Source organism: Sciurus carolinensis, chromosome X (genome assembly GCF_902686445.1).
Source record: "Sciurus carolinensis chromosome X, mSciCar1.2, whole genome shotgun sequence".
Taxonomy (NCBI): domain Eukaryota; kingdom Metazoa; phylum Chordata; class Mammalia; order Rodentia; family Sciuridae; genus Sciurus; species Sciurus carolinensis.
The window spans coordinates 106279201-106349466 of NC_062232.1; the positions used below are offsets into that span (position 1 = coordinate 106279201).

The 70266-nt window shown below is 34.1% G+C and overlaps 1 pseudogene; it reads left to right on the plus strand.

Moving 5' to 3' along the window:
• Nucleotides 1-34902: 34902 nt before the first annotated feature.
• On the plus strand, nucleotides 34903-36617 carry LOC124972563 (phosphatidylinositol 5-phosphate 4-kinase type-2 beta-like; annotated as a pseudogene).
• Nucleotides 36618-70266: the final 33649 nt, after the last annotated feature.

Genomic DNA, 70266 nt, shown 5'->3' on the forward strand with positions numbered 1-70266 from the left:
TTTAATTTTTTGGTATTATGTAAATTTTAATTTAAGTGACTATTTCCATTTTCAACACTTTTTAATGCCATATAATTTATTTTTGACATATATAAAACTTATATGAACTACATAAAATTACAGGTCCCTGAGGACTTGTCAAAAGATGATCATTGGTAATTGACACACTTTTTTTTTTTTGCATTAAGGCAAATAGGAGCAAAATACTGAAGTCACTTTGTTCTCCCAGGTAATTAAAGTTTGCATAATAAAGCACAGATTTAAAATTAAGTGCTTAAAGGGGAAATGAACATTGGTACATAATTCTGACACTGGGTGCTTTCTCCCGTATCTAACACTAAAAATATATAGGCACTATAATTATTAGCGGTTCAGTGTGGCTTGGAAAGACTAAGGTACACACTAAATGCCACAAAACTAATAAGTGGAGGAATCTAGTTTTAGATGCGATTTCATCTATTTGATGCTAGAGTATGTTCATAGAGTATGTTCATAGATTCTTGGAGCATTATTTTTTGATCTCTTTATAGAGGTGTGACTTTTTAACAAGAGAATTCAAAACTTCAAATTTTGCAGGGCATGGGTACCCATACCTATAATCCCAACAACTTGGGAGGATGGGGAAGGAGAAAGAAAAATTACAAGTTCAAGCCTTGCTATTTAATGAGACATTATTGCAAAATTAAAACAGAAAAAATATGAAAATATAGCTCACTGTTAAGGATACCTCTGGGTTCAAACCTCAGAAACCATGAAAAAAAGAAAACACTTAACAATTTTTTAGTTCAAAACAGCATTCACCTGGCATAGTAGTTGTGAACAAAATAACACCTGTCAGGTACGGTGAAACATACAAGTAATCCCAGGGATTCCAAGACTGATGCAGGATGATCTCAAGTTTAAGGACAGTCTTAGCAATTTATTAAGATCCTCAGCAATCTAATGAAACCCTGTCTCAAACTGAAAAATAAATACTGGGAAGTTTCTTCTTGGCAACACATGGAATATATTCTAAAATATATCGTATTTTAGAACAAAAAGCAATCTTAGAAAGTATAAAATATAGAGATAATTCTTGGCATCCTCTCAGATCATAATGGAGTGAAATCAGAAACCAACTACAGGATAAAAAACAGAAACCACATTTACACATTGAGATTCAATAATACTCTTGAATTATGAATGGGCAGCAGAAGAAATGTGAATAGTGATATAATTCAAAATCTCTGGATAGTATGAAGGCAGTTCTAAGAGGAAAGTTTATAGCACTGAATTCCTATAATAAAAAAATAGAAAGATACCAATTACACAATCTAGTATTGCACCTCAAGGTCCTAGAAAAAGAATAATCCAATCTATAGAAGACAGAAATTAATAAAATAAGAGCCAAATCAATGAAATTGAGAATTTTTAAAAATACAAAGGATCAATGAAAAAAAGAGTTGATTCTTAGAAAGGATAAACATTATTGATAAATCCTCAGAAATACTAACAAAAGAATAAAGACCCAAATTAACAAAATTAGAGATTATAAATAAATATCACCACAGACACACAAACTAACTGAAATTTAGAGTACTATTACAAAGTATTGTTAAAATCATAGTCCAATAAGTTAAAAAATCTTGAAGATATTGAAAAATTCTTAGAAATATCTGTCTAACCAAGTTGAACAATGAGAATATAGAAACTTAAACAGATCAATATCAAATAATGAAATGGAAAGCTGCTATTATAACTTTCCAACCAAGAAAAGCCCAGGGCTGGGCAGATTGTCAGTAGAGTTCTGTCAGATCTTTAAAGAGGAGTTAATACCAATATTCAATTATTCTATGAAAATGAAAGGGGAGGAAATGTTGCCAAATTCATTCTCTGAAGTCAATATCACCCTGATAACAAAACTAGACAAAGGCTTATTCAGAAAAGGAAACTAGAGACCAATATCCATGAGAAAATAAATGCAAAAATTATTAATAAAATAGTGTCTAATCACATTCAAAAACACATAAAAAAGGTAATGCACCATGATCAAGTGGGTTTCATCCCAGGTAGCAAGATTGTTTCAACATATGGAAATATAAATTTAATTCACACCCATAAATAGAATTAAGAACAATAAACACATTATTATCTCAATAGATGCAGAAAAAGTATTGGACACAATACAGCACTCATTAAAAATACTAGAGAAGGGATCAAAGGAACTTCCCTCAATATTATAAAGACCATTATGACAAACCCAAAGCCAACATCATATTCATTGTAGAAAATCTAAATAATTTTCTTTAAAATCAGGAACAAGACAAGACTGTCCATTCTCATCATTCCAATTCAATATAGTCCTCAAAACATTAGCCAGAGTGATCGGCAAGAAAAGAAATCAAAGGGACACAATAAGAAAAGAAGAAGTCAGGTATCTATTGCCAATGATATGATCTTATATCTAGAAGACACAAAAACTCCACCAGATTTTTGGAGCTTATAAATGAGTTTGGCAAAGTAGCAGAATACAAGATCAATACCCATACACTCTGACAGTAATTCAACTAAGGAATAAATCAATAAGATCATTCCATTCACAATAACCTAAAAACATATAAAATTCTCAGTAATTAATCCAAAGAATGAAGTTAAAGAGTCCTACAATGAAAAATATAGAGCACTGAAGAAAGAAATTGGAGAAGACTTTGGAAGATGGAAAGGTCTCCCATGTTCTCAGACAGGCAGAATTATATTGCCAAAAGGGCCATACTCTCAAAAGCACTATACAGACTCAATACAATCCCCTCAAAATACCAATGATATTCTTCACAGGGTTAGAAAAAAAAATTCTTAGAATTCAGTTAGAAAAATAATAGAACTGTAGTTGCCAAAACAACACTAAAGAAGAAAAGCAAAGCAGGAAGCATTATAATACCTGATCTGAAATTTTTCTACTGAGGCTGTAGTAACAAAAACAGCATGGTATTGACATCAAAATAGACATAGAAGACCATGGAAGAGAATGGAAGATACGAGAGAAATCCCAAAAGCCTAAAGCCATGTGAAATTGGACAAAGATGCCAAAATATAATCTAGGAGAAAAGACTGCCTGATAAAAAATGGTGCTGGGAATACTGGATAGCTATATGTAGAAAACAAAATTAGACTCCTATCTCTCACCCTGCACAAAATGCAAATTGAAATGAATCAAAGACTTGGGAATTAGAGCAGAAAGTTTACAACTACTAGAAGAAAACATAGGGTCAAAACTCCATCATATAGGAGCTGGCACCTATTTCCTTAGCAAGACCCTCATAGAACAAGAAATAAAACCAAGAATCAATAGTATATATATAATATATATATATATATATATATATATATATATATATAATATATATATATAGTATACCATAGATACTCTCAGTCATAAAAAGAATGAAATTATGGCATTTTGTGGTAAATGGATAGAAAAGGAGAATATCATGCTAAGTGAAATAAGCCAAATGCAGAAATTCAAAGGTAGAATGTTTTTCTGCCATATATGAAAACTAGAGTGAAATAAAGGAAAGGGACAGGGAAAAAATGAGATAGCATAAAGAACCAAACAAATATAAATTCATAAGGAGCAAATGAGCAGGATGGAAGATGGTAGGGAAAAGAAGAGGAAAAAAAGGTGGATCATGAACTGAAAATTATTTCAATACATGGTATGCATTTGTGGGATGAACCCAACGACTATGCTTAACTATAAAGTTCTAATTTTAAAAAGGGAATAAAAAAAGAGCAATACTGGACTTAAAATTATACTACAGAGCTATAGTAATAAAAACAGCATGGTACTAGCACCAAGACAGACATGAGTAATGGTGGAATGGAATAGAAGACACAGAGACAACCCCACATAGATACAGTAATCTGATACTCACAAGATGCCAAAAAACATATATTGGAGAAAAGATTCTTTTTAACAAATGATGCTGGGAAAACTGCATATCATATGTAGAAGAATGAAATTTGACCTCCATCTCTCATCCCGCAGAAAAGTCAAACCAATGTGTATCAAGGATGTAGGAATTAGACGAAACTTTGCAACTGCTAGAAGATTAAATGTAGGTTTAACATTCTAACATATTGGTGCAAGCATTGACTTGCTTAATAAGACACCTAAAGGTCAAGAAATAAAACCAATAATCAATAAATGGGATGCCATCAAATTAAAGACCTTCTAGACAGGAAAGAAAATAAGAATATGCAGAGAAAGCCTACAGAATTGGAGATCTTTACTAGCTGCTCCTTAGATAGGGCATTAGTATTCAGAATATATAAAGAACTAGAAAAATTAAACAGCAAAAAAAACCCCAATTAATAAATGGAAAAAAGGGCTAAACATATACTTCTCAAAAGAAGAAGCAGAAATGAATACAAATGTATGAAAAATGTTTAACATCCCTATCAGTTATGGAAATGCAAAGTAAAACTACATTGAGATTTAATCTCACTCCAGTCAGAATGACAATTATCTAGAATACAAGTAACAATAATGTTGTCGAGGGATTGGGGAAAATGGTACACTCCTACATTGTTGGTGGACTGAAAATTAGTGCAACCACTCTGGAAAGCAGTATGGAGATTCTCAAAAGACTAGAAATGGTACCACCACATAACCCAGGTATCCCACTGATGGGTATGTATCTAAAAGATCTAAAATCAGCATACTATAGGGATACAGCCACATCAACATTTATAGCAGTGCAATTTACTACAGTCAAGTTATGGAATCAACCTAGGTGTCCATCAGCAGATGAATGAATTAAGAAAATGTATATATATACACATGGAATAGTACTTGCCATAAAGAAAAATTAATTATGACATTTGTAGGTAAACGAATGGAACTGGAGACCATCATGCTAAGTGAATAAACCAGTCAAATGTTGAAAGTTTTCTCTGCTGTGCAGAGCTAGTAAGGGAAACAAAGGAAAGAAGAGAAAAAGTGGGAAGAATTCCATCAAAATAGAAGAGAGATAAATGAAGTAGAAGAAGGTGACTTATGAGGAGAGAGGAGGGACAGAAAAAGGGAAAAACAATGGAAAGATTTCCCTAACTTTCTATGTACATATATGAACATACTGTAATTAATGTAACCTTTATGTACATCTAAAAGGCACTAATTTTAAAAAAAACCTCTTGGTACTGCTTTCATAGTGTCCCAGAAATTTTGATATGTTGTATCTTTGTTCTCGTTTTGTTAGGGTCCGATATCGACTGGTCCCCAATATCAACTGGACACACGGTAATGCAAGTCAAACAACGAGGTTTTATTTAAAGCAAGCTCGAGCCTGGACCGCAACCAGCCTCTCAGACCACTACAATGGCTGAGTGGGGAGCGGCCCGGAGGGGTGAGAAAGCACTCTATTTAAGGGATTTTCAAGCATTCACACACAAAGACCTGTATATTATTGGTTACATTCGAACAGCTAAACATTTGTCTTCTTTTGGTTGGGTCCCGACAATCTATTTGATTCTCATTGAGTTCCGCCAGAACTGAACGGTCCTGGAGGAAGAAGGGGTGAACTATGCAGGAGATGAGTCAGGGCTAGGTCCCCCTGTCCTTGATAGATAAGGTTTTCAGGCAGCTGCACATTCCTCGGACAGATATCTCTTAACAGCCTTGATAAGCCTGGAGGTCCAGCAGTCCTATTTGTCCTGTATTGGCTCTCGAGGGCACAGTTGCAACTACCTGCATCCTGGTGATTAAGATAGTTCCTCATCCCTTAGTGTTTGTGCGCACCTTCCTGGGGGGGTTTCACAGGCCGGTTTGTGGAATGGCTTGTTTATACAAGATAGCTGCACAGATATCACCCTGTTCTCAACAGTTTACCTCTAAGAATTTTTTTTATTTCTCCCCTGATGTCTTCTGTTATCCATGCATCATTCAATAGCATATTATTTAATCTCCAGGTGTTGGAGTAGTTTCTGTTTTTATTTTATCATTGATTTTAATTTCATTCCATTATGATCTGATAGGTAGAATTAATATTGTCAAAATGGCCATACTATCAAAAGTGGTATTCAAATTCAATGCAATTCCAATTAAAATCCCAATGACGTACCTCATAGAACTAATAATTTTTGTGTAACATAAAGAAGACTGGGAATGTAGTTCAACAGTAAATTGGCCCTTGATTCAACCTCCAATACAACAAAAATAAAAATAAAACTACCTTTTTATATTAAAACATAAAACTAGTTACATTCAGGCATGCAAGTAGTAGTCATGCCTAGTTTAGCAACTCTAGCATTCACTGAGTAATTCCTGGTTAAAGTTTGTACATGATCCATTTTTTCCATAAATTTTTATCTTATAATGATTAAAAGCATGGATTCTGGAATCGACATTCCAGTGGTAAGATTTTGATTCAGCTGCTTATTAACTGTATAACTTGGACAAGGTATTTGCTATTTTGTGTTCAATTTCATCAACTTTGAAATCTTAGCTATAATAGGTCTTACAGCTGATTTTTCTCTTCTCCCATTTAGGTTTGTCAAATCATCTGGAATGATAAAAAGAGTAGCAAACTCATCGAAGCAATGAGAAATCTAAACTAGGATTTAACATGGCAACAGGAGAGCGAACATTTCCTTTTTCTCAGTGCTGTGTTTCCTTTCTGGAGCTATGTCAACTAAGTGGTAGAGCACTGAGGCAATGTTACTATAAAATCCTTAGTTTTATAACTACACTGCTTTGCGTGACATTTGTAACTGGAGGGAACAGTAAGTCTGCAGTTACCTAGATGTTTTCCAGAGTGCGGTATAGCGGAAATGAACAGGGGGTCAGGAAAGAATCAATGGATGATGAGATAAGCTTTGAACTAAAGGTAGCTTTGAACAAAACAAAGGAGAATAACATATACCAGGTAAGAGGGACCTCATGTGTAAAATTATGTAGATATAAACTAGCATAATAACATATTTGAAAATGTACAAGTAAGTATGGGTGGAAAGGGCCAAAATTATACTTTTCGAGAGCTGAGGGTTGAGCACTAGGTAGGGGTCAGACCATTAAGGGTTTTGGTATCAGACTTATGAGTTTATTTTTTCTCTACTGCAACAGAGCCAGTAGAGGCAGGTAGACATTTAAAAACAATTATGGAACTAGGGTGAAAAAGGATGAGCACATTGAAAATTCCCTTTACTTATGTTAATGCATTGAAATTCATCTTTTAAAAACAGAGGGAAAAGGAATGGAAGAAAACCCATACTGTCAGTGTTAGGTCCTACAAGGGAGTAGGATTTGTTAAGAGAGGAATGTGAATTACTACGTTAGTCATACATTGCTTAATGAAAGAGATACATTCTGAGAAATGCAATGTAATCAGTTCATTGTTTTGTGAACATTGTAAACTGTACTTATGTAAACTATGACAGCAACTTCACTAGGTGATAAAATCTTTTGTGATTACCATCATACATGCAGTCTAATGGTGACCAAAGCATCGTTCATTATGTAGTGCACGATTGTATCATTTGTTTCAGTAAGCATGTTTCTTTCTTTCTTGTACCAGAGATTGAACCCAGGGGTGCTTAACCACTGAACCACATCCCAACCTTTTTGATTTTCTTTTTGAGACAGGATCTTGCTAAGTTCCTCAGGGCCTTGATAAGTTGCTGAGGCTGGCACTGAACTTAAAATCCTCCTGTCTCAGTCTCCCAAGCTGCTGGGATTATAGGCATGTGCCATTGTGCTCAGTAAGCATGTTTTACCTTCCAAAAGAAGTATATTTTTTAAAGTGATTGAATTTAAAAGTCCATTTATTACTTTTCTGCTTAAAAATGAGGTATATTATGTCACATTGAAGTTGGAGCTACTTCTTTTGTTCACACATGCTAAATGAAGAATAGCATTGCGTACTTCAATATTTCCAGAAACAAAAATTAGCTTGCATGAAATGCAAATAAAAAGTTATCATCTTACCTCAGTTAGAGCAGCTATCATAAAAAAAAATGCTGGCAAGGTTATAAACTCTACTCTGCTGGTGAGGATTTAAATTACTACATTCACTGTGAAGAATACTACGTAAGGACTTCCCAAAAAAATTCTATATTATATAGATATCTACTTCTTGGGTAAATATCCAAGGGAACAACTATCAGCATATCAAAAAGATTCCTGCACACCCACATTTATTGAAACACTTCACAATAGGTAATATACAGAACCAAATAAATGGATGAATGAATAAGTGCATGCGTGTGCAGATGCATGCACGTACGCACATACACTGGAATATGGAACATTATTTAGCCGTAAAGAGGAATGAAATTCTTGTCATTTGTAGCAAAAATAATGGAACTTAAGCATAGAATGAAAAGTTAAATAAGGCAGATATGGAAAGACAAGCACTTCAAGTTCTTTCCCTTGTGTGGAAATTTTTTAAAAAGGAAGTTCTGCTGTATTTAAAATACTGATTACTAGAAGTTAGCAAATGTGATGAACTGAATTTGATCAGTGTTTACACTACACATATATTGAAATATCAACCAGAATTCCATTAATATGTGCAATTAATATATGTTAATAAAAATTAAATTTTAAAAAATTAGAACTCATTTTCTTTTTCCACCAAAATTTCATTTAAAACTTGCATGCCTACTTTTGAAGTTATATTAATAATAGGTGGTAAGAAAAATATTTTCTACCACATTTGTGAAGGTTGAATTAAATCTGTTTATTAGAAAGTATAATTTTGCTTCCTTTGACTGCTTCCACCATATTATAAAAATGCTTTTTAAAATAAACCATATCTTGCATGGGCAGTATCCTGGGTTTGATCTCTGTGCCTAAACAACAACAACAAAAAAGTGCTAAAGAAACCATAGCAACCAAAAAACAGTGACTCTGAGATTTTATAATGGGATAATTGTAAAATAGAAACAATTCCATTCCAATGAGAACCTAGGAGTCTTAAAATAAACAAAATAAGCAATTGTAAACCTTGGATATACATTGAATAAACATGATACATTTCACAAACCCACAGAATATTGGTCTCCTTTCAGATGCATAAAATTGCTGCATTCGTATTTAAGTGAAAAGATTAAAAAATGTTACAATCAGATAAAATACACTTAAATTTATATGCTTCCACATCCTCTTTTTTATATGAATTACATTAATCATTTAAAACAAGGGGGATGAGAATTCATAGAGGCAAACTATTAAAAATGCATTCTATCAAATTTATAATGAATACTTGCCTGTGTTATTAAAGAAGATAAATTAACTTGTATGAAAGAATTAAAAATAAAACAATGATATTATACTTATCATTTTATCCACATTTCTTTCAGTAACAGTCCCTTTCCTGTTTCAAATATGTATGTAATTTGCATAGTTGTTATATTTTAATATAGCAGAAATATGAAGGAAAAACACCTTTGATATTGTTAAAAACAGAAGAACTATTTTTTGTATTTTTTTCCTATTTTTTTCTTTTAACATAATATTTGGTGAAACTGCATATACATATACACAACTGGCTCAATAATTTTAACCTACCCAGTAGACCAAGTACCTTTTTTAGCTCAATAAGATTGTCAGAAAATTGATTCACTATGATCTATATTTTTGAACTGATTTTTTCATGACTGAATATACAATCAATTCAATACAATTTATCAAAATATTTGAACATTACATTTAGAGTATAAAACGTCAATCAAAGAAACTCAAGTGAATGGAATGGTTGTGTGTGTGTATGTGTGTATGTGTGTTTATTTACTTCAGTAAAGGTAAAAGCTAGAAAGAAGACAGAAATTAGCTATAAAAAATCATGATCTTATACTCAGAATGAACCTACGTAACATAGTGGGGGCAAACAGGAAGACACAAATGTGGCATAGAATAAAGTCCTTATAATTTCATTTCTGTTATGACTTCCTTTTGGTGTGAAAAATCATGAAAGATGCAAATTCAGCATTTAATATTGGATACTTTTTCCAAAGAAAGTCTTTTAAAAAACTTGGTATTGAATTGACATTAGTGATATAATTATTCAAGTTTATTTGAGAAGTTCAGTGATCATTTGTTACTTTTGTTTTTTTGACCATTATTCATCCACTTACCACCTTAAGTGTCTGACGACCTTTCTTCTGATTTATAAACATGCAGCACAAGACAAATGAACCAACACTAGGGGCTAGCTGACCTTTCTTAGACTTCTGAAGCCTCAAACTCTTATTTGTTTTTCTTTACGAGTGTATAAATCAAAATAAACCAGGTTATACAATAACAAGTTAACTTTGGCAGTGGTGCGTATGCATGCATATGCGTGTGTTTTGTGTGTATTTTTCTCTAAGAAAGTCCACATCTGTACCATTCGTTTCTGTTCACTTACCATATGGCAATTTCTCAGACAGATGATAAAAAGACTCCATAGTTAGATGGTTTTAGTCCTTAATGAAAAAGGACTTTGGTCTTCAAAGGAAAATCAACACAATCAATAATTCATCTTTGCCTGTGTATTACTTAAGTCATGTGTTGTGGTTTAAATGGAATCTATAAATGGAGGAAGGCAAACTCATCTATCTATGTGACAAATTTGAAACCAGATAGACATCATGATCCTTCCATTATCCTCTATTTTACTAACATTTATTTAATGTGTTTTGTCCTCTAATAGTTTCTTCTACATTTTACTCTTTTCTACAACTGGACTATGAGCTACATGAGGGTCCAATATCTCCTTTTCTATTGTTTATTAGAACTATTCTTTAAGAAAATTAGAATTCAAGGGCTATACATTTTTAATAAGTGTCAATGGTGTTTTAATAATAAGATTCTTTAATTGACTATCTCTTGCCATTATGCCAAAGGAATCAAAACTTAAGATCATTTATTTGGTTATGGATTTGTGGAGCACCAAATATCATCTCTTCAATAATTTGTTTATCAAGTTACACAGAAATATTTCTCAATGAATCTAGTGTGGACACAGAAATGAACATCAAGAAAATAGCCACATCATTGTCTTGTAAAAAGAAGTTATTTTATAGTTACAAAAGTTCATTTCTCCATTAGAGATTGGGTCTACTTTGAAGTTAAACCAAAGTGGTGAGTCTATTTGTGAGTTTGTTTTGTTAAGTAAATGTATTTTCAAAATTAAATAATATCTTGCAAATGTATTTACAATACACCAACCTTTTAGTGGACATTTATGTTTCTTTAGCATTGTCCATTATCCTTCGGTAATTGCCTGGAAATCGATGTGATTTGGGACACAAACTCCTTCCACATATCCAAGGGTATAAAATCGTATAAGCTAATCAGTGAATTGTTTCTTTTCACATACAATGTGCTAAGCCAATTAGTTCTGAGTTACCTAATGTTTCCTTACTTGGAACTCTGGGACAAATAGTCTACAAGTCCCTTTCAAGCTTAACGTTTACTAATTCTCTGACTTTGTCACCCATTACACACTTCCTTTCTCATTGCATTCGAGCTACATTGACCTCTTGCCATATCAAATAATTCAATAATATTTACACCTTAAGAGTCTTTACATAGCCCTCGATAACCTTCCCAGAGATGACTGCAAGGCTGACCTCTTCCCTTTTAAAATTTTTACTAAATTTTTTGCCTTCATTTTTTTTAGCTTTAGTTGTTAATATTTCCTGAATTTTTCTGATTTCCTATATTCATAAAAGAAGCAGTATTTTTCAATATCTTCAAATTTTTCACCTTAGCTCTATGAGGTATACATGATGCATTTTACTATAAATATATATCACAAATAGGCAATAATTTTGGAGTGATGGAGATAAGTTGATATTTTAAGTGATGTCTTCAGGGTAGGCCTCAGTGAGAAGATACAATTTTTTTAATACTATGTTTTCTATAACCTAGCAGATAGAGGAACTCTCAGAAAGGAAAAATAAAAGCAAAACCATCTAATAAAAATGCTTTCTGATCAGTTGGCACCACCAATTCTATTCTCTGAAAGGGATAATATTTGGGCCAGTATAATGGATGCCTTAGAGCAAGATTAAGTAGATGATTACTACTGGATCATAGAAAACAGACATTTCTTATTTTTTAAAATAATGGTATCTTTTGTCTATCTAAAAACTTTATTAATTCATTCATTTTCACATGTGTATACACATCTCTATGGATGTAATTATCTGCCATGTTTGTTCAATTATTAAGGTAGCTTAAAGAGGAGTCAATTTTTCCATAGTAAATATATATTATATCTTGGTGTCATATAATGACATAAAAAACGTAACTGTCACAGATAACTATTTGGAAAGTTTTTCAGTGACTAAATATAATCTCCCTTAGATGAGAATTTAGACAACATGTGAAAACTGACAGCTCACTCTTTTAATATTCATCAGTTACTAAATAGCATGAACAATTAGGCCAGTATTTTATACTTAGAATCTATCATGTAAAATTAGTGGAATTTTTCATTTGGAGATAACAAGTACTCTCAGTCCCTGGTGTGTTTTTTTAAACGCTGGGACTGTTGCTTTTTTGACAACTCGAAGCTACAGCATTTGTACTCATTAAAAAAAACAGATGGAAATAATTTACTTACTAAAAGGCAAAAACTTTAAATGGCAATCTTTACGTTTTAAGTTATTATTATTATTATTTTCTAAGAAATAGCAGCTTAAGACAAGACTACAAATGACCAGTTATTGCTCAGTTTCCACTAACCTGATTAAATAAGAACACAATTTGTCCTTACCCTCTCTCAGTAGCCTTAGTGGAGCTAATACAACAGATGTTTTGTCCACCCAGTTAGTCACATGATTGCTTTTCACTCTGGTGAACATATTTGGAAACAAGCTAATGAGGCGAACTGCAACAAATATACTTGGTCCCTTTGGCTGATATTTCTTTGCTGATGTCATTTATCCTTCATTGTTAATTAAATGAGAATAAGTAGCAATTGCTTTCCCTGTATTGTACATTCAGAAAGAAAGCTGTGTAATGTGGTGTATAAATTTGTTTTGTTGAAATGTTCAAGTTCAATTGATGAACTTTAAGACTATGCTAATTGTTTAAATGAGGGTACAGACATTTATGAAGACCCAAGCTCATTATAGAAGCACTAGTGTAACAAGGGTTAATGCAAGCCTTTCTCCATTTATATGACTTGAGCATTTTGGTAAATACTGAGGTTTATGAACCAACATGTCCCTATTGAAAATGCTAATGATCAAATATGGTCAGAGTTTTATATATATAACAAGTGTCAAGACATGTTTATCTACAGATGTGGTAAATGAGACCTAATTTTGAGTTAAAATTTACCTATCACAGAAGAGAATTTCAGCCCCAAGAGCTATCAGGCACTTATTCTGAACAAATGCTTTATCCTAATGGATATCTAATTAAATAATAATGATAAAAATTCAAGAGGGTATAGTGGCACACTGATTAAGTGTCCAGGGAGTTCATAGTCTTAGGATCAGTTGTCTGCTTAAAATTTGTTTCTATAATGTAGAAAAACTTATTTATGTCATCTATAAAAATTCACATAGCATCAGTCGAATTTTTTAAAAATTGTCTTGTGTGACTGGGAGTGTAACTTAGTGGTAAAGCACTTGCCTAGCATGTGTGAGATACCAAATTCGATTCCTGGCATTGCAAAAAAAATGTATTGCTAGCTACACCATTTTGTCTTTCAAATAGCCAACATTATCCTATTCTTTGGATCCCCACAATTACTATCTCTTCTAGGAGTGTCCCTAAGGGGCTTAAAGGTAAATTGCCCAAAAGATGGATAAGAAAGAGAAGGCATCTTCTTGGAAATGGTAAATAGGCTGAATTAGGAAAAGTCATCAGATTCGGAAGTTTTAAGACATTATCTCCTAATCTTTTGAATGTATGAACCAATACAAGCATTAAAATATTTGGATGGACTGGGGAGAATAGCTCAGTTTGGTAGAGTGCTTGCTTGCAAGAACAAGGCCCTGGGTTCAATCCCCAGCACCACAAAAAAAAGAAAAAAAGAAAAAAAGAAAAAAAAAATATTTGGAAATGACAATATTCCCTAAGGTGGATATTTTCATGATGATTTTTCCACATAATGCCATTAAAAACACTCATAATGCCAAAAAAAACAAAAATCTTTTCTTATTATTTCCCTTGTCCTGCTCAAACCCATCCAAAATTAAGTCCTAACGTGTAAGGATAAATTATTCTTACCATGCATGTTGCTCCTCTACAACCATCTACCGCTCCAAGTTCCTTTTAGACTTATTCTGGAAACATACTAACCATATTCCTTCACATTCAAAGAAATTATATTTTATTATAAAATAGATACAAAAAAGATACAGTCATAGGAACATCTTTCATGAAATTTACACACAATACATTCAAATCTGAACTCTGCTTCTGTACCACAAAACTTATTCCCTCCCCCAGTAGATATCTTGGACTAGAAGTCAAGAACTCTTTTAGGAGTTACTCAGGATTCCTTTCTTCTTTATCTCTAATATTTAACTGAACTGCAAGTCCAATCAATTCTATACCTTTCTTAAGACTCCCATTATATTTTCTCTCTTGAACTATGTTGTAGTTGGCAGATAAAATACAGGATGATAAGTAAACCAATATTTTGTATAAATAATAATCTTTGGTTCACATATATTCTAAAATACTATGCGGACTATATGTACATTAAAAATAAAGAGCTGTTTTCTTTGAAATTCAATTTAACTGAAAATTCTGAATGTTTTATATAGCTGAATTTGACAACCCTGGACTAAGGGCCAAAGAATCTTTGTCTCTCCAACTCCCTTTAACACCCAGCCTCAAGATTAAATCCTCCAGAATAAATGGGATTATAACATGTCTTACTGAAAATGAAAACATCTTTTGATTTCACATTCCAATAATATTACATTTAAATTTCATAACTTGGTTTCTAAGACCACTCACATTAGGTTTAATATATCCCTGGAGCTGCATCATCTACCCACAGATCTCCATGCCACATGAATCTTATGCCACATGAACCTTCTTGTCATTGCTTGAACTAATGTCCAACTTTTACATGTTTCCTCTTTGTGTGAAAAGGCCCATTTCTTACCTAGAAGACTTTTGATATGATTTAAGAGAAAATTCAAATATTAATTCATTTAAAAAATTAATTCCATAATTATTTTGAATTTTATTGCTTGGAAATTTTAATTCTCCCAGAAAGTTGCTTCACACTAACCTTTTACCATAGTGCTTTATTATGATAATTCCCACACTGTACTTTAGTCATCTGTTTACATAATTGTCTCTCCCTCATTTAATCGTGAACTATCACCATGAGTCCAGTATCATACCTTATTTAACTCTGTATTCCCCAGTATCTAGCAGGGTGCTCAACATTCAGTATATACTCAACAAATATTTGAGTTTCTATTCACAAATACCTCATATGTTTGATATCATTGATATCTGAAGTTAGATCGATACTAAAAGAAATACTCATAGAAACCTACCTTTACTTTCCTTCCCCTCTTATTTCTAAGTGATGTACATGAGTCCTCCTTTTTATTTTTGTTTTATGTACCCTAAATTGCTCCACATAACATGTATTAAAGGCCACAATTCACAGTATGTTCAACACTGAATTTGTGGTGTGTAATGATGAGCAGAATCCATTGAAATATTTAATTAAAAGCAGAGCCCTTCTCTGAAGTTTCTTTGAATTTAATTTCCTCTATAGGCCTCTATTGAAAATTGAGTTTAGTGCAATGTTCTTGTGTAATTCAGGAAAAAATGTTGAGAAAATCACAAGGTTAGGGAAATTGCTAGACAACTTCTGAAACTTTTGAAAAACTTGTAAAATGTTCTCCATAAGATTTTCCATCTTGTGATACACATGGAGGCCAATGATATAAAAATTTCAAGAAATCCCAAAACCCTCCTTGTCTGGAGCAAACAGTCATAAAATATAGATATTGTCAGTAAATACTTTTTTGTGGTACTGGAGATTGAATCCAGGGTGCTTTACCACTGAGTCACATCCCCAGTCCTTTTATTTTTATTTGAAAAATTTTGACACAGGTTCTGGCCAATATCCTGAGGATGGCCTTGACTTGGCAATCCTCTTGCCTCACCTTCCTGAGTCTCTGGGGTTTTAGGCCTGTGCCACCATGCCTAGCTATAAAGATCTTTAAGTATTAATAAAGTAGAAGAAAAAAGATATACATATGAAATATACCTAGGGTCTTTAGTGAATGATCTACAAGGTTCAAAGTAACCATAAAATCTGAAAACACATATTAATGTTATTTTTTCATTTCCTATTTATTTATTATTTTGAACAGATTGAATCAACTTTATTACTTGTGGAGTATATAACAACAAAGGGTTTTTCTGGAATTCTTTTTTTAGTAAAAATCAGACAGACAAGTCAAAGTCATGCAAATAAATACATCATGAAGATGTGTACTGCAACAGATGGAAATGCATAATGCACAGTGTCCCATTTCAATTTTGCATAACACAATGACTTAGGTATTACTAATAAGAGGCATCACATTGAATGTACAACTTAATTTAATGTCATCTAACTTATGTTGTAATGTAATATATATAAATTACCATGTATTCATCTATGTTTCCAGACTTTGTGGTGACTGTATATTCAGTGACATGAGTTTATTACAAAATGATAGATATGAGATGAAGAAACAAAAGATGTTTCCTAAGACTACCCAGTTGGTCTCAACTGGACCTCCAATATATTGCATTATATTCTTTTTCTACTACTATTTGTTTACATAAAGAAGTTTGTTATACACTTTTGATATGTGCTGTGTCTTTAACAATTACATCATATTTCTCTTCTATTTATTCTACTTTTCTCACTACTCAAAAGCTTTTGAATAGAACATGAAACACTTCAGTGTATATAGAGGTAAAATATTCTTTATCATGGTACAGGATAAAATTTTAACACATTTCTCTGCCCAGTACGTAGTCTCCTTTATCTTTATCTGCACACACATGTGCGCACACACTGTCACGTGCTCACACTCATGCATATATTTTTCCAAATCTCATTATCCACTCCCCAATCATATACTTAAGTTAAATCTTTAAAAATGCAATAATTTAAAAATGCCTGTAACAGTATATATACAACACATGGAACTCCTTTCCCTTCATTGAATGTGACTTATAAGTGGAGAGGTCAAACATTACTAAGAATAAAATATTGACATCAATATCATTTCATCTTGAACCATGCCTGACATATTACCTCTCTCTGTTGAGTGGTAAGAGGATACCATTAATCCCCAAAGCATCTGTTCTCATTTTGGCACAGAATGAAACATATGCCTTGGTATGACTGGGTGAAATACCTGAAAGATATATGCAGCAAACATTTGAATCTCACTTGTAGGAGTCTGTCACCCAAAATATATTTAGTGATTCCAAAGAACTCTGGCGACTGCATAGAACTTTAAGACTCAACTTTTGCCTTTCAGGAGCTTCTCCTCTTTTATTAAATATAGACATTATTAATTTATATACAATTGTTCAGGTCCATTTCAAATGCTGGTTTCCACTATTGCACTCTTCTAAGATCCACATTAAAATTTAATTAAAATATGAATGTGTTTCAATTTTGTTTCTCTAAAAAATACTCACCAGTATTTGAATCTCTTTAGCCACTGTATACAATCATACAATGAACCCCACAATAAATAGTAGCATGACTGATCTGAAATTTTGAACCAGTGGTGCCATCAGTGGAATCACTGCTTGTGAACTTTCGTGTAACTCAATTTAGAAATAAATCATCCCACAGTGATCATTTACTTGGCTTTCACTGATTGGCCTATAGGTTGCTGATATGCATGGAAAAACAGATATAGTAAGACATACTATTTAGAGATATGTGTAATGATATTGAAATACTTTGGAAACAAAACTAAAAATATGCCACTTTATTTTTTTCGAACATAAAAAAAGTGTATACATGCTTAAATAAGATGGAATCAATTATCTATGTATCAGTAGAAATACCAAGAAAAGTATTTGTCTAAGCTCTGAATAGGTGTATGTCTTAGAGTTCCTATACAAATAAATTGAGTCCTGTAAGCAGCTAAACTCTGCATCATTAACAGATGAACAGTATAGTAATTATGTATAGTAGTAATGACAGTTTCTGATATGATTTCTAGACTCTGGTTACATAGTTATCCAAGGAGAAAGTTAATCTATTTCTAGTGAATGCCTTACATTTTCACTAGAACATAAAAGAGGTAACGACACTCTTTCATGAAAAGATAACTTTTCTATGAGAAAGAACTTTTCAATTAATAATTCATCATAAAAAGCTTACACACTGCATTTTTTCCTAAAATTATCTGATAAAGCCTGTAGTTGAATCAATTAAGGAGAAATAACATCTAATTTCCATTTCCCTTGCTCATTTTCACTTTCTAATGGCAGGTATAATTGCAAAATAAAATGTCTCAGCTTATTGTTGGTACCGTTTAGACAAAAATAAAAATTCAAAAAATTATTAAGAAGCTCTGTTATTGGGTATTGTAATTTCCAATCAAAACAAAGTCTGTAAACAAATAATAGTAGGGAAATGATCATAACTAGTAGATGTATGAAGATACTCAACCTCCAGTTCTTAAATTATAGCTGCTTCCAGATTAAAGCAACACTCCTGATGGAGCAGTGTGCTTTATATCCTCTGGCAACATCCTTTTTTATTGCACTAGAAACCAATGTTGAATTTCCTGAATAATTACATAAATAAACCATGCACTTTACTTATTTGTGTGCTCATATTTAATGATATATTGTGCATGTAACTTTCACAAATATGATTTATGGCAATTTATATTACCACAGAGGGGGTGTTTATTTGAAATATGTACTTGAAAAATATCATATAAAATGATGCTATTTGATATATATTCAGAAATGATATGATTTTTCAAAAAAATGCAGGCTGAAAAACCTAGTTTCAATTAAATCATTCTGAAAGTTTTCTTAATTGAATTCCCAGGTTTAAATGATGTAACAGACTAATGAACATAAACATATAAATTATATTTATTTTATTTTATGTTATGATGCTAGGGAGTAAAGCAGTTCTGTTGGTTGACTGGTACTACCTTCAAAAGAGAATAAAGCAAATCTATAATGAGAAAGTCTAAAACTTTTAGCATATGTGAAGGAATTTTTTAAAGCAAATTTTGAAGGCCAGAAATCATACATCTAAATTTATGCTTCCTCTTTGATATTATATATGTGTCTGATGTAAACATAAAAATAAAGGATTATTAAATGATAGTCACATTTTCATAGCTGCTCTATAATTATAATTTGGAGACTTTACAAATAAATATTTCTGGACAAGCAGGGACTAAATCAGAATGGTACTACCTCATGGTTCTAAACATATTGCAACTTCCTTCTAGGTATATTCACTGGAGAGAAATTCAGTGTGATATGAAAACATCTTGGATCCTATGCATCCGATTAAAAGATTGAAATAGTAAAAAAAATTAAAAAGCCTCAGTATTGAGTGATTTAGCCTAATGAAACTACTAATCATCATAATTCACTTCAATACTACTTCTTTCTAGTCTTAATTGCCCTACTAACCCATTTACTAGACACCTTATTCTGTGTTCCTTGAGCTTCTTATTTTGTTGCTGAAAATCTCATTTCATATGTAGTACCCTGAATCTTTTTAAATCTCTTACTTATTTAAAACATGACTCTCTACTGACATTGCTACTTTTCTCCCTCTGTATTCCAAAGGAGATGGATGCTTCTTCTAGATCAAAGAGGAAGAATTGACATTCTCCTTTTACTCACTGCTACTTTTAGACCATAACTATGGACATTTCAACCCCTTACAATATGATACCTCTCTCCTATTCTCCTGAAATACGGGAAATAATGATATTAATGGATGCATCTTGGTCCACATCGGCCTGATCTCTTTGCAGTACTTGGTATTATTAACTTCTCTCCCCTTCAGCTATTTTTATCATTTGGTTTCCAGTTTGGTGCATCCATATGGTATTCTTTGCCTTTCTTTATTCCTTCTTTATCTTGGTCATAGATTTTTCCATACTCCTTCTCCCTAAAAAATATCATGATCTCCAAGATGCTGCCCTTCTTATGTTCTTAATGATTTAACTAACTCCTAGTACTATCACACTGATGAGCCATAAATGCAATCTAATATGTATTTCAAATTGTCTGCTTAACCATTCATCAGGATGTTTCAGAGAATTGTAATTCACTTCAATCCACTTCAACTTAACCTAAGCTCTTTAAACCTCATTTTGTATTTTACTCTATTTCTCAGCTGATGCCTTTTGCTTTTCTCTTAGAGATCCTGGTTCAATATTAATCATCCATCTAAACTCTTTTTTTTTCTTTTTGAAGGTAGATGAAGTATAGGAAATAATAAAAGTTTAAGTAAACCAAACATACTCACTGCTATCTAAAACAAATTACAATTACCACTGTAGTTCTCTATCCCTGTCATCAGCAAAGCTATTACCAAATTTTCTTGTATTTCATTAGACATTTTCCCAATTTACTCTCAGTTCTTCAAGGTATTGACTAAATTTTATTCTTATATATTTTTGTAATACAACAAAAAGACTTGTTTTCTCATCTATTAAATGCAAATTATATGTACATCCACTGCATTCCCGCTGATTCCTGAAAATCAACTTATGTAAGTAATATAAATTTCTTTGAAAAGAATAGTGCTTTCCAAATAATGAAATATCCTATTTGATTTATTTGTTAGCATATATTTTATGTAATATTTCTATTGATGTGAAAGAACAGATCCATTCATTTCAGTTTTATTTTAGCAAAGTCTGTGCTTAAGAGACCAGCTATTGATATGCACCATGAATTACTAGCATATACTAACTAAAATAAAGATAAGAATAGACAAAAAATGAATTGCTAGTTTTTTTGCAGTGTTTGGTGATCTAACTCAACTAATTTGTGACTTTACATTCAGAATATTGTGATCTGGTTCTAAAGATCCAATAACCAATTTATTTTCTAGGTGACTTTGCTTATCTTTCTTCTTGATTCATTTATATGGCACTGGATTTGCAATTTCCCTTTACAAGGGAACTCTATTTTCCTTATCTCCAAATTTTGCCTGGTGACACATTGTAGCCACTAGGTATATAAACAACACCCAGTTAGATCTGTTATCGAAAGCATGGGTGCATCCAGTAAATACTAAGAGTCATTTTAATGAAATGGTTATGCATTTGGGGCAATTCAACCCCTTCTTTATAAAACTTCTAATGGTTATTTCTATTTTTCCTCATGCCTTCCTCTTTGCCTCTATCCAAGTCTAAGGCCACAAAAACATTAAAAGCACAATATTAAAATGTCATGTGGTCAGGAGGGGTGCTAAGATGATTACAATTTTTTTCTTTTCAGATATCACCTCAAGTGTTTATTGTGTTTATAAGAATAAACTTATATGAATAATTTGCTAAATTACTTTAATAAAGAACTCTAGCACCTGCTTTCAAATGATGTCAACTGTCTTAAATTACTTTTTAGCAAAATGCAAGAAAAACAAACAGAAAATTTAAAATATTACTTAGTTTTCAAGTTGTTTATAAGTGTTTTCTTTATAGTAAACCTAAAATAGTTTTTCATCTTTTGTTATACGTTTTAATATTTAACTCAGTACACCCCAAGAAAGTTCCAGAAACACTTTTAGTACCATACACAATGGGTTTTAATTACTAACCTCACTTACTGTAAATTAGGATCACAATAATCTGCAAATACTAATTTAAAACTGGACTGCTTCTGAACAGGCTGCCAGGTAGTAATGACACAGAGCAGATTATCCTCAGAAGGGCAATATACTGTACCACAAATCATAAGTTGTATTTCTTCTTTTTTTAGTGCAAAATGTGATTCCAAAAAGATGTATTAAGCTATAACACCTTAGTCATTTTCAAGCTCTAGGCACTTAAGTGCTGAATTTTAGATTACTTTTTATTTCTTCCTGTGCCTAGTTTTCTTACTGTATGTAAAGTTATTAAAGCTTGTGTCTGCTTCAATTTCTTCTCTACTAGGAAGATGTGACCAAAAAGATGAAAGAGACTACCTTTAATCTCAAAAGGCTAAACTCAATGCAGGAATGAACAAAAGAATACATAAAGACAATAAGGATACTTTTCCAAGGTACTTTACGATCATTGAGTGGTCACTAAAAAAGCACTAAACTGGAAGTATGTGACAGCATAATAGTCCTGAGGCTCAATTTCCTCTCTAGATAGTTGATGCTGCTTTTTTTTTTTTCTTTTACTATGCTATGTAATTGAATGCCACTTGCTACGCAATGATTTGCTTTACATGGGGTGAGGGTTGAAGACCTTTGTTTTGTGAACTGCATAAGAGAAAAAGCACATTAAGACATGAGTGAAAATTAGATTTGGAATTTTAAAAAAATACCCTTACATGAAATTATTTTCAAAACCCAAAGAGAATTTTCTTTTTTTTTCTCTCTTTTTTTTTTTTTGGGGTGCTGGGGATCAAACCCAGGGCCTTGTGCTTACAAGGCAAGCACTCTACCGACTGAGCTATCTCCCCCAGCCCCCCCAAGAGAATTTTCTATTAAAATGTTGTAATAGGAATGGGCTCAAAAGTCAAATGTATCTTTCTAATTGCTTGACATCCAAGTAGGGATGAGGTTTTCAAAGAATTTGTGTTTTACTGCTTTGTATACTTTTTAGGATTTATATGTATCTACTCAGCCTTTCCAACTTTTAAGCTTTCAAGTTTTCAAGAGCTGAAGTTCTCGAATTCAAGTGGCTCACAAGTTCTTGCACCTGTGTTGAAGCATTCATCATGAAATTTTATTTTCTCTGAAGTCCAATCTTTCATTATCCTCTTCCCAGTATGTAATCCATATTCTTCCCATTACATAAACCAGAAACCTAGAATCAGCTTTGACTCCAAATTCTCTTTCTGAACTATATCTAGTCAGTAATCAACTTTTGTCAAAAATAACTCCTTTATCTTTTTTCTTTGCCTCTGTGTGGGGGTTGTTTTCACTATTTCTACCTGAATAATTAAAATCCTTTTTTGCTGTTTTTCCTGGATCTTCATCTTTATTTTTTCAGTTATTATCACAATTGGCAACGTGCTCTTTCTAATTGAAATTGTATCCTGACATCATGAGTAAGCAAAACACAGCTTGCAAATGAAAATTGGCATAAAATCCTTGAAAGGTTGTTTATAACTTATAGGATAAAGTATAAATGCCTTAGCATGAAATTAAAAAAAAAACTTGTTATATATCCTTCCTACATTTTACAGATCATCATGATCTAATCTCATTATGTGTACATTCCAGACATACGATTTTTCCATATTAAACTTCTGCTTTCTTTAGATGCACACACACCACCACTATGGACCACCACAACAAATGTTCTTTCATACTTCTTTACTATTCCTGTTTGCCTGGAAAATCCTTTCTATTGTTCAAGACTTAGTTAAAAAGTCAGCTCCTCAAGGAATATATTCTTGACTAATGTATACATAGTTATTTGTCCTTTCATTTGAATATATCCCCATGGCATATAGTAAGGTCTTTAGTAGAATTTATGTCACTGAATCATTATGTATATTTGCATTAGTCTTGTCCTTTGTCCTAATCCATTTACCCAACTGTGAACAAGAACTGAGGTGAAAATGACACTTCATTTATTTGGTATGTCTTTGCATAGTGTCTGGAAACGTTTTGGCACATACTATGAACCTAATAAACATTTTACAAATAAGAGGAAAGATGTCTGGATAGATGTATGGAAGAAAGGAATAATGAATTATACTAAGAAATAAAATTGAGAAAAAAACTATAAAGCAGCAAATATGGTCAAATACACTGCAACACTCAAGCAATAGCCAGTGTAATCATAACCTGTAGATAAGATCTGCTACCAAAAATTGTAGACTATAAGTTTATATAACAATTCTTTTTTTTCCACATTTTTCATTTGTGTATTATAGTTGTACATCATGATGTGATTTGTTGTTACATATTTGTACATGCACAAAATATAACAATATAATTTGGTCAGTATCAGTTCCTAGAGCTTCCCCCCTCCATCCCTGCCACCCACCCCTTGGTCCCTTTCCTCTACTGATCATCCTTTGATTTGTAGGAGATTTGCTGCCCTTGCCTTTCTTTTCCTCTTTTTCTCTAGTTTCCACATATGAGAGGAAAAACATATAACCTTTGACCCTTGACCTGCTGAGTTGACTTATTTAGCTTAGCATGATGGTTTCTAGTTCTATCCATTTTCCTGCAAATGCCATAATTTCATTTTCTTTATGACTGAGTATAATTCCATTGTGCACATATACCACATTTTCATTATCTGTTCAGCCATTGATAGACACATAGGCTGGTTCCATATTTTTGGTATGTGAATTGTGCTGCATAAACATCTATATGCATGTACAATTATAGTATGCTGAGCTTAGTTCTTTTGGATAAATACTGAGGAGTGGTATAGTTGGGTCATATGGTGGTTTCATGTCTAGTCTTTTGAGGAGCCTCCATACTGATTTCCATAGTAGTTGTACCAATTTGCAGTCCCACCAAAAGTGCAAAAGTGTTCCATTTTCTCCACATCCTCTCCAGCATTTATTATTATTTGCATTCTTTCTTTTTTGTGGTACTGAAAATTGAACCAAGGTCTTGTGCATGCAAGGCAAGCATTCTACTTTATCATTGGTTATTCTTGGTGACTGCCATTCTGACTGGTGTGAGATGAGATCTCACTGTAGTTTTGATTTGAATTTCCTAATTGCTAATGATGTTGCACATTTTAAAATATATTTGCTGTCCCTTTATACTTCTTAGTTTTAGAACTATTTGTTTAACTCATTTGCCCATTTCTTTTTTTTTTTTCTTAATTGTATTATTTGATTTTTTGGTATAAAGTTTTGATCTCTTTATATAATTTAGATATCAATCCTCTTTCCAAAGAGTAAATAGCAAAGATTTTCTTCTATTCTGTAGGATTTCTCTTCGCATACCTAATTGTTTCCTTATTTGTGCAGAAGCTTTTAAATTTGATGTCGTCTCATTTATTAACTTGTGATATTATTTCCTAAGGTTTAGTGATCCTATTGAGATAATCATTGTGTGTGTCCATATGTTAGAGCATTTACCCTGTTTTCTTCCAAGAATTGCATAGTTTCTGGTCTAATTTTGAGGTCTCTGATTCATTTTGAGTTGATTTTTGTGCAGGGTGAGAGATAAGGGTCTAGTTTTTTTCTACATACAGATAAGCAGTTGATCCAGCACCATTTGTTAAAAAGGCTGTCTCTTCTCCAATGAATGTTTTTGACACCTTTATCAAGGATCAGATGACTATGGATGTGTGTGTCTCTTAATATGGAAAAAAGAACAATTGCCATCATTTATCAAACACAGTGTTCCTACCATATTTAAAAATTATTATGACAATAACAATAATGAGAATGATAAGTAACATACACAGAGAGCTTCCCCTGTGCTACATATTGTTTAATGCATATTGCATACAATTTGTCATTTAATTGCTAGAAGTACTATATAAAGTAGCTAGTATTATCATTCTCATTTAATAGATTAAAAAATATCAGATGAGTTCCTTCATTTTACCACAAGGCAATGGAAGTCCAGTATACTACCAGTTTACTATGACTGAAAGAGCTGGAAGGCATAGAAATTGTATGAAAAAAAATTGAAATATCTACAGTTTTATCAAATATAAAACAAGGCTATTTCCTAATGACATTAGCACATAAACCCACAGTAAATTTTTCTCATTTCCACCCTACACAACATATTCAACTTTCAGTGATTATAGTCACATAAGGAGGCAAGGTAAACCTACTCTGAAGAGACAAAGTAAGCATTATATATTACACAGATATTAAAGACATCAGAGAAGAATTTAAATGACTATAATAATATGTTAAGATATTCAATGGAGGGGATCAAGATTGCGGACTAGAGGGTGACTGCATCTCTCGTCACTCCAGAACCCAGTATTCAAGAAGGGGAGGGGGAGGCATTGAAAGACTCGGACTAACACAGAGCCGCAGGGTGAGTCTCTCCCACCGGGTGAAGCTTGGCCCGGGCGGCAGGCATGGACAGGGGCAGCTTCTCGGAGCAGGGCAGGGCAGCTAGAGTCTTCCCCAGGTAGTCCTGCTCCCTCTGGCGGCAGGCTCCTTCCACAGCCAGCTTCATGGAGCAGGCCACCCAGTGAGAGCTTTTCCGCATAGAGCCAGTTCCAAGCCCCAGACCCAGCAGGGGGCCCCGGCCCACAGGCAGCTTCTGGGACCAGGGCAGGGCAGCCAGAGATTTCCCCAAACAGCCCTGCTCCCTCCAGCAGCAGGCGCGATCTACAGCCAGCTCCTCAGAGCAGACAGCCCAGTGAGAGCTTTTCTGCACAGAGCCAGCCCTCAGCCCTGGAACCAGTAGCAGTCTGGGGACAGCTTTCTTTGGAAGCACTGCATTATCAAGTTCCTCCAAGATTTCAGGTTACTGAAGGCTGGGAGGTGATATACTGGAAATCTACAGGAAAACTGTAAGCCAAAGAGGAAATCTGCAATGTCTCAGAGTCCCACTGATATCTGACCAACAAGAGAAAACAAGGGAAGAAAATGTCCCAACAAACCTAGATACTATATCAATAAAACCCAATGACAGCACAGCAGAAGAAATGTCAGAAGAGAGTTCAGAATGAACATAATTAAAACAATCAGGAAGCAAATGAGGAGATGAAAGAGCAAATGCAGGCATTGAAGGAGGAGATGAAAGAGCAAATGCAGGCATTAAATGATCGCACCAATCAAGAGTTAAAAGACCAAATACGGGAAGCAAGAGATCATTTCAATAAAGAGCTAGAGATACTGAAAAAAAAAAAACAGAAATCCTTGAAATGAAGGAAACAATAAACCAAGTTAAGAACTCCATAGAAGGCATAACCAATAGGATAGAACACCTACAAGACAGAACCTCAGACATTGAAGAAAAAATATTTAATCTTGAAAACAAAGTTGACCAAACAGAGAAGATGGTAATAAATCATGAACAGAATCTCCAAGAACTATGGGATATCATGAAAAGGCCAAATTTAAGAATTATTGGGATTGAGGAAGGTTTAGAGAAACAAACCAAAGGAATGAACAATCTAGTCAATGAAATAATATCAGAAAATTTCCCAAATCTGAAGAATGAAATGGAAAATCAGGTACAAGAGGCTTATAGGACTCCAAATATACAAAATTACAACAGACCCACACCAAGGCACATTATTATGAAAATACCTAACATACAAAATAAAGACAGAATTTTAAAGGCCACAAGAGAAAAGAATCAAATTACATTCAGGGGGAAACCAATAAGAATATCAGCAGATTTTTCAATCCAGACCCTAAAAGCTAGAAGGACCTGGAACAACATTTACCAAGCCCTGAAAGAAAATGCATGCCAACCAAAAATCTTATACCCAGCAAAACTTACTTTCAGATTTGATGACAAAATAAGATCCTTCCATGATAAACAAAAGCTAAAGGAATTTACAAAAAGAAAGCCAGCATTACAGATAATTCTCAGCAAAATATTCCATGAGAAAGAGATGAAAAACAACAATGCAAATCAGCAATGGGAGGAACTACCCTAAAGGAATAGCCAAATAAAGGAGAAACCAAATCAGATAAAAAACCAAAAATGAGTCAAGTGACTGGGAATACAAATCATATCACAATAATAACCCTTAAGTTAATGGCCTGAACTCATCAATCAAAAGACATAGACTGGCAGATTGGATTAAAAAGAAAAATCCAACAATATGCTGCCTGCAAGAGACTCATCTCATTGAAAGAGATATCCATAGACTGAATGTGAAAGGATGGGAAAAAACATACCATGCACACGGACACAGCAAAAAAGCTGGAGTATCCATCCTCATATCAGATAATGTGGACTTCAAGCCAAAACTAGTCAAAAGGGATAAAGAAGGACATTACATGCTGCTTAAGGGAAGCATAAATCAGCAAGATATAACAATCATAAACATCTGTGCCCTAAACATTGGCTCATCCATGAACATCAAACAAATCCTTCTCAATTCCAGAAATCAAATAGATCACAACACAATAATACTAGGCGATTTTACCACACCACTCTCAACACTGGATAGATCTTCTAAACAAAAATTGAATAAAGAAACCATAGATCTCAATAACACAATCAACAATTTAGACTTAACCGACATATATAGAATATACCATCCAACAAAGAACGAATACACTTTCTTCTCAGCAGCACATGGATCCTTCTCTAAAATAGACCATATTTTATGCCACAAAACTACTGTTAGCAAATACAAGAAGATAGAGATACTACCTTGTATTCTATCAGATCATAATGGATTGAAATTAGAAATAAATGACAGAAAAAAAACAGAAACTTCTCCAACATCTGGAGATTAAATAATATGCTATTATATGATGAATGGATAACAGAAGACATCAGGAGGTAAATAAAAAAATTCTTAGAAGTAAACGAGAACAAAGACACATCATATCAAAATCTCTGGGACACTATGAAAGCAGTACTTAGAGGAAGATTTATTTCATGGGGCATATTCAAGAAAAGAAGTAGAAATCAACAAATAAACAACTTAACACTACAGTGCAAAGTCCTAGAGAAAGAAGAGCAAACCAACACCAAAAGTAGTAGAAGATAGGAAATAATTCAAATCAGAGCCAAAATCAGCGAAATTGAAACAAAAGAAACAATTGGAAAAATTAACAAAATAAATAGTTAGTTCTTTGAAAAAATAAACAAAATTGATAAACCTTAGCTACACTAACAAAGAGAAAAAGGGAGAAAACTCAAATTACTAAAATTCGGAATGAACAAGGAAATATCACAACAGACACGACTGAAATACAAAACATAATTAGAAGCTATTTTGAAAATCTATACTCCAACAAAACAGAAAACCTCAAAGACATCAACAAGTTTCTAGATACATATGAATTACCTAAACTGAACAAGGAGGACATACACAACTTAAATAAATCAATTTCAAGTAATGAAATAGAAAAGGTCATCAAAAGCCTACCAACAAAGAAAAGTTCGGGACAAGATGGGTTCTCAGCCGAGATCTACAAAACCTTTAAAGAAGAGCTCATTCCAATACTCCTCAAAGTATTCCATGAAATAAAAGAGGAGGGAACCCTCCCAAACTCATTCTATGAAGCCAATATTACCCTGATACCTAAACCAGACAGAGACACATCAAGGAAAGAAAATTTCATACCAATATCCTTAATGAACATTGACGCAAACATTCTCAACAAAATTTTAGCAAATTGCATACAAAATACAATAAAAAGATAGTGCACTCCGATCAAGTGGGTTTTATCCCAGGGGTGCAAGGTTGGTTCAACATCTGGAAATCAATAAATGTCATTCACCATATCAACAGACTTAAAGTTAAGAATCACATGATTATTTCGATGAATGCAGAAAAAGCATTCAATAAAATACAGCACCCCTTCATGCTCAAAACACTAGAAAAAATAGGGATAGTGGGAACATTCCTTAACATTGTAAAGACCATCTATGCTAAGCCCATGGCCAATATCATTCTAAATAGTGAAAAACTGAAAGCATTCCCCCTAAAAACTGGAACAAGGCAGGGATGCCCTCTTTCACCACTTCTATTCAACATCGTCCTTGAAACTCTAGCCAGAGCAATTAGAAAGACCAAAGAAATAAAAGGGATATGAATAGGAAAAGAGGAATTCAAACTATCCTTGTTCTCTGATGATATGATTATATATTTAGAGGAACCTGGAAACTCCACCAGAAAACTTTTAGAACTCATAAGTGAATTCAGTAAAGTAGCAGGTTACAAGATCAATGCTCATAAATCCAATGCATTTTATACATAAGTGATGAATCTTCAGAAAGAGAAATTAGGAAAACTACCCCATTCACAATAGCATCGAAAAAAATAAAATACTTGGGAATCAGTCTCACAAAAGAGGTGAAAGACTTCTACAATGACAAATTCAGAACATTAAAGAAAGAAATTAAAGAAAACCTTAGAAGATGGAAAGATCTCCCATGTTCTTGGATAGGCAGAATTTATATTGTCAAAATGGCCATACTACCAAAAGTGCTATACAGATTAAATGCAATTCCAATTAAAATCCCAATGACGTACCTTACAGAAATAGAGCAAGCAATTATGAAATTCATCTGGAAGCACAAGAAAGCCAGAATAGCTAAAGCAATTCTTAGCAGGAAGAGTGAATCAGGGGATATCGCAATACCAGATCTTCAACTCTACTACAAAGCAAAAGTAACAAAAACGGCATGGTATTGGTACCAAAATAGACAGGTAGATCAATGGTACAGAATAGAGGACACAGACACAAACCCAAATAATTACAATTTTCTCATACTAGACAAAGGGTCCAAAAATATTCAATGGACAAAAGATTGTCTCTTCAACAAATGGTGCTGGGAAAACTGGAAAACCATATGCAACAGAATGAAATTAAACCCTTATCTCTCACCCTGCACAAAACTCAACTTAAAATGGATCAAGGACCTTGAAATGAGACCAGAGACCCTGCATTTTATAGAAGAAAAGTAGTTCCAAATCTTCAACATGTCGGCTTAGGATCATACTTCCTTAACAGGACTCCCATAGCATAAGAAATAAAAGCAAGAATCAACAACTGGGATAGATTCAAACTAAAAAGCTTTCTGTCAGCAAAGGAAACTATCAGTAATGTGAAGAGAGAGCCTAAAGAGTGGGAGAATATGTTTGCCTCTCATACTTCAGATAGAGCACTAATTTCCAGAATATATAAAGAACTCAAAAAACTCTCCACCAAGAATGCAAATAATGCAATCAACAAATGGGCTAAAGAAATGAACATACACTTCACAGAAGAAGACGTACAAGCAATCAACAGATATATGAAAAATGTTCAACATCTCTAGTAATAAGAGAAATGCGAATCAAAACTACCCTAAGATTCATCTCACCCCAATTAGCAATTAGAATGGTGGTTATCAAGAACACAAGCAACAATAGGTTTTGGCGAGTATGTGGTGAAAAAGGAACACTCGTACATTGCTGGTGGGGTTGCAAATTAGTGCAGCCACTCTGGAAAGCAGTATGGAGATTCCTCAGAAAGCTTGGAATGGAACCACCATTTGACCCAGCTGTCCCACTGCTTGGCCTATACTCAAAGGACTTAAAATCAGCATACTACAGAGATACAGCCAAATCAATGTTCATTGCTGCTCAATTCACCATAGCCAGATTGTGGAACCAACCTAGATGTCCTTCACTTAATGAATGGATAAAGAAACTGTGGCATATGTATACAATGGAATATGACTCAGCCATAAAGAATGATAAAATTATGTTATTTGCAGGCAAATGGATGAAATTGGAGAATATCATGCTAAGTGAGATAAGCCAATCTCAAAAAACCAAAGGACGAATGATCCTGCTGATAAGTGGATGATGACACATAATGGGAGGTGGGAGGGATTAGCGTTAGGGTTAGGGTTAGGTTTAGGGTTACGGTTAGGTTTAGGGTTACAGTTAAGGAGGGTGGCAAGAATGGAGGAAGGAAGGACTGTATAGAGGGAAAAGAGGGGTGGGAGGGGAGGGGGAAGGAAAAAAAATGGACTTGGGTGTCAAGCTGAAGGCTCTAGACTTTATTCTCTGGTTTGTCTTTCAAACCTATAGACCACAGAGTTGTTTCAGAGTGTTTTGGAAGGCAGACTGAATAAATAAGCTAAAAAATGTTTAAATGTCAAAAAAATAAAAAAGAAACTGTGGAATATTTTTCAGTCATAGAGAAGAAGAAAATGATGGCAATTGCTGGTAAATGGATGGAATTGGAGAATATCATGCTAAGTGAAATAAGCCAAACCCAAAAAATCAAAACTGAATGTTTTCTCTGATAAGTGGATGATGGTACATAACAAGGTGGGGTAGTGAGGAGAAGGAGCAAGAGAAGAATGGAGGAACTTTGGATTGTATAGAGGGAAATGTGGAGGGAGGAGAAAGGAAAGATAGTAGACTGAGACATATTACCCTATGTACATGTATGATCACACGAATGGTGTGAATCTACATCATGCACAACCATAGCAATGAAAATTTGTACCTCATTTGTGTACAATGAGTCAAAATGCATTCTGTAAAAATAAAAATTTAAAAAAGAAAAAAAAGCATTCAATGGAAAAAAGTAGCCAACTGGCTAGAAGCAATGGATAATGAAAATAGAGAGGCAGAATGAAAAGTAAATACTAGAAAAAAAAAACATTTTAAAAGGAATGAAAAGTGCCTTTACTTGCACTTTAAATAAACTCAACACGCAAAGGAAAAAAATTGGTGATCTTGAAGTTAGGTTCATTAAAATTACCAAACTAAAATGCAAAACGTGAAAAACAAAACAAAAGACTAGAATCTCTGACAATTATGGAGTTTCTTCTCTGAAGTCTTTGGCCCCCAAATTCTGGCATCACACTCCTCAGCTCTTTCAGATGTACTTCCATTGGGTTGAAATGGCTATCCCTCAAGGTAGCACATGTGATAAAACTTGGCTAACTCTGTGTGGCCCTCTCACACCAGTCATAAGGGTGCACAAATTGTAAAGGCATGGCTGCATCATTAATATTTGGAAGGATGAATTCATTTGGAGCATCAGTCACTGACCCAGGATGAGGATCACTATGAGTATGGAGTACTTGTAGGGAGCCCCCACTGGAGCAAAGCCCAGTGGAGCTGTGAATGCGGGAGCACCTAAAATAGTTCTCAGTAAAGAAGAGTCTTTGGAGCCTTGGTAACAGAACCATCTTGAAGATTCCAGAACTTTAGAGGCACAAGAACTAAAGAAGCACAAGAATTTAATGTGAACCAGGTCACAGGACTCTAACCCCCGTGAGCTACAGTGGGAACTGACCCAACAAGGTCATTTAGGGGAAGCCTGCCTAGAACCCTGAGGGTCTAAATTCCATACCACTGTATACAGAAGATGGACAAGATTATTGACAAATGTTATTATTCTCAAACCTTAAGATTTAATGTTGTTTTATTTTTTTGGGTTTTGGATTTACTTAGAATAAGTTAAACTTCTCTCTCTTCTTTCTTATTTTTTCCTTTGATATCAGAATGTTCATCTCGCACCTGTTCCACCATTATATTTTGGAAGTAAGTAATTTGATTTCTCAGGCCCTCAAATGGAGAAAAAGTTGCCTCAGGATGACTTGTGCCTTAAGTCTCATGAATACCAGATATACATGATATTTTGATGAGATTTTGGACTTATAACTTGAATTCAATGTTGGAATGACTGAAGACTTTTGAGTCTTTAGGGCTGTAACATATGTACTTTTCATGTGAAAATATTATGGTTCAGATGTGAGGTGTCCCCCAAAAGTTCATGTGTGAGACAATGCAAGAAGGTTTAGAGGAGAAATGATTGGATCCTGATGGGGATTAACTGAGTGGTAATTAAAGGCAGGTAAGGTGTGGCTGGAGGAGGTGGGTCCCTGGTGGCATAGCCTTGGGGTATAAATTTTAGATTTGTGTATCTGGTGAATAGACTCTCTTTCTGCTTTATGATAATCATGTGAGCCACTTCCCTCCACCATGCTCTTGTGCCATGATGTTCAGCCTCGCCTCAAGCCCCAGGAATGGACCCGGCTGTCTATGGACGGACCTAAGAAACTGTGAGCCCCAAAATAATCTTTTCCTCCTCTATGGTTGTTCTGGTTGGGTCTTTTAGTTGCAGCAGCAAAAAAGCCAACTAAAACAAAAAACATGGATTTTGAGGTGCTAAGGGTAGACTTTGTATCCAAAATGATTATGTCCCTCCCTCCAAATTTATATGATGAGATTTGATCCCCAGTGTGATAGTATTACGAGGTGTGATTTTTGAGAGATGATTAGATCATAAATGCTCTACCCTCATAAATGGGATTAGGGATCTTAAAATAGACAACTGAGGAAGATTGTATTTTCCTCATGTAATCTGAAAACACAACCGGAAAGCTGTATCTGTGAAGGACTGAGTGAGCCCTCACCAGATGCTTAATCTGCTGGCAATTCTACCTTGCACTTCCCAGGCACCATAAATGTTAGCAATAAATTCTATATTTTATAAATCACCAAGTCTTCAGTATTGTGTTACAGAAGCTCAAATAAACAGAGAGGCAATTAGAACATGTATTATGTAGTTCATTAAAATAACAGAAAAGGAGAAAAACAGACCATAACAAATACTTGAAAGAAGAATAACATAGGACTTTTTAAAATCTATCACAGAAATATAAGTACTAATTAGAAAGCTCAAATAACATTAGTAGGAATAAATCCAAAACAAAGCAAAATGAAACAAATCCTCCTTACACATATCATAGCAAATTGTAGGAAACAAATAAAAAGAAAAAAAAGGTTGCTCCCAAACCAGAGGTAAATGTAAATGTATGTGTGTGTGTGTGTGTGTGTATGTGTGTGTATTTATACGAAGCGAGAGAGGGAGAGAGAGAAAGGGACAAGAAATAAAAGAATTCTCATCAAAACATGCCAATGAAAAGAGAGTTGAGTGAAATATGTAGTGTTGAAAGAAATAAAAGTGCAGCAAACTAAAGTTCTACATCAAGATAAACTGTCACTCAAAAGAAATAACATCTGGAACAAACCAAAACTCAGAGTTTCATGGCCAGGAAATCTTTCCTGCCGGACAAAAATACAAAGGATGGAAAGAACGAAATGTGAATACACAGTTATCAGTTTGTGTGCCAGAAAGTGAAGGTATTCTGGCCCAGCAAGCTGATCCTTAGTGTCCTGATGTGGGGGGTGAACCAAGGATCAACAAGCTGAGCAATGTCTTTGTCCCTGTCATGCTAATGCCAAATGACTTCAAAACCTACAGCAAGATCAAGGTAGATAATCATCTCTTCCATATGGAGAACCTCCCCAGTGGCTTTAAGTTTAAGGAGTACTTCCAGATAGTGTTCCAAAATCTCCATCAAAGTTTGGATTGATGATAAGGATTACCAGAACTCAGTGACACACAGTGCCCCCATCAACAGTAACAGCCAGGGCCAGTGAGGTACCTGTTTCCTTACCACCTAGGGCAGATGCTTTGTAATCAAGACTGTGTCAAGTGAGGATGTGGCTGAGATGCACAATATCTTAAATAAATACCACCAGTTCATAGTGGGGTTTCATGTTAATACTCTTTTTGCCACAATTCCTGGGTATGTTCTACCTGATTGTGGATGTCATGTAAACCTACATGGTGGTGAAGCCAGAACTGGGACAGGCAGTTAGTGTAGAAATAGGGGATGGGTCAAATAGAGGAAATGGAGGTCATGAAAGCCATCTGCCTCTGGAAGTTGGAGACTGCCCCTGGGAGAATGGAATGTCAAGGATCTCTGGAGCTCATTGATTACCAAATTTACTGCCCTTATCAAAGACTGCAAGCAAGGAGCTGCTAATTAATGCCCCCTGGGCCCTTGCTGACTGAATCCCATTGGCCCTCTCCCTGCCATCTGCTGCTCACCTTTTTTGTTATGTCACCAGCAACTCCTGGGCCTAGTCACTTAGGCAGGAAGGAGAGATAAGGGGAGAGAGAACAGAACAAAGGAGACCCTAACCTATAAAAGATGTAGGGCGTGCTCACTTCTTGGGATTCTAGAATATCAGCCATGGTCCCCTTCTCCCTCCAGGGAGAAGTCTGTAATATTACTACTTCTAAATAAAACCTGCTTAATATCCTTACCTTGGCGTGCTTCTCTAGTGTTCAAACTTCAACATTAGAGGAAGCAGAACATCACCGGTAAACGGTGGTATCAGTGGTTGCAAGGAATGTGCTTAGCCTTTGACTCACTACTCTGCAAGTATGACCTCAAGGGTTCTACTGTTGCCAGAGAAACAAGTGACAAAGAGAAGGCCAAGGACTTTGAACATTCAAAGACAATGACTTCCTCAGTGAAGGACAGAAGTTGCATGTGGGACAGGAGAGTATAAAGAACTTCCTGGAGAAACTGAAGCAGAATGTTGAGTTCCTGGCCCAGATAGAGATCATGGACTACAGCCTGTTGGTGGGCATCCACCATGTGGACTGGGCGGAATAGGAGGAGATGGAGGTGGAAGAGTGAGCAGAGGACAAAGAAAGTGAGAACGACGGGGTGGGCAGCAACCTGCTCTGCTCCTTTGGCACACCTCCAGATAGCCCTGGCAACCTCCACAGCTTTCCCCAGTTCTTTGGTCCTAGGGAGTTCAACCCCTCTGTAGATGTCAATGCCATGCAAAGCCACGAAAGTACCACCAAGAAGGAGGTCTATTTCATGGCCATCATCAACATCCTCATGTGATATAATGCTAAGAAGAAAGCTGCACATGCTGCCAAAACAGTGAAGCATGGGGCAGGGGCCGAGATCTCCACTGAGAACCCTGAGCAGTACTCCAAATGCTTCAACAAGTTCATGTCCAACATCCTGACATAGTTTTCTTGTACCTTCAGCCAGAGGCAGAAAGCTGGATATGGGATCAGGGCTTGGGGAATGGAGAGGATGTATTGGGGTTAGATGGGAGGGTAGAGAAGAGAGTTGGGGGGTCTGAAAGCCTTCGGTGTTGGGACTGCAGCCTGTGACACTGAGAGCAACTCTAGCTGGAGAAAAGGGGGATGTGCTGTGTATGCACATGCTCACAGGATATAACCTCACCTTCTGCTTACCCTTGATTTTTCCCCCATTTGTCCTAGGTTACAAAGGTGTTCCCTTTGGTAACTTGTAACCTTTTAAGATACCTTGGGGCTAGAGATGACTTTGTGGGTTTATTTGGGCTTTATTTCTGAAGTTTCATTGCTCACCCTGGTCACCCTTTCCAACCTGCCAGTTCTCAGTTCCCTTCAATTAAAGAGGCACCTGAGAGATCCAGCACAAAGGTTGCTCAGAGCAGGGTGCTCGACACCAGTAAGGAGAAATGGTCAGACTCCTCCGTTCTGCTGCATTTGATCTTACCTGGATTAAAATTTTAATTTTGTAAGAGTATTTTGCATAATTTCTTCCACCTTTCTACCTTGGATACAAGTGAAATGTTACATTTCTACTCCTCTGTTTTATCCAAGGGGTGTGGGTCCATCCTTATGGGATCGTAATGGGTGAGGGAGCTGCTGGACTCTTGGACGGCAGATACTCAGAGAAACCCGTGGTCATCATCCAAGTCCCAGGCTCGCTTGGCCCCTGGAATTGAGATATTCTCACTGTCAAGCCTATTTGTTGGCTCAAGAGGACCCAGAAAGCACCTTTGGATATAACAGAACTCTTGGGTTTAAAAGGTTACTTCCCTTTGGAAAGGCCCCAGAAACTGATGTATGTGGAATAAGGTCTTGTGAGCACCATGTGTTCCTTCCTACTGACCTCCAGGCGCCCTCATCCGTGGTTGGCTTGTCACCAAGGACAGAGCTCTGAGAACCCGGGTACTCTTTACAGACACCTCTTTAAATCTCAGGCCCACCATGTATGTGTCTGGCTTCCTGTAGTCATGGTTTTTCACATGGACAGTTATAGCAAGCAAGGTGCCCACAACAAGGAGTGTGGTATCCAAGGCTAAGATAGCTTCTGAGTCACTTGAGGATGGTAACTCAGGAAATCCAACATGAAAACCTGAGTGGGGTTTGACCCAGTTCTAGGCTTGGGGCTTGTTTTTCATTATTGCCTCTCTCTAAACTTGTGACGCACAGGAATCTTTGGAAGGAGTGGCATTCTGCAGCTTCCTTCAGGATTTCTGTCACTCTCAGAACCTGCCTCCTAGGCCCTCAGAAGTGAGCCACGCATGTTTTGTTGCCATTAGAGCTGCTGGTCCACTAGAAGGGAAAATGGTTCCATTGTTCTGGGTTGGGGGTAGTACATTTCCTACATCATCCCACCCCCTCACTAATAATTGGGATGAAAGATCATAAAATTTGTAGAGAACACCAAAGATGGGAAGTTGGTTTGTGGAATCACTTTAAATGAATAAGTGGTTTCCAGTGGCTCCCTCCCAAACTGTTCAAGTTCAGCTTCTGGAGCAGAAACCAATGCTGTGTGTGTCCTGCCCACAGCATTCAGGTCAGGAAGGAATGGAGGCAGCATTCTTGGACCTCACTTGGGCTGCTCCCTTCTGGAAAGGTAGAGCTAGCTGTGACAATTATAGCAGTGCCATGACGTGACTTAGGAAACACTTGGAACCATGTGGTTCCTGGAGAAAACAATTTTGACTTAGGAAAGGGATTATGTAGGACTAATGTTTGGACTTGATTTCCCCACGTCTTAATCAAGAGTGAAACTTTGATTTTGTTCCCAGTTAGGCCCACCATCTCCAAAGTTTGGAAGGCTGTCTTCCAGCAACCTCCACAGACTCAGCTTGCTGGTTTGTCTGCATTGGGTCTTCTGATCTTTTTACCATAACGTATAGGAAAAGTGTCACACACTCTTATCAGTTAAAGGAACTACCAGTATCTAACTTGTTTAACATTGGGTTTTTGGGTTTTTTTTTTTAAACTATACTCACACACACACACATACACACACACACACATACACACACGTATATATATTGTTTACATTTTGAGAGGTGGCATTCTTTTATAAATGCCTTTTGTTTTTCTGACAGTATTTTTGATTGGGTCAAAACATTTGAGCTGTGGTTTGGTGGATTTTAGATTTTTTTTTTAAAGATCATTTTCTGTGCTATTTTCAAAACCTTGGGCTTGTCCCTCTAATTCCTTTGGCATTCAGATGTTTATAACCTATTTATCTTGACTTATACAAGTTTTCTTTCTCTTCTTTTCATGATGATAAAGATGTTCTGTTTGGCTTGCAGTCTAAATATGAACTGATGACCATGTTCATCTGCTTCCTCTTCTTTCTCAAGTCCTGCCATTCCCTTTGTGGACAGTAGGAGGCAATTAAGGGGAAGTGATATACCCAACCTTTCTCCCCCAGGTCATGCAGAAAAGCTGAACAGTCTTATGGCATCCGAAAATAATTCTGGGTCTCCTGGAAACAAAGGTATAGGAATAAGGACTAGGCTCAGTGGTGAGGCCTGGGTGAGATAAGGCAGGCTTCCTCTCTCATTCCTTCATTCTACCCCTTACTGGGTAGCCTCCAGTCACAATTTCTCTGTATCCCTTCTGAAATGTCTACAGCCGAGCAATCATCTCCTAGTCACCACAGTCAACAGCAGCATGGGGGGTACTTGGACAGACATCGGGGTTGCTTAGAAACCAAAATGGCAGACCCCTACATGAAAGCCTGGTCTTGTGTTCTTGTTCATTAACCACTTGGTCTCTGCATCACCTAGTACACACTCCTTCCCTGTGGCTTGGGGTTCTCAGGGCAGCAGTGAAGCCTGCAGTTCCAGGAACACAATTACAGAAGCAGTGCTCAGTTCTCCTCATATAGCTCAGGGGTAACTGGTCTGTGGTCACCTAGGAGTGGACCCTATGGCTATTCTCAGTGGCACTCAAATTGCCACTATAGGCAGCTCTTTCTCCCTTACCTCTTTCCCTCCTTCACTTTTCTCTTTTCCCTGTGCTTTAGGCCTGAGCAAGTTCTTGGTAGTGCTCAAGGTGAGACAAGACCTGAGATTTCTGCCCCAGATATGTTCCCCTCTTCACAGTCTACCAGGCCTGTTCTGGGAATGCAGTCAGAGACCCAGTGCTTTCTTTGTAGCCAGTCTCACCCCCAATTATCTTTTTACCAAATCAGGCCCGAAGAGAAAAATATGAGCTCTCTCCAATATTTGAATGTTGGGGGCCAGAAGGACAGTGTGTTAACCCTCAGAGCTCTGGCCTTAGACCCATTACTCCTCTCAAGTCTAGAGACCTCACTTTATGGCAGTAATTTAGGGAGGGGGATCCTCAAAAGGAAGCACATTCAAACAGCTACCCCCAAATCTACCAGCCTCAGGTAGGGGGCAGTGATATGGCACTAGCCTTCCTCTGAAAAATGTCACTTATGAAGAATAGCCCTTATTGAAGAACAGAAAGGAGACTCAGCTGTTCCTCAGCAGGTTGTGCTGAGATTCCAGGAAGGTAGCAGGGGAGGAAACTTCTAGAACACTTACACTTATTTGCAGTCATTTTGTGAAGAGGTAGGAGCCAGCAGTCCCTATGTTGCTCAGCACACCACAACATCAGGGCAGATCATTGTAAACAAAAAATATGAAGTTTAGAGTCACCTTTTGGAGAAGTAAGATAAACTACTACCCCACCATGGTTGGGTGGAACTTTTCAACTTCCCACCTCAAGTTCATTTTTTTAAATAGGAATTTTCAACCCCCTGTTGTCTAATGTCTACTCAAAACAGTTCAAGTCCCTGTTACTGTTTTAAAATGCATGAATGTTAACATGAATCTCCAACTCAAGGAAAAAAGAAAACTCAAAAAATTCTGTGTTAAAAAAATATATCAAGAAAATAATACACCTTGATCAAGTGGGCTTCATCCCAGGAATGCAAGATTGGTTCAATGTAGGCAAATCAATAAGTGTAATTCAAAATATAAGTAGAATTAAAGATAAAAATCATATGATCATATTAATAGATATAGGAAAGGCATTTGATAGAATAAAGCACCCATTCATGTTAAAAATGCTGGAGAAATTAGGGATGGAAGGAATTTACCTCACTATTATAAAAGCTATATATGACAAAGCCAAAGTTAACATCATTCTGAATAGAGAAAAACAAAACATTTCCTCTAAAAACAGGTACAAGACAAAGATGCCCACCCTTACCACTCCTATTCAATGGAGTTCTTGAAACTCTATCCAGAGTTATCAGGCAAGAGAAAGAAATGAAAGGAATACAAAGAACAAAAAGAAGTTAAAGTATCTTTTTGGCGATGACATGTTCCTATATCTATAAGATCTAAAAAATTCCACCAGAAGACTTCTAGAGTGGATAAATGGATGCAACAATGTATCATGATCAATATTCATAAATTAATATGTTTCCTATATTACTATAGTGATTGAACTGAGGAGGAAATCAGAGAAACTACTTCCATTTACAATTATGTTAAAAAACAACATAAAATACTTGGGAATTAATATAACTAAGGAGATGGAAAAACACTACAATTAAAACAATAGAAAACCGATGAAAGAAGTAGAAGAAGAGTGTATAAAATGGAAAACAGTTTCCCATGATCTTGGATAGAAAGAAACAATATTATCAAAATGGACTTATTATCAAAAATGTTATGCAAATATTTTGGGAGTGGCAACTGAATTATGGGTCTTGAACTGTTCTGTGACAGGCAATGCCTCTCTGGGATCTCTTGGTGGGAAGGCATCAATTTGAGACTGCCCAGTTGCTATGGTGACACCCTGTTCAATACGCGGTTCTGCACTATCCTCTAAGCTATTCAGTTCTTGACCTTGAGGTTCAGATGCCAGTTGCTCAGGGGTAGAGAGTTATAGGTTGAAGCTGATAATCATAATTGGGCTGCTCATGCACATGACCTTGGTTCTGCTTACTTTGAAGAAACTTTCTCACAATAAATCCTTTTGATGTTTTTACCTACATAATGAATGTGCTGAGCTTGTTGTGTATCACTACCTTCCTACCAAAGAATAGTCGATCATCGAGACCCAGCTTTTTCTCTATTTGCGTGTCTGTTTGTCTTTTCTCCATCCCTTCACTGCCCTGTCTGGGAACCTGAATTAATGACCAGGCAGATCGTGGCACAAATTCAATGCAATCCCCATCAAATACAATGGGGGATGCAATGTCATTCCTTACAGAACTAGAAAAAACAGTCATAAAATTAATTTGGAAGAATAAAAGACCCTGAATAACCAAAGCAATCTTGAACACAAAGAGTGATACTAGAGTTATCACAATACCTGATCTTGAATTATATTATAGAACTATGGTAACAAAAACAGTATGACATTGGTATTAAACTAGACATGAAGACCAATGGAATAGAACAGAAGACACAGAGACAAATACACATACTTATAGACATCCAATACTTAACAGAGATGCCAAAAATATATATTGGAGAAAAGATACCATTTTAATAAATTGTGCTGGGAAAACCAGATATCTACATGTAGAAGAATTAAACTAGATCCCTATTTCTCACCCTGTACAAAAGTAAAATCCAAGTGGATTGAAGACTTAAGAATTAGATCAATACTTTGCAACTAATAGAAGAAAATATAGAGTCGATATTCCAACATATTGACATAGGCAACAACTTTCATAACCAGACAATTTAACCAATAATCAATAATCAGAATGTACTCAAGTTAAAAGCAAAGGAAACAAGAGTGCAAAAAGATACACTGGAGAATGGGAGAACATCCTTGAAACTTGTTCCTCAGATAGGGCATTAATATCAAGGATACATAAAAAACTCAAAACACTGAACATAAAAAAATATACCCAAAGAACCCAATCAATAAATGGACAAAAGAACTAAACAGACACTTCTCAAAAGAAGAAGTACAAACAGCCAACAAATATATACAAAAAAGTTCAACTTTCCTATCAATCAGAGAAATGAAAATCAAAACTACATGAAGATTTTGTCTCCCTCTGATCAGAATGGCAATTATGAAAAATAAAGAACTCAAAAAGTTAATATCAAAAAACAAATAACCCAATTTATATATGGGCAAAGGAACTTAGCAGACACTTCACAGAAGAAGATATATAATGGATCAATAAATATATGAAAAAATCTTCATCTCTAGCAATTAGAGAAATGCAAATTAAATCTACACTGGAATTTCATCTCACTCCAATCAGAATAGCAATTGTCAAGAATATAAGCAACAATAAATGTTGGGAGGATGTGGGGGAAAATGTACACTCATACATTGCTAGTGGGACTGCAAATTGACACAACCACTATGGAAAGCGGTATGGAAATTCCTCAGAAAACTTGGAATGGATCTGTTGAAGGGTAAGTAAATAAAATGTGGTATATACACAAGGGACTATCACTCAGCCATAAAAAATGACTTTATGACTTTTGCCAAAAAATGGATGCATCTGGAGACTATCATGCTAAGCAAAATAAGACAGTCCCAAAAACTCAAGGGTGAAATATTCTGATATGTGGATGTTAACACACAACAATCAGGGCAAGGGGAAGAATAGAAGTTCAGTAGATTGGACAAAGGGGAATAAAGGGAAGGGAGGAGGGACAGAAATAGGAAAGACAGTGGAATGATTCTGAAATAAATTTTCTATGTAAATATGTGAATTCACCACAATGATTTTCCACATCATGCACAATCCCAAGACTGGGATCCTAATTAGAACAAAATATAATCTATGTTTATAAATATGTCAAAATATACTGTACTGCCATGTATAACTAAAAAGAACAAATAAAATTTAAAAGAAAAAAGAATGCAAATAAAAATACTGGTGAGAATATGGGGGGAAAGGTACACTCATCCCAATTTTGTTGGGATGGAAAATTAATGCAACAACTCTGGAATGCAGCATGGAGATTCCTTAAAATACTAGGAATGGAAACACCATAAAATTTAGCTATCAGGGTTGGAGTGGTAGCTCAGTGGTAGATCACTTGCCCAGCATGTGTGAGGCACTGGGTACGATTCTTAGTACCACATATAAATAAAGGTCCATTGACAACTAAAAAATAAAAGTTAAAAAAATCACTTGCTAAAAACAAAAGATTCAGCTATCTCACTCCTTAGTATTTATCCAAATGATCTAAAATCACCATACTATAGTGATACAGCCACAACAACATTTATAACAGCACATCTCACAACAGTCAAGTTATGGAATCAGCCCCAGTGCCAGTCAAGAGAAGAATGGATTAAGAAATTGTGGTATATATAAGTAAAGGAGTTTTACTCAGCCATAAAGAAGAATAAAATTATGGCATTGGCCAGTGAATAGTTGAAAATGGTGAATATCATGCTAGGGCAAATAAACCAGACTCACAAAGACAAGGATCAACTGTTTTCTTTCATATGCAGAAACTAAAGCAATGTAAGGGGAAAAAAAAATAAACGATGGGGATGGGTTACATATCATAAAGGGGAAATTCCCTGATTTACATTTATCTATATATATAACATACTTTCATTAAATTCATCTATTTTATGCTCTCCCTTTCTTCCTTCCTATCTCTCAATTTTCTTCTTCTACTCCACTGATCTTCCGTATATACTTATGATCTCTGATCCCCCCACTACCTTCTTTTCCTTCTTTTACTATAGCTTCCACATATGAGAGAAAGCATTTGACCATTGATTCTGAGTCTGACTTATTTCACTTAGCATGATGTTCTCCATTTCCATTCATTTACTGGAAAATGCCATCATTGTATTCTTTATGGCTGTATCTCTTTCATTTTTAAGAGCAATTTTGTAGAGGACAGTGCTCTTCATAGTTTTTCTTCTTAAATCAGTTTGAATATAACATTCAGCTCCCTTCTGGCCTACAAGTTTCTGCTAACAAATTTCCCTTATTTTAGATAATTTCCCCAGTTATAGTATTATTAATTGATACAATTTTTCTTTCCGTGTTTTTGAAATGTCACCCCACTGTCTTCCTAAGTCGTCTGACTTCCAAGTTTCTAAAGAAACTCATTATAATATTGAAGTTCTTGGGTATTTGATAAACTGCTATTTTCTCACTGCTATCAATATTCTCCCTGTTGATGTATTTTAAGAGTTAGATTATAAAGTGTCTCAGTGTTGGTCTCTTTGCATTTATCTCTTTAGAGTTAATTAAAATTCTCCGATTTGTACATTCATGTATTTCATCAAAGTTTTCAGCCAATGTTTTCTCAGACACTTTTTACTTCTCTTCTATTTCTCATTGTGGGAGTTCTGTTAAACATATATTGATCTACTTGATGGTGTCTCAGATTCTTTAAGCTCTGTTCACTTATCTTCAATATTCACTTCTCCTCAGACTTAACGATTTCAACCAGGTTAACTGATTCTTTGGACTGGTTAAATTTACTGCTGAACACTTTTAGCAACTTTCTAATTTCAGTTATTATACTTTTCATTTCTGGAGTTTCTCTTTGGATCTCTTTTGTAGTTTTTACACCCTTATTGGATATTTTAATTTTGTTCATACATAATTTTCTTGATTTAGTTTTTGTCCGTTTTACTTAGATCTTTGATTATATTTAGAACAGCTGTTTTAAAGCCTTTACTTAATAAATCTAGTTCTCTACATCAGGGATATTTTCTGTCCATTTATTTGGATCCTTTAAATAGACTGTACTTTCTGTTTATTTTCATATACCCTGTAAGTATATTTATGTACATACATATACATACAACATCAGAGCCATAAATATATAAAGCAAATACTGACAAAAATGAAGAAAAAATTGATAAGAATACAATACTGGTAGAAGGTTTCAGTGCTCCACTTTAAATAATGGACAGAATATGCAGACATAGGATCAGGAAGAAAATTTAAGATTCAAATAACATTAGACCAAATACTGGTTTAGAGAATCTCGGTACAATAATACATATGCTTCTCAAGCACACATGTAATTTTCTCTAATATAGACCGCATATTATATCACAAAACAATTATTAACAAATTTAAGATTAGAATCAAGCCACGTATCATTAATCACAACAGTAGAATTAAACTAGAATTCAACAGCAGTAGAAAAAACGATAGTCTCAAATATGTGAAAATTTCACAATATTCACTTTAACAGAGTTCAGTCAAAAAGCAATCAAAAAAGAAATGAGAAAGTACCCCAAGAGAAATAAAAACAAAAATATAACATACCAAAACTTATGGGATTGCAAGAGCAAAACTTTGAACCTTTTTACTGATGATGTGATTGTACATTTAAGAAATCCTAAAGAGTTCATCAAGAAACTTTACAAAAGAGTTCTAGGGATGTAGTTCAATGGTAGAGCACCTACCTAGCATGTGCAAGGCTCTGGGTTCAATCCCCAGCACTGAAAATAATAGAGAAAAACTTTAGAAATAATAAACTACTTCAGTAAAGTTGCAGGATACAAAATAAATATAAAAAGTAGTTCTAAACACTAATAACAAACTATCTCAAGAAGAATTTAAGAAAAGAATCCTAATTACAAAAGCATAAAATAAAAACTAAGGAATAAATTCAATAAGATAAAAGACACACATACTAAAAACTCTAAGATAGGTAGATATTCCATGGTCATAATGGAAGTCTTAATATTCTAAAATGACCAGGTACTGGTGTTAAACCTCACTGATAGAGCACTTGCCCTTCATGCAGAGGCCCTACCATTTCATGACCTATTGTTAGATGATGACTTTTATATGCAGTGCAAAAGAATAATACATTTTTAAAATGATGTTTGTCTTAAAATTACAAGTACATTCTAAGTGAAAAACATTGTTAAAAGAATGAAATATCAGGTATCATATGGGAGAAAATACTTTGCAAAACCCATATTCAGTAAAAAATCTGTATCCAACACACATACAGAACCCTTCAAATTCAATAATAAGAAAACATATGATCCATTTTAAACATGGGATGTAGATCTGAAAAGACACTTTTTTGAAAAGACATGTGAATGGCAAATAAGCATTAGAAAATACACTCAATTACATTTTTCTTTAGGAAATTGAAAATTGAAACAATGAGACACCATTACACACCAATTAAAATGGTTGAAATCCACACAGGAAATCTCATTCATTGCTGATGGTAATGTAAAATAGTACAGTTGCTTTGAAAAATAGTTTGTAATATTTTTTAGAAAATAAACAGATTTCCCACAAGTGTCCAATAATCACACTTGTAGGTATTTTCCCATCTGATTTAAAAACTTAATGTACACATAAAATCACACATGCAAATGTTTGTAGTGGTTCTATTCATAAATATCCAAAACTGGTGATAACCCATATATATATATATATATATATATATGAGTAGATAAACTGTATTCATTCATATTTGAAATATTATTTGATAATAAAAAGAAATGTCTTTCAAGTCATGAAAATTTATGGATGAATGAAATGAATACACTAAGTGAAATAACTATTCTTTAAAGTTATACAGTATTATTGTGATGATATGGCATTCTGGAAAATTAAAATAAAAGAGATAGTACAAATATAAGTGACTCAGGGTTGTGAGGAAGTTGCTATTGAATCGATAAAGCATAGATACTTTTTTAAGATGGCAAATATGTTATTTGTGATGATATTATTGTGAATACATCACACTAATGATTTGTCAAAACCCATTGAACTGTACTTCACAAGGAGGTAATCTTTATATATGCAAACATTAAAATATAATTTAGGAAGTTTGATAAAATTCCAAGTTAGACTAATGAATATGACAAAACAATCTAAATGCATTAAAATATATGAAACAGTATCAATGAAAATTGTGAAGGAATAAAGTTCTGTTCTTAAAACTGTTCCAATGTGTGGAATCTATAAGAACAAATGCAAAAAACCTATAAATCGATATATAAACACTATATAAAGCCCCAAATGATATGATTAATTCTAAAACTTCCACAAATATATACTGAAAGTGAAAAAAATAAATAAATGGATAGTGAATGGTAAACCCTTTTTTTTTCACTGTTAGAAGGGGAAGTTTAGAATAAAGTGGTGAGGAGGCCAGTTATGACAGTAGTAATACACATGTCTGAGCACTCAGATGTTGTTTTCTAATGCCATTCCCCAGTAAAAGTAATCAGGATAGTGTGAAGAAATGACTGATTCTGAGACCTACATAGAAAATATATATGGTGTACCTGGAGTATCTTGTAGAGTGAGATATTAAAAACAAAACCAGACAAGGAAACAAACGTACTACATTTTGATCAACTCTAATTTTAAAATGATCACGAGTCCCGTTAATATGAATAAATGATTGAATAAGTAAACAGACTTGGTGCATCTTCCACACAGAATTGTAGATAATTTTTGTAAATAATCTATTCTTAAAGAGGTGGAGTATTTTTCCCCTCCTAATTTCAGGCTGCACATAGGTATTTTCTTCTAAAGATTGTGATGATATTTTTTTAAATTAATATTACAGTGGAAAATGTGAAAAAAACTACCTCAACTAAGTGATCAAAACAGCATCAACAATGTTCAGCATCAACTTATACTTTGATATGAAAGGATAAGAATGGAATATTCCCTCTGTTATCTTCCTCCCCAAATATATAACCCTGTTCTAATCATGAGAAAAATTTCAGAAAAAATACAAATTTTGAAACAGTTTATAAAGTTCTTTAACAATATTCCTTAAAACTATTAAGGTCATAACAACAGAATATCTGAGAAACTGTCACAGAGAAAAGAAACCTAATAAGACACGACTATTAAATGTGGTAATATGATATCCTGATTGGAATCCTGGAACAGAAAAAAATGCTAAATAAATGATGGACTTTGGTTAGTAATAGCATACTGACTTCTTAATTTAAAAAATGTACAATAATAATGTAAGAAATTAAAATAGCCAACACTTGGTATGGTATATATGGAACTTTGCTATCTTCACAATAATTCTATAAAGCTAAAATTGTTCTACAATTTAATATGCATATTCACTGAAATTAAAATTAAATACTGAGGCACATAAGTATCAAGTTAATTTTTCAAATTAATCTGTAAGTCAGTCTGAACTGTCCTTGGCAAAATTGTACAAGATATCCTGTCTTAATGATCTCCTACCTTTTATCTCTACTATTTCACTCCACCCATGTCTTTTGTTCAGATAATAAAAAGATATGAAACCAATCTGAACTAAAGTATTTTAGGGATTTATGTACCATTTACCATGACCACCACAAAGTCCAGAGCAGAAAGTACATTTAAAAAGAAGACAGAAATTGTAATTCTTTTATTAAATGATACTGGTATTTAGTACACATAAAATAACATTTCATTTTACATATATACATACACATGTACAATCATAACATTTTGCAACATATTCTTTTGAAATTGTAGAATTGAATGTCTGACACATTATATAAAAACATGCAATATAGGCCTGGGGTTGTGGCTCAGTGATAGAGTGCTTGCCTACCACATATGAGGCACTGGGTTCTATCCTCAGCACCACATAAAAATAAATAAATAAATAAATAAAACAAAGATATAAAAAAAACTTGCAATATGAAACTGCAATATGATGACATTTCTACACCCTACTCTAAATCATTCATTACAAATGAACAAAAAGTATTCTGAGTGCACAGTGCACTTACCGGTGTCAGAAAAGTAGACTTAGAAACAAGAAATCCAGAGTACTTTTACTCTGCCCAGTATTTTTCACCAACTCTCTTGAATTGTTAAGAAGCACAAAAAAACTTGTTTTTCCCATAACTTGTAGCAAACCTGCTCTGTAATTATTGAGAAAGTTTAAGTGCTAATGTTATACCAAATTCTTATCAATATGTTAGAAGGGAGGTTCATTTTAATATTTAAAATTAATAAGTGGTAATTGTACCAGAAAACAACTTTGCATTTGGATAGTATGTCAAATGACCTTAGAATCTGAGTTAATGTTCAGCAGTTGTGTGGATGCACTTAAAAACCCACAGATATCACAAAATGTGATCATGTCCTATGTGCAGAATGTTAACAAGGAGCAATGGCAGAAAAAATAAAGAGTTTCTAAATTAAAATATAATACTTCATAAGTAACATTAGATCCCCAATCTTCCTGGAATTTTCATGTTAAAAGAACTATACAAGAACTATTTTAAAAGAATGAGTATAATCATACATTTTTAAAAAAATCTTAGAAATCTATTTTTTTATTTTTTATTTTTACAGACTGTATTTTGATTCATTGTACACAAATGGGGTACAACTTTTCCTTTCTATGGTTGTACACAATGTAGATTCATACCATTCATGTAATCATACATGTACATAGGGTAATGATGTTTGTTTCATTCCAGCATTTTTCATAACCACCCCTCTCATTTCCCTCTACATAATCTAAAGTTCTTCCAGTCTTCTCTCATCCCCCACACCCCACCCCCACCCCCATTATGTATCATCATCCAATTATCAGGGAAAACATTCAGCCTTTGGGTTTTGGGGATTGGCTTATTTCACTTAGCATGATATTATCCAATTCCATCTGCTTGCCTGCAAATGTCATAATTTTATTCTTCTTTATGGCTGAATAATATTCCATTGTGTATATATATCACAGTTTCTTTATCCATTCATCTAATGAAGGGCATCTAGGTTGGTTCCACAATCTAGTTATTGTGAATTGAGCTGCTATAAACATTGATGTAACTGATGTTGCTCATAGAAATAGAGAAAGCAATCATGAAATTCATTTGGAAGAATAAGAGACCTTGAATAGCCAAAGCAATCCTAAACAGGAAGAGTAAAGAATAGGTATCACAATACCAGACCTTAAACTATACTACAGAGCAACAGTAACAAAAATGGCATGGTATTGGCACCAAAATAGACAAGTAGACCAATGGTAAAGAATAGAAGACACAGAGACAAACCCCCATAAATACAGTTACCTCATACTAAACAAAAACATACAATGGAGAAAAGATAGCCTGTTCAACAAACAGTGCAGGGAAAACTGGATATTCATTTACAGCAAAATGCAATTAAAACCCTATCTCTTACCCTGCACAAAACTCAACTCAAAATGGATCAAGGACTTAGGAATTAGACCAGAGACCCTGCACCTAATAGAATAAAAAGTAGACCGGAATCTTCATCATGTTGGCTTAGGACCAGACTTCCTTAACAAGACTCCTAAAGCACAAGAAATGAAAGCAAGGATCAATAAATGGGGTGGATTCAAACTAAAAAGCTTTTCCTCAGCAAAGGATACAACCAATAATGTGTGAAGAGAGAGCCTAAAGAGTGGGAGAACATCTTTTCCACATGCACTTCAAATAGAGCACTAATCTCCAAAATTTATAAAGAACTTACAAACTTTACACCAAGAATACAAGTAGCCCAATCAATAAATGAGCTAAGGAAGTAGACAGACACTTTATAGAAGAAGATATATAGGAGATCAACAAATATATGAAAAAGTGTTCAACATCTCTAATAGAGAAATGCAAATCAAAACTACCCTAAGATTTCATCTCACTCTAATTAGAATGGCTATTATCAAGAATACAAGCAATAACAGGTGTTGGCGAGGATGTGGGGGAACTCATACATTGCTGGTGGAGTTACAAATTAGTGCAGCCACTCTGGAAAGCAGTGTGGAGATTCCTCAGAAAACTTGGAATGGACCCACCTTTGACCCAGCTATCGCACTCCTTGGTTTATACACAAAGGACTTAAAATCAGCATACTATGGTAATGAAGCCACATCAATCATACATTTTTTATTGACTAAGATTTTGAACTAAAAATTTCCAAGGAATGTTTTAAATTTGGGCAAGTTTGATAAAATAAATGCTAAAAAGTCCAGAGAACTTGGTCAGGCAAATATTTCCTCAATCCACATAGTTTATGTTTCAAACATTAAATTTATATGGAACTTGTGTAATATACTAAACATGATAGCTTATTGAACCATATTTGCTATATTATTAATATACTTGGAATAAAAATTTGTTTACAATATTTGGTTACTCAAGCTTACATTAATCCTCAGCAGAGAATAAATCCTGAAAAAAGTAACACTTCCAGGTTGTCTGATCTTTTCTCTTATTTTTCCAAAGCAAGATATATTGATACAATAGACTAGCCTTTCAATGTCTTGGAATGCAGAAAGTGTCTTCTTATTTCAACTAAGGAAAGAAGTAATGTTTTAATATGCAAAGTGTATAAGTATATTATTATTACTCTTTAAGGTGTGAAAAAAATTATATGTTTACCTCTAATGGTAGTTTAAGCTACAAGATAGCCTATGCCAAATGATTCTGGTTACCTTATCCTGGGCAAATGTTTTCATCATGAAAAGAACTGTATCAATATACACAAAGAACACTATTCACCACCAATATAGAACAAGATAAAACAAATACCTAATCATACACAGATAAGTGTTCTAGACTCTTGATAAATCTGAATTAATCTAATATTCCCATTAATATGTGAAATCGTCTTTGTGAGGAACTGATATAATTTAACAACTTAAAATTTTTATTTTAAATAATCACTAAAAATTTGTTTTGTTATAGATTGTTTGAAGAGTTTTTCAATTCACCATGAGCACCATCAGTGAGATCCAAAAGGTTTGATATACTTGCTATTACAATTGTTCATATAGTATGATGGCTGGTTTCTATAAATTTTTGCTCTACAAAACATGTAAATGTAAAAAAAAGACAAAAGTAGCTTTTTTTACTTTATTAAAAAGAAGTACAGAATTTTTCAAAAATACCTTTCAACTTTTGAGATTTTCATTGTGCACAGTCATTATTCTCTCTAAAGAAAATGTAAACTAGTCAAGTAAAACCAAAATGTACCTCCTGAATACAATTGACCAGAGACAGAACACTGAACCAAAGAAATCACCATCCAAGATAAGATAATGTACACAATGAAGTATTACTCAGCCATAAAGAAGAGTGACTTTATGACATTTGCCAGTAAATGAATGAATCTGGAGACTTTCATGCTAAGTAAAATAAATCAGTCCCCAAAAGTCAAAGGTTGAATGCTTTCTCTAATATGTGGATGCTAACCCAGAGTAAGTGGGAACAGGGGAAGAATAGAAGTTCAGTGGAGTAGACAAAAGGTAATGAAGAGAAGGGAGGGATACAGGAAAAGAAAAGATACTGGAATTAATTCAAAATAATTTTTTAATGTACATATATGAATACACCATAGAGAATTCCACCATCATGCACATCCACAAGAATGGAGTCCTAATTAGAAAAAGATATATTCTGTACTTGTATAATCATATCAAAATGAATTATACTGTCATGTATAACTAAAAAGAACCAAAAAAATAGTTACAGCAAAGAAGAATATATAAAAACAATACATACTTATATATTTGTACACATGATATATATTTATATACTGGATTACTCAAACATTTGGGAACATAACTTAATCTTCTGTATTGTATATGGACAATAAAATTTTCTGCATTTTAATTAATAATTTATGAAAAGAAAAATCTTAGACTTTTAGCAAGGGTTTCAATTGCTGAATTTTCTAATGATGAAGCAATTTTCTGAATCAAAATACTGTGATAGTGTTAAAATGCCTTCAAGAAACATTTCTAGGCATTGACTGACAATCAGAAGTTACTCGGAATTCATATTTTCAACATATAAAAATGAAGAAAATTACTGAGAATTTATGGAGATAATTAGACCCATTATTGTGTTTCTGCTCCAAAATAAGTATTTACCTTAAGCATTGGTTTCTTCTTAACCTATTCTGAGTTAAACTTTAGACTGCTGGGAACTTGGTTTTTTCCAATTAACCTACCTGTCTTCAGGGTGATATAATTTATACCTCTGTGCTACTAATCTTCATATTTCTCAAGGAATTAGGAAGAAGCAGGTTTTGAAATCCTTCAATAAAAGAAAATTTGACTGATGTGGTACCTGAAAAAGTGCAGGAAAGACTTTTCTAGCACCAGTGAAATTATTCCAAGTGTCCTGATTGCTAATTGTCATTTCTGAAATTCTTGTCATATTATCAGAATCTTTTCCTGACTGCCTAAGTGGAAAAATAAATTAGGCCATAGCATAGGAGAAGCACTGAAAATAAGGTACAAATATAGCTTTGGGAAATGGTACTAACATAGCTTCAGTAAATATAGCTTTTCTCTTTTAGCTTTTGTAGTTCCCACAAGAAAAAAAAAAAACAGAAAACAAAACAAAGAAAAGAACATTGAATTTGATACCCTTGCAATAAAAACATAGTTCAAAATGGTGTCCTGGTCTTAAAGTTTACACTGACAATAAAATAAATACCTAATTCTGAAATTTTGGCAGCTGATGGGCAGAAGATGTAAATATTACCTGTTTAGATAATCTGAATTATTTACTATAAATTAATATTGCTCACTACTCTTTATATTTGGTAATTCTGATCCCTGAGAGATATTATGGCAGCTAGTGAACATAGATGTCAGAATATTTTCTAGAAACATTAAAATTAAATGTAAAAGTTACTCAATAATCATTCAGATTATTTTGAGAAATAATACTAGTATTTGATTTTTCTTTTTTTTTTTTTTTTTTTTTTTTTTTGCTTTTTTTCATATTATTCACTGGCCTGTTCTATTCTGCTATTATTTATTTCTGAGACCTGTTCCTTCTGTTTTATACATTTAACCTTCATTTCCATTTTGTTTTTCTCTTCTTTCCTTTTCTTTTATTTCATATGGGGTCTCCTCTATATTGTCCAGACTGCTCTCAAACTCATGAACTCAAGCTCTCCTCTGTCCTCAGACTCCTGAGTAACTAGGACTGCAGGTTTTTCTTGTTTCTTTATACTCTGTCTTCGTACTCTAATATAAATTACTTGGTCTTACATGTGATCCTTTTAACCCATAGTATGTTATTTGTTTTTCCTAAAATACTATGTATTATTTAAGTTAAATTCATTTAGCAGAATTTAAATGATTTGTCTTTCTTCTACTTCCTATATTATCTTAACATTAACTATTGAAATGTACATAGAATAATGATATCACTGTTTTATACACTTTATTTTAGATTCAATTTTAAAGTTACTTTAAAATTAATTGGTTTAGATCCATTTGAGGGTATTCAGTGACTAAAATAACAGTTTCCTGATATCGACAATGAAGAAACATTTTTATTCCTCTCACTCTCTATTTTTTCCAGGAACCCTTTATAAAATAAATAATGGAATAAAGCATTTTTCCATATATATTTCTCCCCATACACATTTCAGAGGCAGTATGTAGTGGATACACTGACATTTATTTGCTGAATTTTGTGGATGCTAGGTTGCCTAATTACTGGCACATTTTGGTGATATTTGAGGGTAAGCAGACAAGAAAATGATTTTGGTTTCCACCCAACTCAATAATCTATACTTTCCTATCATATAAGTTCCATCCAGTTTCCTTTAATCACAAGTAGTACAACTGACAAAAAATAAGGGCTAGAGTTAAGTTGCATAAACAAATACAATGCCTAGCAAAGTGTGATAGACTGAAGGAAGAAATCACAAATTATCAGCAAAAGGCAGTTGGAGCTAGGCTTGAGGTAAACAGACACACAAACAACATGTCAGCCATGATAAAGAGTGTAAATTTGAACAGATGTCACTTCTAGAGGAGCAGCAGGCAGATTAAACAAAATTGGCTTTGGATGAAATCCAAGGGAGAAGAAGAAAACATGAAGCCTGTAGGAGCAGTGTCCAGCAGCTCTTCCATGGTAATCATACCTCTGCTAGGTAGAAAGAAACGAACACCTGTTGGTTAAAAAGAAAAAGTAATCAACAAAACTCATGTTGATTAAATGAACTAAAAGTATGGGGCTTTGTCAAAGACACAAGAAAATCAGCTAGAATCTGAAATCGATCATTTACATAAATAGATGTAGGTGAGATGAACATTTATCATTCTTTTCCATATATAATAGCATTGATTCTATTTATAGATGTGTTATTATTGTATCATTAGTCAGACAATATTATGGGAATTCCCACAAATATTTTTGTATTTCAAAATTAAACCTAGGGGGACTAGGTTTGAAGCTCAGTGGTAGAGCACTTGCCTAGCATGTATAAGGCACTGAATTTGCTCCTCGGCACCACATTAAAAAATAATTAAATAAAACAAAGGTATTGTTTCCATCTAAAACTAAAATATATATATTAAAAAATTAAACCTAGGGATATAGATTAGTTCGATAATCATTTTCTATTATTTTGTGTAGTCTGCTTTTAGTACTGGAAGTACTGCTGGAATAAAATGATAGTGTATACATACACAATCAATTGTAAACTCAATTGTAAATTACAATATGATTTAAAGTTTCAAATAAATTACTTTTCATATCTCATCTTTTTTGCACCCATTATTCTTGTTTGTTTGTTTGTTATTTCTGCAATCTAACAGTGCTGGGGACTCGAACCCGAGTCTCGAGCATGCTAGGCAGGCACTCTACGTGATAGGCTATATCGCCAGCACTGCACCCATCATTCTCAATCTACAAAAGTCCCCTAATCATGCTACATTCTCTATATTCCAGGTGTCCTATGTCAGCTGAATTGTCCATTTGTGGCTAAATTTCCTAATCTATAAAATATGCATAACATTCCTAACTCATTGAATTTTAGTAAGGTTAATAATGTGAGTACAACTAGTAAACTCTAAATTTCTACACAAATAATAATTATCTTTCCATGTATGAACATGAAAAACATAAGGAAATTTCAAAGACCTAGTATGGGTACAATAATACAGATGGTAGTTATCTTATTTTCTTGAGAAATTACAATATGCTAGACATTTGCTGAATTCTTTTTTAATTGTAAAAATGTATCAAATAATATTATGTTAGTAAATAGATTCAATGTGTCAAATCACAAGAGGTCAGATAAAAATTTAATCTCCTTAAATATTTATTTAAAAAATCTTGATGAACAGCTAATAATTTGTGAGGTACAGTGCAAAATTTTAATACATGTATGCAATATGTACTGCTGAAATTTGGAAAAGTAATGTTTCCATGTCCATATCATCATTTTGGGTTTGTGGTTGTGAAGCTCCTGTCTAGTTATTCATAAAAATATTCAAAAGGTTATTATAAACTATATAGTCACTCTACTGTGTTATAGAATACTATAACTTTTCACCGTGTGCTTTCATATCTGTCATTCAATTTCTATTTCACCTTCCCCTACAATTTCTATCATTTAGTAATTATTGTACTATTCTCTACTCTTCTAGACCTAAATTTTAGCTCTGACTTGAAAGAGATCATGTAGTATTTTCCTTTCTGTGTCGACTTATTTCACTTAACATAATAACCACCAGTTCCATCCATTTTACTACAAATATTAGACTATGTATTTCATTGTGTATATAAACCACAGTCTCTATTCATTCATTTATTGATAAGTATCTAGGAAGATTCCACATCTTAGCCACTATGAACAGTACATCAATAAACATGTGTATGCACACATACTTTTGATATGCTGATAGCATTTCCATTGGACATTTATACAGAAGTATAATGCCCATACAATATGGTATCTATTTTTTTAAGTTTTTTTTTTGTTTTGTTTTGGTTTTTTTTTGTGGTGCTGGGGATCGAATGCAGGGTCTTGTGCATGCAAGGCAAGCACTCTACCAACTGAGCTATCTCCCCAGCCCTTTTTTAAAGTTTTTTGAGGAATCCATACTGTTCTTCACAGTGATTGTAGTAACTTACATTCCAATCAGCAGTTTATAAGAATTCTGTTTTCTCTATATCCTCATCATATTGATAAATAATTTTCTTTTTTATTGTTGTGTTCTTGTCTAGTTTGGGTATCAGAGTAATGCTAACTTTGTAGAATGATTTTGGAATAATTCCCTTTCTTTCAATTTTTTTTGGAATAGTTTGAGAACAATAGGTAATAGTTCTTCCTTAAAAGTTCGGTAGAGGGCTGGGCCTGTAGCTCAGTGATAGAGCACTTGCCTAGCACATGTGAAGCACTGGGTTTGAACCTCAGCACCACATAAAAATAAATAAATTAAAAAAAATTTTGGTAGAATTCAACAGTGAATCCATGTAGTCCAGGTCTTTTTTTCATTGGAAGACTTTCTATTACTGATTCAACCTCATTACTAATTATTAGTCTGCTTAGGTTGCCTATGTTTTGTGGTTCAATTTTCAGGGGTTATGTGTGTCCAGAAGTAGTTGTTTTTTCATAATGGCATTACAGAGGTCTTAGAGGATGTCTTCATTCTTTCTCATTTCCTTTCTTTCTATCTTTTCTTTATTTCTCTTATTTTGTTTTCTTTATTTCTCTTATTTTGTTTTACTTGGCTATTCTAATAGACCTGTCTTCAACTTTGATATTCTTTCTTCTACTTGATTCCATTTGTTGAAGTGTTCTAATGTATTTTCAAATGTATTTTCATTTGACTTATTGAACTCTTCATTTCCAATATTTCTTTTGGTTCTTTTAAAATATTTCTCTTTATAACTTTCTTATTCATATAATTTGTTGCCTTCCTATTTTTGTTTGATTGTGTCTATATTCTCTTGAATATTATAGAACTTTCTTATTATTTCTGAATTATATTTTAGGTATTTCATTAATATCATTTTAAAATCTATTGCTAGAGAGTTATTGTGTTTTATTAGCAGCATCATGTTATCTTGCGTGTTCATATTTCTTATAACTCTAGATTGACATTTACATTTGCTTATCTGGTCAGTCAGTTATCTCTACTCCTTTATAAGGTGTCTTGTTTTAGTAAACTGTTGTTTTTTTAAAGATGTGTCTTGAGGTGTTGGTTTAGAATGTAAGTTGGTTTTAGTTCCACCTGGGTACATAATTATAGTCTCCTATAACTTCTTTGGTAGTCATCAATGGCTTTGGTTGCAGTATGTTCCATGGTGGATTTGGAGGAACCTACTGTCTCTGAGGGCCATTCAGGGATCCAGAGCAGTAGCCCAGCAGGTGTGTTTTATACAGCTGTGAGACTACAGTGACCCCTGTTTTGCTACTATGACTATGGAAGTGGTGACACTGGAGCACAGTGATCAACAGGCACTATGGGGGTAAGGCTTGCTTCCTGCTAGGGCCTCTGGCACTGGATGCTTAAGCAGTGATTGGGAGCATGTAGCACCTTCCCTTAGTCCTGACTACAAGGAAGGTAGTGGGGAGTCAACGTACCCACTCTCTGTGCTAGTGGTGGTGTAGGTTCATCAGCTGCTAACTGGTGGTACAAGTGACTGACCAAGGAAGAAGGCAACAGCTCTCACCTGACAGTGTTGTGAACCTCTACCCAATGCCTTCTTGAATACTACTACATCCTTGTCCTCCATGCTAAAAACACTTGTCTATTATAGTGCAGGGAACTATGTGCTCTTGGGTAATGAGGGTCACAGTTGCTCTACTGGGTGAACTTGGTTTCAGGAGACTGCAGTCTCCTATGCTAATGTGCTGAAAGGTTTGTGGGGTTCCAGGGATTGGGGTATGCAGAGGTTTCTGACTCTTAGGTCAGTATCAATTAAGATATTAGCTTCCTTCTCAAGATGGCATCAAGCCTTGGTTCTGGGATTTAGTGAGGAGACAAAGTGGGTTCTTTCTTCAAACCAAAGCTAGTCAAAAAGTAGGTAGATAACTGGGCTAACTGGTCTGAAAGCCTGTGATGAATGTGAAACTTTCCAATTGGTAGAATTGCCAGGGTCTGTGCTTTTGAGGTTTACTGGGAATTTCAGTTTCACCAATTCCCCTGCAAACAGGAGTTCCCCTCCAGCTAAGGAGTCAGGGACATAGTTGCCAATATACCTTGTTCCCTTTTCTCTTTAGCTACCTCATTCTTCTGAGTCTTATGAACTCCTTTGCTGAGTTCATTTTCCCACAGTTGCTCATATCAAAATGCAGTCATTTGTCTGCTGCTTTGGTTCTTTCTGTGGAAATCAGTGTTAGACATTTCTGTTGAGACATTTTGGAACTTTCTAATATTTTTTTTTAATGCTGCCGGGGGTTGAACTCAGAGTTTCATGCATACTAAGCACATGTTTCACCACTGAGATACTCTCTTGTCTTCTCAAATTATTTGTATACAAGATCTCATTTCATTCTTACAATATGTCACTTGAACAGGTACTAGTATTATCTAATTTTACAAAAGAAAAAAAATAAAATGAGACTTAGGATGGTTAAGTGACTTTTGCAATGGCAAAGAGCTAGAGTGGGATGTGTTCACAGATCTGTCTAAATCAAAAGCCCATGCCAAACTCCCTTGCCTCTACATGAATGGGTGATATATAAAATTAAGAAAAAGTTAAGTGATCATAACTCAAAATTTCTACCCTTTTTTCTTGTGATCTAACAAAACAAAATAATATTTAATTTTCTGTTGTATTGTAAAATGGTTTGGTAGTTTTTAAAACTCCCCACTATTTATGCTTTGAATATTTATAAGTGTTGTTCTTTCTTAATCAGGGGGGGCATATCGGTATTGCTTGAGTCATATTTTTTAAATGCAGTTATTGGGAAATCACCAGAAATTCTGATTTAGTATTCTTAGTGGAGAACTACTATCCTATATAAAAACAGTAGTATACTAAGCTAAATAAATTAGATAAAAATGAACAAGGGGACAAAGAGGTTTTAAGCAGTTCCTGAGCAAACAATCAAAAACAAGTATGTCCTATGTAACTAAAGGAAGTTAAATAAACATTTTAGTTTCTAAGCAGAAGCATGTGATTACTTTTTTATTTGGAGAAAGAAGAGTACAAGATTTCTTGGTAGGAGTTGTGAGCACTTTTATGTATAATTATAATTCACCCATGAAAAATATACATGTAAATAAATAGAAGAACTCAAATAAGTAGATGAAGGGGAACAGGGATTAAGTGTGAGGATGGGAAGGGGAAGGATTAAGGAATAAAATAAAGCAAATTATATTAAGCACATATGTGAGTATGTCATAATAAACCCCACTATGGTATATTTATAATGTACTAATAAAATCATAAAAATAAGTTAAAATAGAACTAGAATAAAATGGGAAGAGAAGTATATTTAGCTAGAAGTAGATGAAAATGGATATGCAGAAAGTCTCCTTGTAATGAAAGAAACTTGCTTATGTATTGAAGGTAAGAAGACAGAGTGAGATGTTCAAGAAATCTGCATATTTTTGTTCTGAAAATAAGGTTTCAGAGGAGGTTTGAGTTGTAGAGAAAAGGTAAATATAATTAGAAACAATTCAGATAATTACCATGATCAAAAATAATGATGAACGTGGGATTGGATGCCATTAACTCATGTGGTATCAAATCAGAGTGATTTATTCTAATTTTCAACTATTTTGGTATAACAATGAATATGGCAGAAGGTTCAATTGATCCAGAGCTAGATATAAAAATAATAATAGTAATAGCAAGACAAGTGGGCAAAATAATTAATGATGAGTATAAGAAAGATAAATGAAAGGTCCTGGGGAACACATAGGCTAGAAGAGGGAAAAAATACTCGAGGACTAATAAAGTGGGAGAAAATGAAGGATTGAGGGACTGACATATTCAAATTGGATCACAGAGCACATGCAGTTAGAGAGAGGGAGAAGGAGAGGCAAATTTTTTAGAATGTAGGTTGTTTGGATTCAGTATTTCAAAGATGGAACAGTTATATTTTATTGCAAGATTAAAGCTGCAGGAGGGAGTGGCTAAAGAGGCATTATAAACGAAAATATCTAGTTTGTCGATTTTTGTTTTTGTTTCCGATGTATTTGGGATCATAGTCAAAAAAATCATTCCCCATGTTAATGTTGTAAAGCATTTCCCCTATGTTTTCTTCTAGAAGTTTCATAATTTGGGGCCCGAAATTTAAATCCTTATCAAAAGAAATAGCTGTTGTGCAGAAAAGGAAATAGTCAATGCAGCATAAAGACAACCTCCAGAATAGGACAAAATATGCAGACTATCCAAAATAGATAAGTAATTTAAGCAATTCAATAGCAGAAAAAACAAATAGCCCAATTAAAATTGGCTAACGATTTGAGCTATTTCTCAAAAGAAGACATACAATATTCATAAAAATATATGTAGGTTTCACCTAAAGAGTTGTGTGGCATATAGAAAAAGCAGCTTTATAGGTGTATTAACTAAAACTTGACTGTAACATAAACTTTGAAAGTACAGTAACTAAGGCAACTCATAGAGATGAATGAACATCAAGTACATGTGTCTTTATATTATTCCATCCTAAAGGTTCAAAATCTAGGAAGAAATAATTGCATTGGTCTTATTTCTGTCATGTAAATGAGTGTGTCAACTGGAATTGAAACTATTTACTTAATATTCACCCCCAGTGTCTTGAAATGCCATCCCACCTATAGCAAAAAACCCTGCTTCCTTCCAAATATCCTTGTCATGTTGTACTTAAAATATTCTTAGTCATTAAAATATTCTTAGCCATTCTCTTATATTTCTTTTGAATTTTTTCTTTTTCTTTCTTTCTTTCTTTTTTTTTTGGGGGGGACCATCTAGTTTCTCCTTATTTGGCTTTTGTGATTGTTTGCTCTTTCTCCATATTGCAACAAAAAGCAGAAGAAAGGCTAAAACTCAATGCCATGTATCTCTATTCTTAAAATTCTCTGTCTCTGTCTCTCTCTCTCTCTCTGTCTCTCTCTCTTTCTCTTTCTCTCTCTCTCCCCATTCTCCACTCTCATTTCTTCATTCGATCTAATCACTAACTCATTTGTCTTTGACTCTAGAACTCAATGTCAGTTTTTATACAGAACAGTTGAACTATCTACCTCTTAATCCATACTACCTCTGGGGTGCATCTGAAAGCAATTTAGCTACAACTAGCATGAGGTAATAATCTATACATAACTTCTAGTCATAATTTTCAAATGATATCTACTTTCTTTTGTTTTGCCTCATGGTATGTCCTTCTTACCCTTGTTTCACAAGTCTTTCCCTACTGTGAGATCACAAAGAATTCCCTCTATTTTATCTTTTATTTTATATTTCTATACTTAACATTTACGTTTTTAATTTACTTGTATTCTGATTTGAATGTAATATGAATTTTGGTTTGTCTTTACATAGAACACACATTTTAAAATCATTCATAAAACAATGTATATTGGCCACAAATTTTTAGTGTCCCATCAAATGCGTTTTTCTGAGCTTTCATTTCTTTCACATTTTAATTGTAGTCATTCTTCCTGTGTATTTGCAATTAATTTCTAGTTCTAAGAGAGTAGGATTCAAGGAGACTGCTTTTCCTCCTAGTTTTGCAATCAAAATTTTTCAAATTTCAAATTTTAGCTCATTTCCAAAATTTAGGGTGACTTGATCACATTTTGCAAGAGGCCCTAGAAGCTGAAAAGGCACTCTTATCAATGAAATATTACCCTAGAAGGACACCTAACTTGTGAATAGTTTCTAGTTTCTTCAGCATTGAGTTACACAAGTTTTATATTAAGGTATGGCTAGGCCCAAAGTTGGAGAGTCTAAGGCATATTTCTACTTCTAGAAACTTGACTGCTAAATACATGTTCTTTTGGAGTCAATTTTGATGACAACTCAGCTAATAGTGGACTACAAAATATATTTCTAAGAATTCTTGATTTATTTGACTTTGGTCATTGATTTTAGGTGTTGCTCGGTTTGCTTGTTTGTTTTTATGAATAATTTATGTGATACAACAAGGTGGGATCTTTGGCATTTCTATTCTGTTTTTCCCAGAAGCTGAAATTTACATTTAAGATGTTTAGAACAAAAACACTTGAAATGTATATCTTAACATTATTTTCCAAATGTCTTATAATCTTCTAATTATAATAGATCAACAAGGTGAGAAAAATATATATATATACAGACTTTGGGGGTTCATTCCTGAGGACTGAGATTTATTAGATAATGTGTGTGACCTTAAAAGTCATTCATTAAAAGAATTTCCCAAGATGATTCTCATGTGTGCACAAATTTAGGCTACTCTGCATCATAGTAAACAAGTAAATCTATAACTTACAAATCTGTAGGATTATAGATATGAATATCTTGAATGAAAGCAAGTATCACCATGCAAGTAATGTTAGCCGTTGCTACATTTGGTTTACCTTTATTTGGTTTTAATTAATTAATTTGCTCATATGTAATGTACACATTAAGAAAAACTAGGCTTAAAAAGTTGAAGCACACATTGTGAGATGGTAGCAGTTATCTTTTTCTTTTTACTTATTGATTTTGAAACATACCTCATCATTTAACAGATCAACGTGCATTCTCTTTCGTGTGGTCTTCAACAAATGATTTTGAGAACATGACAAAGTGTTGACTCAATTTCATGTAGAGTTTTCATGGAGAATACAAAATTGAATGACGAGTTTTAATTTTTCAGAGGTAATTAATACCAACTTTCCTAGTTAATCCAAATCTCAATGTGGAAGATACAAAAATAGCTTGCTTCATTTAATATGCATAACAGATGCCATTATATTTCTACACATCTGAATAGTGTTTTCATATTGTTAAGAATTGAGTGCAGTATTTCAATCTGAATTGTTGCAGTTTTTTTTCAAGTCAATAATACAAGCCTACAAAATTAAAATGCACTACTTGTGTCAAACATAACAAAATCATTGTTTGTTTATTTTTTAAGGTGCTAATAAAAAAGATTAATGATACTGCTGGATAATGAAACAATCTGCCAGAAGGCAAGCCCCAGAATACAGAGTGGCACAGTAACAAGGAGAGCTCAGGGAAAAAAATTGCTTTCCTCCCTGAATACATTCAACAGGATTCTTTTTACCATTTGGCTGGCATTTGTAGTTTTAAAGAGTTGGCTTTCTTTTTATGTGTTGCTCCAGTATCCTGGAGATTATTTACCTTCAGACAGGAAGAATTTGCATTTGAAGAGATTTTCATTTAAAAAAATCCATGATGATATTTGACCTCCATAAAAACTACTTCCCAAACAAAAGACATACACTCTTAAACATATTACACACAGTAACACATCTTTAATGCAGATCTCACTAACTCAAATTGATAGCAGTTTAAACTACTTAATTTTGGAGGACAAAGAAGTGTTTTAGCAAAAAAAATTGTAAAAATGAAATTTTATAAGCTCTATGAGAGGAAGAGGGGTGGCCAAACTTTCTACTTCAATTAGGAAATCACTTCAGTACCTTCTGGTAGAACTGAATTACAAGTTTTTGTATGCCAAAACAAGAACAAAAAACTTATTTTTTTCCATTTCTTAAGAGCCAAAGGAACCCTATCAGGCAATATTTGATTAATATTCCACTATGCCTTGTGAGTCTGAATGCTTAGAAAATCAAAATAAATAATAAAAAAAATCATGGCATTCATGTCAAGAGTCTTAGATATCATGTACAGAGTTCTCATTATGTATTTATTCATTGCTTTACTAAATCCATATAAAATATGTATTATTATTTTACAGATGAGAAAGCAAAGGCTAAATGATTAATGTGCCAAAGGTCACACAGCTTTATGTGACATATCATTTGATTTCAAAGCCATTGCTCTAAACCAATAGTTTATGAAGTTTAGTCCATAATCCAGAAACACCAGCTGCTGATGCCAATGTTCAGACCCCATTCTAGACCTGCTGAATCAGAAACTCTGGGGGACGGGAGGGCAGTCCCCTGGTTTTAATAAGCTTTCCAGATGATTCTGACACATGTTAAAATGTGAATACCACTGATCTAAACAATAGCAGCTCTAAGAGATAACAAAATCTGAATATGTTCTATTACTATACTACATTTTAATATTAACCATTCAGCTAATACCTAGATTACTACCTTACTGGTTTTGTAGCTCAAGTATTTCATTCCTTGGTAGATTAGTTTCTTCTACTGTCAGCAACTGGACCTAAAACATCTGTATCATGTAAGAATCAATGTACTGGGAAACAAAGACTGGCTTCTGTTTCCATAATCAAATTTCTTTACCTGTAAAATGAAAGAGTTGGATTAGATGAACTCCAAAGTCACTTTGAGTCCTGTATCTTATTACGTTTTTACTGCTAAATCACAATACCTGATACCAGGTAATGTATAAAGAATAGAAATATATTTTGCAGTTCTGGAAGTTGGGAAGTTTAAGATCAAGACAACAGGTTCAGTCTCTCCTAAGGTTTTCTTTGTGCTTCCAAGATGGTCCTTTGATTCTGCATCCTCTAGAGAGGGAAAAAGCTGTATCCTCACATAGCAAAATGTAGAAGGACAAATAGATACAAATGACCTCCATCAAGCCCTTTATTATTATAATGGTATCAATCCATTCATGAGGGCACAGCCCTGATGACCTAAACACCATACAGAAGGTCCCACCTGTCAACACTCTTGTATTGGGGGTTAAGTTTCCTACCTAAAAATTTTGGCAAACATATTTAGAATATAACACCTATTATGATTTTAGTTGCCTTGAATATAAAACCTGTTGATTAGAGAATGTTTATGGATCTGTGCCTTCCCCATTCAAGTGTGGGCGGGGAGAGACATCACTTTACATTATAGTCTATATGAATGGTACCTGTGAGATAAACAGTCAGCAAATCAGTATGTAATTTTTCCCTGTGATTATTTGTCTCACAAGCAACTCTCAACTGTTTAGATGCACTACTATCAAAAATAGCAGGACATTATTTTCAGATCATGCAATGAACATAGCAAGGACTGCAAAATAAAATGATTCCAGATATGATTCTTCCATGACTTGACTTCAGGATTCCTAGGAAGTTATTAGACCCCTGAAGCATAAAATTTATAGGAGAAAAAAGCCAAAAAATGTTTATCACATTATTTAATTTATAGGACAGCACGAAGATTTATATAATCACATTTATATTAAATTGCTTTGCAAATTTTGGCTACTATTAGTATATATTAATGTCTTACATACTAAGAAAATTTAAAAATGGTTCCTTTTATAGTATGCACAAATTGATATTTTAGAAATGATTTCTTTTTAAAAGGAAAGTTTAAAATGAAACTTTTAAAATGAAAGTTTAGAAATGATTCCTTTAAAAATATCCCATAATTCCTAAATTTACAATTCAGAAGATCTTTTCCCCAAATGTTATAAAAGAATGAAGATTTAGTACATAGAAAAGTGATTTTGCCTGTGGCACCATTTTTAAAAACTAAGCACATGAGGTAAAAAATTTTATAAATTCTGTAGAATATGCTCTTGGTTGTCAATAAAATTTAAGTTTTAAGATTCTTTGAATTTGAGTAAATTGTTGAACTTTTTGCCTATTTTAATTTTTCAAATTTCACAATAACTGCTTTTCATACCTCAAATTCTACAAGTCACAAAACTATGGTACCAGAAGCATACATTACCATGTGACTCTTGTCTCAACATGGAATACTTTACCCTTCTCTTCCCATTCCCGTATCCTTTGTCGATCTGATTCCTATTCCTCATTTAGGCTTCTATTTAGAAATAACCATCTGGTGGATGACTTCCTAGGCCCCCACATCTGCATGAAGAAACTGTCCTGTGTTTATGTACAAGATATTGTGCTAGCCCTTTATATACATGCCCTAGGTGGATCTGCCCAGGAACTATTAGAAAATGTTTGATTACCTTCATTCTTCATTCATACAGGTTTTAATTCTTTATACATAAGAGGACCAAGTACTGTACCTTATGACCTGCCTTTTTGAACAGATTATTGGAAAGGCACCTCACTCAAAGTTAGCAAGTGTAGTTGGCAAAAGGGCTTCATGATAACTTAGTGAGAAACTCCTTCCCAGTAGCATGGAGCTTCGTGAAATCAAGTTAATTATGATGTAGATGGAGAGTTTATTGGTTGGTGAAATGTGCCAAAACAAAATGATCCCAAAGTGAAGGTTCTATGCAAATAACATGAAGTGTCAGAAGTCGTTAGTGAAGAAAGTCTTGAATACTAGGGAGTAACAGGGTAATGATAGGAGTGGTAGAAGTGGCATAAGAAATGAGCTAAGCAACTTACGATACTGGATCAATTGATTATTTCTTAGAAGGTAAAACACTGACTAGATCTTTAGAGACATGTGGAAGTTTTCTAATCTATCAGCTTTGTTTTAGGTTCAATGACATTTAACTACATGCATATGCCTATGGGGCCTAACCATATACCTAAGATCTCTGCCAATAAGACCATAACTAGTTGAAAGAAATTGAGTGAAATTTATTCCTTGAACTCAAGAGTCTAATTTATAACAACTCTGCAAGGTAAGGATTATTATCATTAAAAATTGACTAAGTGGATAAAAGAAAAATTTGACTTTATAAAGCCAAACCACTAGTAAACAGCTGACAAGGATTTGAACCTTGTTTTGACTCCAAAATATACCTCGTATTAACATAACCTGACTTCCTTTTATTTTAATTTTTACCATGACATTGTTAAAATACAAGAGGTAGTGACACCTGTGTACTTATTATCCATTTTGACATACATCAATGCATTGCTATTTTTACTTTATATCTTTTTCTTTTGAAATCAAGAAGATATCTGAAACCTAAGTCCCATCAATTTCTCCTCCCTTTTTTTCATCCTAGAAATTGCTTCATCTTGAAGTCAGCATATTTTATTTTATTGCTTTTATCTATATCCTTACAATGTAGTTACATGTACAGAAACAAACAAGGCACAGAATGCTGAAGTGATAGTGATTCTAGGACTTTCAAACATCATGGAGGAAGAGTATTTATAAATATGTGGATAAATTAATAAATGATAGAAGTTTCTAACTGGTATGGGTGCATATGTCAATGAAAATTCTTTAAAATGATATGTGCTACACCTGTTGTTATCTACTATCACCCATTTTAATGTATCAATTAGGAAATGCTGTCAAAATGAAGCATTTTTGGCTAATAGAAGAGTTTTCTACTTTGTTTTTACATGTAACCAGTAAAAACTTCAGTAGGGGCTGATGCTCTGTTCAGACAAGGTTTGAAGAGCCATAGAGACAGGTGATAAATAGTAAATCTGGGATTGAAATTCAGGGTTCCAGACTCCTCAGTACAGTGCTCTTTTCACTACATCATGCTGTTATTGGTCATGTCCTTCACAGGTTTAACCCAGGGCACTAAATATTCTGTTTCATAAATGCAATAACCAAATGAAATCCTTGAAGTGGTACATTGGAAGGCCCCATGAAGAGATCACCATGCTATCTAGATGTAATAACCGATAAACCATTATCAACTACTTATTGTTAATTTGTCATATTTTCAGATTTGTCACTGGTCACTGTAAGCCAGGGAAGTATACCACCAAAGGCTGGGGACCTTTGAAAAAAGAGATTAAGGAATAGAAGGGCTCAACCTTTAATAACTGCAAAAGGATATCTACCGATTTCACATAATGGAGTTCACTAATAAAAGCAAACTTTCTTTTAGCAGTAATATACTTTTAAAGGAGAGGTTGGAGCGGGGAGGGGTATGAAAGATGGTGGACTGAGACAGACATCATTACCATATGTACATGTATAATTACACGAATGGTATGAATCTACATCGTGTCCAACCATAGAAACAAAAAGATGTACCCCATTTGTGTACAATGAATCAAAATGCAATCTGTAAAAATTTAAAAAGATTAAAAAAAAAGAAAGAAGAAAAAAGAAGAAAGTTTCTTTGAAGGTTTTCTTTCCTAAGTTTATGAAGTTGAAAGGCTCCACTACTCATCTATCAACTATTTTGGGGATCACATTCATTTCCAAAAACCTTAAATATCAACTACATGCTGATGGCTCTCAAATGGTATCACCCGCCTAGGTCTTTTCCTTTAAATCAGCCTTTTATATGCAACTCCCAAGTCAACACCTCCACTTCAGATTAATAAGCATATCAATCTTATAATATCAAAATCCAAACTCTTGATTGTTTTCTCCAAATCTATTTTACAGCTCTTCTTGGGTCCATTGATGGTAACTTAACCCTTCTAGTTGTTCAGGACAAAAAGTTTAGAATAAATTTTTCTTTTCTTTACTTTTTTTTCATATTCCACATCATCCAATTTGTTGTAAAATCCTACTGGACCTATTTTCAAAATACCTACAGAGTCTTACCACTTTCTATCATATCTACAAACATCAAACCAACCCAAGTCCACCATAATTTTTTATGTGAATTAGTGCAATAGCCTCGTAATGGGGGTCTGCTTCCATACTTACCATTATAGTTGATTCTCAGAAAGCAGCCTACATAATCATTTAAAAGTGAAAAGTAAATAATTTAAACCTGTGCTCAACACAAAAAACAGGCAAAATTAATTTAATAAATTTAATCCAATAAACACAAAATTTTATCAAGTTACCATGTAACTAATATAAAATATTACAAATAAAATAGATTTCACTCTTGTCTTTATATTGTCCTTAAAATCCATTATGTACTTTACACTAACAGCATATTATAATTTGATCTAGTCACATTTCAAATACTCAGCAATCAACTTGATGCAGTGATGTACACCT